The sequence below is a fragment of the Neltuma alba genome, unplaced genomic scaffold (genome assembly GCF_004799145.2).
Source record: "Neltuma alba isolate B1F8T4 unplaced genomic scaffold, ASM479914v2 tig00010152_pilon, whole genome shotgun sequence".
NCBI classification, from domain to species: domain Eukaryota; kingdom Viridiplantae; phylum Streptophyta; class Magnoliopsida; order Fabales; family Fabaceae; genus Neltuma; species Neltuma alba.
This window is the reverse complement of record NW_021635098.1, coordinates 11,782-83,870: the sequence shown is the minus strand read 5'-3', so window position 1 is coordinate 83,870 and position 72,089 is coordinate 11,782. Positions and strand designations below refer to the sequence as shown.

The 72,089-nt window shown below is 33.9% G+C and overlaps 1 protein-coding gene and 1 pseudogene across 3 annotated transcripts; both read right to left on the bottom strand.

The window, feature by feature from the left end:
* Positions 1-17,385: 17,385 nt before the first annotated feature.
* LOC114754576 (pentatricopeptide repeat-containing protein At3g49240, mitochondrial) lies at positions 17,386-23,094 on the bottom strand. 3 transcript variants are annotated; one of them, XR_003741214.1, is made up of 3 exons: positions 21,067-23,092; positions 18,071-18,138; positions 17,386-17,552 (listed from the first exon to the last, which is right to left on the bottom strand). XR_003741214.1 is itself a non-coding variant. In XM_028943359.1 (2 exons), the coding sequence occupies exon 1, from the start codon at positions 23,010-23,012 to the stop codon at positions 21,105-21,107; it is 1,908 nt and encodes a 635-aa protein (XP_028799192.1). In that variant the 5' UTR covers positions 23,013-23,092; the 3' UTR covers positions 17,862-18,138; positions 21,067-21,104. The 3 variants fall into 3 exon arrangements, 2 of the variants coding, with proteins under 2 accessions (XP_028799192.1, XP_028799193.1); XM_028943359.1 differs by lacking the exon at positions 17,386-17,552 and having other exon boundaries at positions 17,862-18,138; XM_028943360.1 differs by lacking the exons at positions 17,386-17,552; positions 18,071-18,138 and adding an exon at positions 18,921-20,013 and having other exon boundaries at positions 21,067-23,094.
* Positions 23,095-34,810: 11,716 nt separating this feature from the next.
* Positions 34,811-47,828, bottom strand: LOC114754575 (dynamin-2B-like; annotated as a pseudogene).
* Positions 47,829-72,089: the final 24,261 nt, after the last annotated feature.

Genomic DNA, 72,089 nt, shown 5'->3' with positions numbered 1-72,089 from the left:
AGTATTGCTGCACACATATTGCCTCAAGTAGACTTGAGATGAGACCTACACACAAAATAGGTCGAATCATGAATAGTTACGCAATTTATGAAACCTATAGGCCATATAAATAACTCATCTTAAAAGACGTCATAATTTATCAAGCAAAGAGTTCCAGTTTAGATACTAAGTACGCCTAGAACTAAATTCTGCATAAAGACAACAAAGAAAAAAATGACACATGCTCTTAACATATTAAGATGAATATCATGACATGGAATTCATAGTACATGCGCTTCTATTAACCATAACTAGGATGCAAGTGGGAAGATCCCTTGTCCCACTCTAGTGTGAATCCCTAAAAGGAATAAGTATTTCATGATGCCCTTAAAACTTAGACAGTGTCATGAAAAGACAAACTAGTACATGCTACCTTGGCTTGCACCCTATGATCATGAGAGATCTGGTCTAATGAGCCATATGCCAGGAAAGTGGCAAAGTTGTACTTAAGCATTGGCTAGTCAGAAGGAAGATTAATCCAGAATTACACAATTATGCTAGTATCTGTGACATGTCTTTTGTAAGTAATTTGACTAAGCTTACAAGTGTGGATGCTATGCATAGAAGTAGGCAATCCGAGTTGGATAAACTTGACTCGAGGGGGATTAGACACGCCATGAGAAAAGTATAAGGGTAAATCTGGGGCATTCAAGGTAGTATCCAAACACATCTGGGATGTCATTGTGCACTGGCTCCACCTTAAGAGTTTCTTGTGAACAAACATCTAAAGTTGAAGATGTCATGTCCACACGGTCACAACAGAGCACCAAGTATGAAATAAGAAGGATAAGAGAATCGCATGATGGTCAACCCATCAAGTGCGAGTAGGAGACGTTAGATGTTGGGCCCAAGTCTGCCCTTTAGGGGCCGGACTACTTGATCCAAGAGAAGAGAATCTCTCAAATCAAGAAAATTAATCACAAATCAAAGGCAATAATTGACTGACTGGGACATGTTCAATCAAGCATTAACAACTTGATTAATTGGAGAGAAATCAATTAAACATTAATTGTTGATTGAGGAATCAGAATATTATCTTATAATAAATGAGGGAGATTGCACCTTCCTAAAATAAGGATCACCCAAACCCTACAAATAAGAGGTACCTCAGCTTATTTCTCTTTACCCCAATTGTTGAGCTTTCTAGTTATCTCTTCTCTTCTCTAGTGCATCTGCTGTGCCATTCTTACCAAGAATCTAATAGTCTTGGTACTGCGTGAGCTATTAGCATCACGACTTAGCACCGACTCGATACCTTTCTCTCTCTGATTGTTTCTTTTATTTCCTTTATTGGTATTAGAGCCAGGTTCAGTCATCTTTTTTTTAAAAAAACATTTTTTAAAGGAAAGACAACTAGCCAGTACATTGTGTTTCACCTAATGAAATGCAACACCCAGGGGCATCCCAAAACGACGTCATTTTGGTCCTTTGGGTCATCTTCTTCCTCCAACTGGGTTGCCCCGACCCGGCTAGAGGTCGTCTATTGTGACCCGTCACCTTCTCTCCTCTGTTTCTCCCTCGTGCAACATTCTTTTGACACCTTTTTGGGGTCATTGAAATCTTCTTTTCATGAACTACATGTTTATGCCCTTTCTTCACACAAAAGGACTCAATTTTGAAGACCCAATATCTTACCTCCATGGATGTTATGACTATTCATTCAGAAGCGTGAAGGGCGGCATTTTAGCTTATATAAAATGTCACTTTTTGTTGAAAACTTCTTTCTTTTTGAAAAGCAACCCAGTTTGAAAGGTTTGAAAAAAAAATTGTCAATCTTTAAAAATTCTCTCAAGCATTAATCAAAATGAAAGCTTTCAAACTCTAACAGAACCATAAAAGAGGAAACTTCAAACCAAAAGTAGAGGCAAGCAAAGAAACATGAAAGAAATACTCCTCCGGTCCTTAATATAAGACCCATTTAACTAATTTGATTAGATTAAGGAAGTTAGGTAAGTTGGTTAATTACAAGAAATGTGACACGTTTTTCCTAAAATACCATAATCATCTTTCTTAATACTCCATTTTCCTCTTTGACTTGATTATTGTTGAGGAAGTATCCATAGGGGTAATTTAGAAAAAATTGATAAGTATGAGAAATGGGTCTTATATTTAGAACCAAAACTAACTCAATAATTGGGTCCTATATTAAGGACCAGAGAAGTAGATTTCTTTTTATTTGATTTAATCCTTTACGATTGCTTTAGGCAAAGAAGCTTTTGACTAGCAAAGAAAAAAATAAGGTGACAAATTTTTTTAAAATTTTATTAAAAAAACTTCTCTAAGAGGCACGTGATAAGATGAAAAAAAAAACCTCTTTTTTCAACCACAACACGTAGAGTAAAAGAAAGAAAAAATAATAAAGCACATAAATAACACATAAAATGCACATGTAGCTAAACAAAAAAAGATCACATACAAAAGAAACACAGCCATAGGAAAAGGCTGGCTTTGATACCAATGAAGGAAATAAAAGAAATAATCAGAGAGAAGAGACAGAAACGTACTAGTTGGTTCTGGGTTGTGATGGTAATAGCCCACGTAGTACCAAGACTACTAGAACCTTGGTAAGAATGGCATAGCAAATGTACTGGAGAGAGGAGAAGAGATAACCAGAAAGCTCAATGGTTGGGATGAAGAGAAATGAGCTGAGGCATCTCCTATTTATAGGGTCTGGGTGACCCTTATTTCAAGAAGATGCAATTTCCCTCATTTATTACGAGATAATATTCTAATTTCTCAATCAACAATCAATGTCTGATTGATTTCTCTTTAATCAATCAAGTTCTTATGCTTGATTGAATATTTCCCAATCAGTCAATTATTGCCTTTGATTTGTGACTGATTTTCTTGATCAAAGAGATTCTTTTCTCTTAGGTCGATTAGTGCAACCCATCAAGGGCGGACTTAGGCCCAACATCTAACACCTTAGATACTGGGTGAAAAATACCTCCTCCTTTCTTTTATTAAGGCTCTTTCTTTATGAGTATTATACTTTATATAAGATTTTAGTTTGGTCTTGTAACTTTAAAAAGTATATTTTTAAGAGAATTTCAATTAGGCCCCACTAAATAAATTTAATTTCCAATAGCCCCGGTCAGATTCATAAAATCATCGTCCCCCCTTTGACCAAATAAAATTAAAAATTATAAGTCAAAAGACAATTATGCCATTGCCTTATTTTATTTGAAGAAAAGATCAACCATCGCTAGAGCTTTGACCTCTAGCAGCTAGCCGCCGAAGCATCAGTGGCCTAATCTTCAACCCCTAGTGCCCAGTTGCCAGAACTCTGACCATTGCAGAATATTTTTTAAATAAGGTGGCCAAAGGAGGTTTGAACTCATAACCTTTTGGCACATAAAAAAACAAAATAATGACCACCAAACCATCCAATTAACTTAATATTATAATGCAAAAAAAATATGTAACAAAATAAATGCACGTCTCAAAGTGTGAATAAACAAACAAAATTTGGAAATTTATAACTAAAATTCAGCGATTTACAAGAAACAAAAAAAAATCACTACTCATAAATACTAGTGTTTAAATTTAAATGAACAAGTGAAATTTAACGATTTACATAAAACACAAGGAAATTCATAACTCTCAAATGCAACCGTTTAGGTGTGAATGAAAAAAATAAAATTTGACTCTACAATCCAAATTCAACGATTTATAAGAAATATAAACACATGGGAATTTACTTATGTTGCTTGTTAATCACCGAATTGAGGTTGTGAATCATCGAATTTGAGTTGTAAATTGTCAAATTTGAGTTGTTTATTCACACTTAAACACTTGTATTTAAAGGTTGTGAATTTCTTTATGTTTCTTGTAAATTGCTAAATTTTGGTTATAAATCTCTGAATTTCACTTGTACAATCACACTTAAACATTTGCATTATTTGTTTTGTTACATATATTTTTCTTTACATTATATGATAAAGTGAATGGGATGGATTGATGGTGATGAAGTTTTTGGTGTGCCAATGAGTTATAGTTTCAAATCCTTTTGACCACCTTATTTATTAAAAAGAATCTCTAGTGGTTGGAGGCTAGGAGCTCAGCAACTGGTTGACAGAGCTTCAAAGATGGTTAATCTTCTTTTTTGGGAAGAAAAAATTAAGGCAAGGGTATAATTGTAATTTCACCTATAATTTTTTTTTTTTTTCCGGTCAAAAGAGTTGTAGTGATGTTTTCGAGTGTTATGGGAAATTAAATTTAGTCAATGGGGGCTAATTTCGGCCGGAAAAAAAATGGGGGCTAATTGAAATGCTACCTATATTTTTAATCCTTTGATCCAAAAATCGTTAGTCTTAAATAATGATTTTTTTGTACCAACCATGGTTGCTTTAAAAATTAAACTTAATATGTTAGAATTTGAAAATATTTTATTAATATTAAAGATACCAATATCATCATCTATTGTTAATTGTTAACGGTTTTAGCGTTAAATAACTAAAAGTATACTTTTTAAAATTAAAAGACCAAACTAAAATCTTGAGTAAAATTAAAGAAGTAAAATTATATGCTGACCAAATATGTAATAAGGGAATGATGTTATTGCAGCCCACAAAATTTGACATTATAAAATTAGAAAAGTAATAGTATACATTGCATCACTAATCAATTAGTGACAATTGGTTTTTTTTTTTTTTTTTGCGATGAAAAAAATTTCATCACTAATTAATTAACTACTAAAATTTCATTACCAATTCGTTGGGTCTTTTTTTATAATGACCACAGTAGCAAATTTTACATATTTTTTCCGGGTACTTTTCTGAAAAATTTCCAATATTATTTCGCTCCTTTTTGTTTTTTTTAGCCAGCGATATTATTGCACTCTGTAGATAGATATAAACTAAAGACATCTGCCGACCTCTATGTCCCCTCAAACGGTGCCAATTCCGTGGCTTTGAAGGATGTTATTAATATTATCAATAACACATTAAACAACACGCTTTTCCTTTTGCAAATTCCCAAATATATTCTTCAAGCACACATTCTTATACCTTTTAAAATTAAAATTAAAATTAAAATTATCAATCAAATAGAAAATATCCTTAGGATTTACAAAATAATTTGCTTCCCAGCCTTACAAAATAATCTTTAATTACTATTATTATACACTTTTAAAATTCATTTAATTTGTAATCGCAATTAGGTCTTTATATTTTTAAATAATTTTTAATATGGTCAGTATGATTTTTCTTTTACCAATATATTTTTACTATTAATAAAGATTCATTTTCGCTATTCAGCTTTTCTTTTCATGTCATTTGTAAATTAGTAAATAAAAAGTATTTTAACATAAAAAAAAACCTTTTAGAATATTTTTAAGGAAATTAACAGTCTGGACTTAAGTATATATATTTTAAAATAGAGAGAAAGTCTGTGCAATTAGGATAATAAAAGAGGTTAGAGTATTTTACTCTTTTTATTAAGTATCACTTTTAGAAGTTTTTATGTTCTAATTTATAAATCATTTTACAAAATTTATGAACCAATTAATATTTTTTCTTGTACTACTAGTATCTTTTTTTTCTTTGGCCAACCTTTTCATTTGGTATGGTTACTACGGATATTGTTAAGCAATTAATAATTATAGTAGAGAATGGAATTAAAAGCCATGAGTAGGACTAAATTAAAATTATTATATTTAATTAAATATATTTTGAAAAGATAGAATAATTTCAAGAATATCAAATAATTTTAATTCATTTTTTACTTATACATTACTCTTTTGGTTCTAAATATAAGAATTATTTTGTAATATAAATTATATTATAAAATAAGTCTTATATTTAGAACTGAATAAATAATTTAAACATGGATGAGCTGGATGATAAATGCTTATTACAAGCCTTCACATCAACGAGTCACTTTTTACTACAGCTGTTTTTTATTTCCAACTTTTACGACTTCTGCTATTAATTAGGAAAAATTAACATTTTGAATTTATATGATCTTAATTTTTTTATCAGGAATTTACATGATTTTACTGAGTCTTTATAGCTTCTCAATTATAGATATTGGTCTTCATACTCATATTTTTTTGGTTTTCAAGAGGAAAGATGTTTAATGGCTGATGATGATATAACCCTCACTTAATATATACCTGAATTAATTTCAAATGTTCTGCCACAAGAATATTTTTTTCAGATAAATCTTTATCACATAAATCTAAATAAAATTAAAATAAACAAATTTAGAGACGATGTATATACGAAAATACTTACATTAAATTCGTTATATCTATTATGTCAAGTTCTTTAATTATATATAATTGTGTGTCTTATTTTTAAAATATTGACATTAAATAACATTTAATTATAAATCCATGTGAAACTAAGAAAGGCATGTGTCTATGTATAATTAAAGAACTTGATATAATATATATGAGGAATTTGACCTAAATTTTGTGCTTATATATAAATATAATATATGAGAATAATATTTTTTATTTTTATCTTAAGAATAATTAATTTGATATTATTAACTTATTTTTAAAAAAATTATTTGTATTTCATGACAATTTACATCAAGCGTCCACTTCACCTTTAATTAAAAGGTTATGAGCACGAGAAATGTAAAAGATTATCGAAATCTGGTTAAAAATCAGGTAAAATTAACTAACAAATTAATTATTATTATGATCATCATCATCGTCATCGTGATGGTCATCATTTTGGGTCTTTAATTATTTTTTGCCGGCTTGGGTCTTTAATTATTATGATAGCATTTTCAAATAATGTTGGTGGGGCAGCAAAATGGGAATAAATTTATTGCTTATCCTTTACATTTAAAAATGTCATATGATGATGGGTCAGTTGCTTCTGGTACACGAAAATATCATACAAAATTACGCACGAAAAAAAGTGACGATGATGCGTAGTTATTTATTTACCTAATATAATATTACTTATGATCATTTTACAAATATATGTATACTATTTATGATTAGGAGTGGTAGCTTTTTATAAATTATCTTATGTATTATATATATGTGTACAAATGTACATATTTACAGTTGGCAGAAAAAAACAATATATTTTTATAGCCAAAAAATGAAATGGACAGATATCATATGAACGTAAAGAAGTATTATTTATTTAATGATGATTGATCATGCACTAAAAATAATAAGAATTATTTTTATTGAAAAAATTGTTTGGTTTTCTAAATTTATATCAAATTTAAATTTAATTTTTAAGTTTAAAAAATATATTTTTAATACTTTAAAAAATGACTACGTTATTAAATGCTAAAAGAATATACTTTAAATAATAATTCTTTTATTAATTATTTTTATAAATGCTTAAATTTCAAATATTTTAATAATTTATCATATACCTATTTTTTCAAGGGAAGATGACATAAAAATGATTCTTGAAGTGGAAAATTATAAACTAATCACTAAAATAAGTAAAATTTCAGTTTTGGTATAGCTGATTAAATTAAGATTTTGAAATTTATTAAGATAACCATATTGCCTTTTAATTTTTAAAAAAAAATCATCAAACTCCCTTACTGGTGGGTCAGTTACTAGAGTTTTGGTAGCCAACAACTATTTTTTGGGAGCTTTTTTCAAATCCAATAACGTGATTGACAAGTTCTTTAATACTATCAACAAATTTGTTATGACAGTTAACAACAGGTTTTTCAAAAAATTCAAAAGGTGACATTTTTATAACTACAGTATCCCAATTAACAAGTCATGTAAAGATATTAATAACTCCCATAATAACATTGACCATGTGATCGAAGAGTTTTTTACACTTTGAAAGATTAGTCATTGTATCACAAATAGGGAATTTTTAAGTCCTGTAATGCGGTTAACAAATTTGGTACTACCTTTAACAATAGGCTTTCTAAAAAATTGAAAAAGTGGTATTTTTACAACTTTAGTAATGTAATTAATAAGTTATATAATGATATTAACAACTCTCATAATCTCATTAACAATTCTTATAACAAGTCATGTAATAATATTAACAACTTTTCATAACCATAATGATTGCTTAATAAATGAAAAAATTTTGTTGTACAACCTTCATAGGAAGTTGATATTACAAAACATCAACTTTCATAGGAAAATTTTGTTAATATCGTTATGAGAATTGTTAATATCGTTACATGACTTATTAACTGTGTTATTAAAATTCTAAAAATGTCACATTTTGAATTTCTTAGAAAAATTGTTGTTCATTGCAAGACCAAACATATTAATAACTTTAAAAAACTTATTAATCATATTACCAAATTTGAAAAATTCTCCAAAAAATAGTTGCAGGCCAGCAAGTGTAGCTCTAATGACTGGCAACCCACCTAAACTCAATGACCATTGTCAGCACTAGAGTTCGGACGACCAACTGATCGGTGATGGTCCTTGATTTTTTAAAAATAAAATAAAATAAAAGGCAATATAATCATTTCAACAAACAAATTTGAAAAATCCCATTTGGTTAATTATGCCTAAACTAGAGTTTTTTTTATTTATTTCAATGACCATTTGAGAATTCTCAAATTCAAGGATCATTTTTCTGTCATTTTCTTATTTTTAAATGCTTAAATTTTAAAATATAAAATATTACATTAAAAAATTAAAATTTATAACATGTTTTTTCACTATTTCAAAAGCAAAGTCATCATTTAAATTTATGAATAGTATTATTGATATTATGATTAAAAAATTAAAAATATACCTTTAAAACTTAAAAACTCTAAATTTAGATGATGAAACGTAGTCTAATAAATAACTACAAGAAAATTGTGCATATGTGATAGATTTCAAAGAGAGATTGAGTGTTAAAGTAATAATTAAATTAATTTAAAAAAGGGATGTTTAGGAGTGAGAAGATAAAATTCAAAATAAAGATTTTTTTTTTTTTTTTGGCCAAAAGATCATTTAGCAAATCAGGGAAGCGTTAAGTGACAAAGAAGGACTGGCCGTTACGAAAGAAAGCGACAAGCAGAAGCGCGGAGTCTGTGAAAGGTTCGTTACGCGGACCGTCTCCTTAAACTACGCCGTTTCGACGCGCTTTGTAATTGTCGCTTCTTTCTTTCGCTTCTTTCACTCATCTCGAAGATTCCACCATTGAGATCGTCAACTCCCTTGCCCTGTCTCCTTCTCCCGAGGAGCCAAATTCCCTGATTTCAGATGCCCAGGTCATTATTCCTTTTCTCTAATTTGATTTGACTTTTTGCGGGCTTTCGATTTTTTTTCCTGGGTTATTTGAATTTTTATGCTTCCTCCGTTTCTTATTAATTCTCTCTCTGTGTGCTGTCTCTTCTCAGATCCTAGATGCGATCTTTTACGTTTTGAATTGTATCTTGATTCGATGACCGTTGGGGTGGAAGAAGGGGGGAGATTTATTGTATTTTATACTGATTTGTTGTTGCTCTGATTTGAAGAATGGTCGTTTTTCTTTGTTGGTTCTTATTCTAGCTGAGGAGAATTACCGGATGTGTTGTGTCCTCTTCTTTAATCTAGTTGGTATGGTCTTTTCACCATCGTGTTTGGTGACACAGTGCATGATTTAGTTTGAATAAATCTTTAACTTCACTACTAAGATGGAATTGTGATTGAAAATACATTTCCTCGAATTGAATAGTGGTTGTGCATTGGAGCTTTGCTTACAATCAATATTTGTTTCTTTCACAGGTGGAACATCTGTATTTCACGGCATTAGCTTTTGAGGTTTTTTAAGCTAAAAAATATACACACACAGCCTGGCACTGTCGTGATAACATTTTGAGTTACGCGAATCTTATTTTATCAGCATCACTTTACGCAATTGAGAAGTTAAATGTGCCCTTTTTATTTCTTTGAGATCACTGAATTAGAGAAATTCCGTGGTCGATTGCAGGGAATTTCTCTTGAAATTGCTTGCTTGAAAGTTGGCAATGGATTAGATTGATGTACAATGCAGAGATCACGTAAAGCTTTTCTGCAGAGAAGAGCTTTAGAGAAGGCTGCTGGCGGAAGAAGCCATTTGTATAATGTGTCGCTGTCCTTGGTTTTTATTTTATGGGGGCTAGTATTCCTCTTCAGCTTATGGATCAGCCGCGGTCATGGTTTCAGAGGTATCGTCGACTTTTTCTTTTGCTTTTTTTTTTTTTTTTAATTTGAATTAGCAAGCTAATGCTTGCGGAGCGGATCGAAGCCGCGACCTGTTGCACCCAAGGCAACTAACGTGCCACTACACCAGACTGCCGATTGTCTTGTTGTATTGTAATTGTGTCAGTGATTTATATTAATCTAAATGTCACCTACTCCTGTGTTTCGTGTAATGATGATATGAGAAATTACACAAGGATCAGTAGTAAGAATTTCCGACTAAATTTTTCCAATGAATAGGTGTTAACGTTGGAACATACATGACGGAGCGTTGCATAATGTTCTAGCTTATCTTAGCTTGTTGCCTAATGTGATCATGAGAGACAACATATCCTGTAGACTGTAGAATACGTGATGCTGTTAAACTTTAAACCAGATCTCGTCAATGAGGACTGAGTAATATCAAAAATATTCCACCCTTTTCTTTATTTTTGACGTGCACCCTGGAGATTTTATATCTTGGAGGCGTTTATTTAATGTCATAGCATATAGATATTCGCTGCTATATGTGTTTCCCGGTAATTCTATCTCGATTTGTGTACCTAATGAGTTCTTGTATTCAACTTCATGCTCAAATTTGACGGCCGTACAGGATTCTAAGTTGTTGTAGAATGTCCTTTAGGTGTTGTGGTAGATTCTGGTGGTAGAAATGATTGTCATTTGATAGCTGGAGGATTGTTTGACTTAGAAAATTCTTTACTGGCATCTGGCACTCTGGCAGTTATCTTAAATGCTGTGTTATATTATTATGATTTGGGACCCTCATGGGTCACCTCATACTATTTAGTCAGAGTTCTGTTTTTGGTCTGTAAACAATACTATTGAGTTCATTGATCTGGGGTTACGTGGTCTAGGACAAATTGAAGCAAGACAGTGCTTGGTCTTTGTTTCGATGAGTTCTTAATGATTTCAAGAATAATAGTGCTTGGCAGGTTAGGAAGCGAGTGGGTAAGATATCAATGTTGATAAGAAAATGAAGAGTAACTTAGCCTTCAAACAAGGGTCCTTTTGCAAAATACCTAAGAGATGCATGATGTATTTTAGTAGGCTGCTTCTCTGAAAATAACTCTGTTAGTTATCTTTGATAGCCAGATTCATCAGTTAATGAGGACTGGTAAATAGAACTTTGGGATCAAGTAGACCAAACTTGTACTCCAATTTTTTTTGTTTTTTTAAAACCAAGTACTGCCATTTGAATAACTGTGAAATAATAGAAAGAACTTAAGCAAAAGCCCACGAGACTAAATCACATAACTAAATGACTACGTACTTGACCACTAAACCCAAACAGTGGAATTTCTAAGTACCCCTGAAGGATGCATCTATTTTAAGCAATTTCAGCTTACTCATCACTTATCGGACCAAATTATAATATTTCCATGATAAAACACAAACCTTATGACCCTGTAGCTTGCGTCTTATTGTTTGCATGCATGTTATATGTTGTACCAAAAAATCCAGTATTTTTTGGCAATTATGTTGGTATGGTATCTCTAGGGCACATTTTCACCCTTATGGCTACAGTTATTTCCTTGGAATTGGACTGGAGGAAAACTTGCTTTTGTAATGAAAACTTGTATGGGAGAATTTTCCTGCTCCATGGCTGAATTTATTCTTACCTGTCAACTCACAATCTTTGGATGTAGATGGACCTGAAGAGCTTCCTGCTGGGCAATCAAATTGTAGCGAAGAAAACCACAAAAATGGTGAAAAGTCCAGGTCTATAATTGAATATTTGATTAAAGAGACAAATGCTTACCATCCTTTTGACGCTATCTGCTTGGGTGGCACTAAGAATGATGCCCTTAGTAATGATTCACTCCCTGCTGATGAAAGCAAAAAATATGCTTCGCGTGATGAGAAAGAAAAGTTTGCATCTCCTGCCAGAGAGCACCTTGGAGTTGATATCTCTGAAAAACAAGAAAATAATTTGTCAAAAGCTGATCAACTTTCTCAGGCTGTGCCTCTTGGTCTCGATGAATTTAAAAGCAAGGCATTTAGTTCTAAAACCGCATCTGGTACAGGTCCAGCGGGGAGTGTAATACATAGAGTTGAGCCTGATGGTACAGAATACAATTACGCATCAGCATCTAAGGGGGCAAAAGTTTTGGCTTCTAACAAAGAATCCAAAGGAGCATCTAATATTTTAGGAAAGGACAAAGACAAATATCTTCGAAATCCATGTTCTGCAGAAGAAAAATTTGTCATTATAGAGCTTTCAGAAGAAACCTTAGTAGATACAATTAAAATTGCCAATTTTGAGCACCATTCTTCGAATTTAAAAGAGTTTGATCTCCATGCCAGTTTGGTCTATCCAACTGATGCTTGGATTAAACTTGGGAATTTTACTGCATCAAATGTGAAGCAAACTCAGACTTTTGTTCTTTCTGAGCCAAAATGGGTGAGATATCTCAAGTTAAATCTTCTAAGCCATTATGGATCAGAATTTTATTGCACGCTGAGCGTAATAGAAGTTTATGGTGTGGATGCTGTTGAGAGAATGCTGGAAGATTTAATATATAAGCCAGATAGTCCATTTGCACCTGCAGAGAGCAATGGTGAAAAGAGAGCAGCATCACTTCATCCAAACCCTGCTGAGGGAGAACAGGTGCAACAAAATACGATCAGAGGGATGAATTCTGAACCTGATACAGAAATCTCTTCTGTGAACAATGAAGCTGTAAATAGTAATGTGCCTGATCCAGCTGAAGAAATACGCCAACAAGTTGGCAGGATGCCTGGGGATACTGTTCTCAAGATTCTGATGCAGAAAGTCCGTTCTCTAGATTTAAATTTGTCTGTTTTGGAGCGATATTTGGGGGAATTAAATTCTAGATATGCCAATATTTTCAAAGAGTACGGCAAAGACATGGGGGAAAACATAAACTATTACAGAAGATTAAAGAAGATATTAGAAGTCTCCTTGACCAACAGGATGCTATCGTATGTTAAACTCACCCTAGATAACGATTTCATTATACATAATTTAGAAAATCACTATTCAAATTTATATTCATTTTGGAAATGTTTTGTTGCTCTTGCAGACCAAGGAAGCCAGGGATCTGCAACGATGGAAGTCCCAGTTTTCTATGCAGTTGGGTCATCTTGCTAAGGACAATGCAGTTCTGAGGTAAGAGTTTGCTATCATTTTCGGAACGCTTCAGTTTAAGGATGCAATACAAATATAACCATCAAAGTAGCGGTGTAGTACCCTCAAAATATGCACATAGATTAATTTCCTTCATCTACCTAACTCGATCTTTCAACTCTTTCCTCTCTCCCCATCTTATAATATATCCCTTATATTGAGATGAAAAGAGTTGAAATATTTTTGGAGGAAAAAAAATAAAAAGGAATGAACAAATTCTAAGGGCAGGGCTGCTGCTCGCTGCTGATTTTGATTCGGGAGTTATTTTATTGCCAATTCTATTTTCTACCCAAAAAAAAATTGGAAAACTTCATTGCCAAGAGTAACGTAATTTTAACTTTCCAGTATTGGATGCAGTTCTACTATTTTTCAGTTGATGTGATAGAATGTGTTGATCCATGAAAACTGTTTGAATAATGTGATAGCTAGGTTAAAGGATATTCGCCCCAACAACCAATTTGACAGTGCTTATAAATTATAATTATACTAGCCAGCTGTGTTACTTAGTTTACGTAATTTTGCAATTTGAAGATCCCACCAGAACTGCCACTGCACTTCGGTGATCCCATGCTCGTCCCTCTCTGTTCCTCGCTCACTAGAAATTTTCCACTTTTCTACAGATGTGGATCAAACTTAGGCGTAATTCCTTACATCTCTGAAATTAAGTTTGTTGATTAAAACATGATAGATATATAATTCTCTGGGTATATAATTTAATTGAAAATGGATAACTGTTTGCAAAAATCGTCCAGCTCTTATGTATTAGAGAATCATATATTTGTCATGTTTACTTGAACCTTGATAGCAAATATATGAGTAGCAGTACATAAAATCTTTTCACGCTCAAAGACAATTCTCGATATATTTTTATTAAACATCACAACAGTTAATTACTTCTGGAAATTTTGAACATGCAAGTCATGAGGGGATGATACTGTAGGTTAACCTAGAACTCTGCTTGTAGTTGCTCTCTTCTTATTTACTTGAATTTATTTTGTTCTGCCACTTGTGGGCAAAACATTACTAAAGGAGGGTATTCTTCGGGGGACTGGATGCATTTTGATATTACTAATGCTTGTCACGCAAGACATTATAAAGATTACATGATCTTCTGCCTCTTAATGCTGTTACTCTGTATCATCATAAGTGAAAATTATTCATCTTCTATTCCTTAAAAATGCAGAGCTGAGGTTGAAAAGGTCCGGGAGAATCAGAGGTTTTTGGAGAACAAGGGTTTAGTTGTGTTTTTTGTGTCCTCTACATTTTTGCTAATAGCTATAGTGCGGCTATCTGTGGATATAACAGTGAGCGTGTATAGAATAGTGATGAGTGTTGATAGAACAGGTAAATCTGGGAAATTTTGTGCGACTAGCTCTTCCTGGTTTTTACTTTTATTGAGTTGTAGCATTATTGTTTTCATATTAACTTCATAATAATTTAATTTCAAGATTTTGTGGCCAGATTTTGAATTTCTTCAGTTAAATTTTATTTACAGTTTTCAATTAATTACACGGGATACTCTTGAGGCAAAATTCGTAAAAGTACGTGCTCTGATTTTACAGATTGTGTCCGGATTTTGAATTTTCCTTTTGTTTTTTTTTTAATTCACTTTTAGAGATTAAAAAGAGATGTGTGGATATAGTACCTCTTGGGTAGCTTCTTGATATGGATAAAAATATAATTATGTCAAAATTAAATATTAATTTATTTTAAAGAATAAAAAATCAAAAATAATAAAATGTGAGTTCCAGGCATTTTGGAAGTTTGAAAAAGGAGTAATTACTAATTGGGCCGTATGAATTACATGTGTTGTTACAAATTTTATAGGATTAAGATTAGTTTAGCACCCTAAAATATTTTGTTCAATATATTTAGCATCTTAATTATTTTTTCAGGTGCATCCAGGATTCTGAATTATTTTGTGGTGTAATTTTGTTCTTAAATTATTAATTTTTTTCGTAAGTAACTGTACTTTTCAAGTATAATTTCATGAGCAATTTTAGGGTGTTGAGTATGGTTCAAAAAGTATTCCAGAGTGCTAGATGAATTATCAAATATTTTAAAGTACTGGATACACCTAAAAAAATATTTTAATGTGCTAAACATACCACAAAATGTTTTAAGATACTGGACTCATCTAACTATTTATCTGACAATATTTAGGGGTGTTGGATCTATTTTAGCTTAAATGAATATTGCATATTGATATATTGATTCTTGATATGATGAATAATTTTCCCGTTATTATGTACAAGTTTTGTTTGCCTAGAATAAGGGGTGGAAGTGGACCACAGTTAGCCTTCTTAAAACTAAAACTCAGCTTAGGCTTAAATTTTGGCTTATTTCTAAGCTTATTTAGGTAAACAAACCAAGCTTATTCTCATAAAACCTAGCTTATAGGCTTATAGACCTGGTCTATTTTCTTTCTCTTTTTTTTTTTAATTTGGGCTATCATATATAATATAATAATTGTTATCCTTTAAATTTATTCTTATTTTGGTTTTAATCTTTCAAGTTTAAAACTATAGGTTTTGGTTCTTCAATGGGCAAAATAGTTCAATTTTTATTAGATTATACATACTAATACTTTAAATGAAAAGGAACTTACAGGACCAAAACTAAAATGAGAACAAAATGGAGGGATCAAAAATTGTATTAACCTTAATATAATCTAAATTAATTTTATAAATTATTTATATTACTAACTTTGATTTGATCCTAACTTTCATATCACAATATTCATACATAAGATCAATTCTTTCATTTATCAGTCATTCACCTCTACATTTTTTCTTCTTTTCGACCGCTTAAAAGATGTCAACATTATCTCACTCCCTTTGCCCTTGTTTGCATTGTCTGTTAAGGTATAACAATTGTTACAAGTTTATTTTGATGATACCTAAATAAAATATTACAATCTCAATAAGAAGAATTTACCACAATTTTTGCGAGAAAAAGATGTAAAATCCAGTTTTATGTTACTTATTGCGCTTGATTGATTATTTCTCTTTAGTCAACAAATAATTGTTTTTTTTATTATTTACACTTGTTTGAATAACCATTATTACTATACATTCTTTTCTTTTCAACATAAGTTTCTAAATCGGTTTGAAGAATTTTATCTAAATACGGAGGTATAGACTTTAAAACTTATTTAAAAGCCTACATTTTAAGTTAGACTTTAAAAAGACTTCAAGCCTTTTGATTTAAAAAAAATAAAAAAATCTTTGTGCAAGCTTAGGCGTTGAATATTTACAACCTCTAGTCTTTAATATAATAATTAATAGACTAATTTGAGTAGATTAAAAAAACTAACTATATTAATTATTTGTAATAAATAAATATTGTCTTTCTTAAAATATCTTTGCTAATCAAATGTATTGAGTAGAACTATCATCATTACAAAGATTATCTTTTAAAAAAATGAACAAATATAAAAAACAGTGAATTAGATTTTTATATTTAATACCAAAATAAAAATCAAATAAGATTTTATAGTAACAACCGGAGACAGTATTATAACCATGCTTATTTAACTAAAGCCTCACCTTACCTATTTTCATCCCTAACCTTGAAACAGAGTGAATCTATTTATATCATAACCGCACAACACGCTCATTCACTTGTAAGCGATAATCGACTCATGATTTTGGACTATTTGGCACTATATTTATTTTTCAAAATTTGGGCCAAAAATTTTACAAAGCATTTTGTCACCAGCACCCTACTTTTTCATGCATACACGGGGAAAAAGAAAATCTAATTGACAAGATAAATTGAATTATTGCACTAACAAAACTCATACAAATAAGAAAGAATCCAAAAAAAAAAATCTTTGAATTTCAAAATGCCTTATTTGTTACACTTTAATAACAATTGACAACATTTGAAAAGAAAATAATAACTTATTTTTATAGTTATTCCTGATTGAGATTTTAAAATTTTAGAATTATTTTTTGGAATTTTTCCTGCAAATAATTGAACAAAACAAGAAACCATAAAAAATCTTCAATTGCAGAGGGAAATCTATTTCTCAACTCTGATATCAACAGACAAACAAGATTATATACTCTTCCCTATTTCAGAGAATCCATTCCGGCTAAACTTTCAATCACATTTGTAACTAGAATTATCATCAAAAGGGAAAAAAATCAATATCCTTCCAAAATCTGCAAAAGTTCAATTTGCTTCAGATTTCCCAAATTGCAAAAGGGAGAAAACAGATGGAGGAAATGTGTCATAAGAAACCTGAAAATCAAAATGTTTTACATTAGAGGAAATTGCTCATGGAAAACAAATAGGAACAAAGAGAAATGAAATGGGAGTGTTAACCCATGAAAGAACTTTGTTGTGAACAACTCAAAATCACACACACACATCAATATTTTCTTTACTTGATTTGTAAAAACCTTTGAACTGGAGACTATGACAGATCAAGTAGCAAATTAAATCATATGTTACTAAAATTCTGTATTAAAGAAACATGTACCCCTATCATTTTAGTCAGTCAGGACATGCTTTTGCAGCATGAAAATAAACTCTTCATCATCATAAATATGCATGACAGAACATGCTTTTACTCTTATTCAGCCGGAAGCTTTTACTCTTATTCATCTTATTACTCAAAACTTGGATGAAAATCCACGATTCCAATCAAATCATGGAACAAAAACAAAAAGAAAAAGGAAGGAAGTTAGCTTACATTAAATTTCTGAATCATCCATTAGAATCGTAATATATACAACAAAAACACATGAATGTCTTACATGAATCATTCTCTTGACACCATCATCCTCCCTCTGGGAAGCTGCCTCTAATGATCATAAATTTATACCTACAACATGAACATAATTCCAATTATATTATTTAAAATTAAAAATTTATGGAAAAGAAGGAACTATTCCCTAGCTGGAGTAGTAGAAGATCGCCTGTGTGAATTTTTAAGCTGAGACATCTTTATGTTCTGCAAGATTAGTTGCATTGTTGTACTTCAAGCAAGAGAAGTGTGAACATCATGGAGATATTGGTACACACAACATTAACTCTATTAAATGTAATCAACATTGTCATAAATCTAGAACATTAAAAGGGAAGATCATAACAAAAGAAAACGGAGAATTCAGAAATGCCCTATTCGGAAAGCCAAATTTACTATGATCAAGATCATGAAGCACAAGTGACATTGCAATTGTTTGATTCACAAATTACAGATCCAAGTCTCCAACTTACAAAATTTAATGCAACAAAAGTAAGCTTTTCAAATTAAAAAAACACGCAAGTTGAGAACAAAATATGCATTCAAGCTCCAAATGATCATCTTTAGCGATGATTATGCTATGTGTTATAGGCCTTCCTTTTTCTTGGCGTATCTAATGTCTAGGTTCTTTAAAATTTGTCTGATTCATCGGAGGGGAAGGGAGTGAAGAAGGGGAGGAATTTTAATACTAACCCGTTTGGAATGATTAGAAAGAGGAAAGGTCTAATGTTACGTTGTTTACTTAGGATGAGGAGGAAAAATAATTTTATACAGACAACTTTGCCTTTATTTTATTTATGATTTTTTTCTCAAGCTTAAAATGTTTAATATAATATAATTATAAATGACGTTCAATTTATAAAATTATAATTATTTAAATTTTTTAAGTATAATTGATGGCTAATATCCAATAATTATAATTATACTTACAAAATATCATTAAGCATGGCACTAAACAAACGTCAAATACCACAATCAAAAGAGACACAGTGCCATCCAGTTCTCCTCCTAAGCAACAAAATTCTAATATTAGAATCGAAAACCATCTTCATAATCACTTGCTTACACAACAACAAAGTGAACATTGAATAACTATCTTGAGTTTGGCCACATCATTCATGAGAAAACAATAAATGTCAAGAATCTTCTCTTCATGACATCCTCAATCTCGAATCAGTTTAAGAGTTTCTTACTTCGAAATTTGCAGGGCATGTCTGCTTTAAATACTTAATTTCATTTGCTAAGAACAGTTGCAATAACATTCATCCTTTATGCAATTTGAGATATTTGTGAAGGCTCTTTATTCTTGGTGGCAGCGTCTTTTTTGGCCATCCTATAGCTTTCACTATTTTCCCTGGGAGAATGGTCATCATGTGGGAAATTTTTTCATATCGACTGGAAAATTCTCTTTGTCTAACGTAATAATACCTTTGTCTAATAGAGGAAAAGAAGTCTCTCTTTTGTTAATTGCGGAAGGGATCATATTTTGGTAGAGTTATTTGTTACCATTTTTGGATAAAAAAATGTTATACCTAGTATTTGAGAAGGTATAGAAAGGGGAAGAGAAAGAAAGACAAGATAGAATAAGAGGAGCGGAGGGTTATAAGAAGAGAGAAGAATAGCAAGGCAAGATAGAGGTTGAAAATACTATATCATTCAATCATAGAAGCATACACACACGTTTGATGGCTGTATATTCGGGTACAGATATAGGCAGGGGAGACATGGTCTGGAAAAGCTGAACCATGTCCCTTCACAGGACGAGGCTGTTCTGGTCTTGTCCTGTGAACACCCTTACTGAACATGATAATCACGATAACTTCAAGAACACATCATTTTAATCCCTATGCTCGAACATATCACGTCACACAGTAAGAGTTCCCACTTTGGCAATGCATAGAATAAAGCTTGTGGCTTACTTAGCAATTAATAACTATAAAGAAATTAATGAATCTGGGAAAAAACAATAGAAGCAAAATGAACATAGTAACCAAGCAAATACCCTATAACGAATAGTTAAAAATTTTAAATTCTGATTATTTTGACCCCTAACATAGCATTATAGAAGAGACAGGAATTTGAAAAATTTCAACTGCATGCAAAAAATTAAACCATCCCAATAATTTGGTGTACACAACTAAAAGTAAAAGCTTTCTCTAAAAACATTAAGGCCAATAATGTTGATTGAGATAGTTATGGATGAAAAGAAAATAAAGGAAATGAATAGAAGTGGCAGTACTGTTGTGGCTTTTGCGTATCAAGTCAGCAATGCTCACATCTTTTTCTAATTGGAATATGCTTAGGCAATGAGCGAGGTTGGCAGGGAAGAAATTTCGAGCTTTTGAAAATAAAGAGAAAAAATGACACGTGAAGAACAAAACCTAACCTGGAAACGAAGAATAAATAAATATGTATGAAATGACATTCAGCTAGCACATGCAAATGAGGAAAGGGAAAATGGCACTCGTTATACAGACAGCAACAATAGAATATATGATCAACTTAATTATTAGAGAAAAATCACGAAGAAAAACAACTATTAGATTGAGTTCAATCAATATGGGAGAGAATAAACGTAAAGAACTAACCAATGAAATTTCAAATATATATATATTTAACTCTTGAGACTCCTAGGACAATGATTTCGGCAATGACAAAAATTCTTAAAATCATTTTCTTAAAAAAAAAAATCATCATACGTATTAAGCGATCAATCAAATTTCTAGAATAAACAACTCCAATCCAGCTAACGATTCCAAAGTCTCTCAAAGCATTTTCTATTAGCTAGATCCAAAACTGACAGTCCCCAACGCAGCACACTCATTATCATAATGAAAGTAGAAAAATTAATTCTACCCAAATACTCAAATTCCTCCTTTTTCTTTTCGACGTCATAGCTTATTCATATCATTGACCAACACATAGACGTAGCTCTAATCAAACATTGAAATTTACCATTTCAACAATGTTGTTTCAATTCAACAAGAGAGACACAAATATTATTACCTCATCCAAGTATCTAAGTTGTTCACTCAAGCCGATACCTAAGCACCTTCACGGTCACCTTTATCCTCTGCATCACCTAAATTCTTAGCTTCGGCTGTTGTCTCTGCCGACTCTGATTCAGTAACAGTCCCAGCAGTGCTCTCTTCCTTAGAAGCTTGAACTTCACCTTCAGGTTGAGATTCTGAATCTGTTTCCTTATTACCAAACAACTTTGACGGAAGCAAAGAAGCCACTGCAGCTCTTGCACTTCTTTTTGCGGCTTCAGCTGCCTCAGCCTCCTTGGCCTTGGCTTCAGCCTTCTTCCTTTCCTTCTCCTCCATCAGCTTGGTTAACTCATCCTCTCTGCCTTCTTTTCTCAACTCTGACTTAACAAACTCCTGGAAATCCTCATCAAAATCAACTCCATTGTCATCCAACAAGGTATCCACTATGCCAAGAACCTCGTCCAATCTTCCTGCATTGCTGAGCACGTTCATCATAAACTGATAACTTGAAACATCCATTTTGAGCTTCTTGACCATCAGATCAAAGAAAGACTTCGCCTCATCAATCTTTCCAACTTTAACCAAGCCATCAACCAACCTATTGTAAACTGCCAGGTTTGGTCTCAGGCCAGATTCAACCATTTTTTTAAAATATGCTGCTGCATCGTCAGGCCTATCCTCTTTGAAGCAAGTATCCATCAATAAGCCATAAGTGTACTCATCTGGGTTCACACCCTTGCTCTCCATTTCTCTGTAAATCTCCTCAGCTTCCACAAGCATTCCATTATTGCATAATTGTTCAATCAAATTATTGAAAGACAACGTGTCTGGGCTGCACCTATATTCACCCATTTTTCTAAATACTTCTATTGCCTCCTTGAATCTTCCTTGTCCACAATACCCATCAACCATCACATTGAAGCTTCCCAAATTAACTGCCAACCGCCTTGGAGGATTGTGCTCCCTTGTCATCCTACCAAACAACTTCAACGCCTCATCAAACTTTCCGTTCTTGCTCAGTGCATCCAACACCGAATTATATGCAACAGCACTCATCTTCACCTTGGAATTCTCTCCAACAGCCTCCTCGTAACATTCCATAGCCTCCTTATCCATTCCCCTCAGGAAATAACCCTTCATTAAGCTCCCATACACAATCCCATCTTCCAAAACCCCTCCCAATTTTCCTTTCAAATCTTCGTAAAGCTTAAACACACCATCAGGGTCCGAATTCCTGGCATGACCCAACATCAAATAGTGATACACAGTTGGGTCCGGCGCAAACCCTCTGGCGTCCATTTCCTCTTTAATCTCCATAGCTCGGTCCAGCTTATTGTTATCCACCAAACCTTTAATTAGAATCCGATATGTAGTAGGCGATGGGTTCATGGGGGCGTCATTGACAAATTGCTTGTAATGCTCCAACGCCGTATCGGGTTTTCGGCAATCAAGATACGTCTGAAAAATGAGATTGTGAGTTATGATATTGGGAACAACACCAGCTTGGGTGATGAAACGATGGAGAGACAGAAGATCAGAGTATTTAGACTGTCGAAGAAGAGCAGTGAGCACGGCATTGATGGTAAAAATGGTGGGCCGGCAATTAGAGTAAATGGAATGGCGAGTATAGAGAGAAGCTTCTTCGAGGTCATTTTCGCGAATGAGTGTGAGGATGCGATTATGGAGGTTGAGGCGATTACCAGTGAGGGCAGAAACATGTTCAGGGAGCTTAGGATTGCCAGGGTTGAGGTAATAAGGTGGAGATTGGGATTGAGGCTTGGCTTGTTGGGGCTGAGAGCGATTAAGAGCAGAGAGAGGAGGTTCGATGCGGAGCTGGCGTTTGCGACGGCGTCGTTCTGCGGCAGCTTCTTCGGGAGAGGAAAAGGAGAGGAAGCGTAGGTATACATAAGAGAGACGATGAGGTTTGGCTAGGCTGAAGAAGATGGGTTTAGAGAGAGCCATGGTCGTGAAGTCGAGGGTTTCAGAATTTGGATAATTAAAACGATGGGGTTCTAAAAGGGTTTATGCCATGATTTTGACGGCGGCAGAGATAAGAGGAAGAAGATGAAAGCGTATGTTTGGGATCGGCGCTCCACCAATCCTAGTCCGGGATAGCTTATACCCGTAGTTTGACTAAAAAGGTATTTGAAGTAAAAATGTTGAAAAGTTTATTTTGTTTTGTGAAAAATCTTTTTTATTAGAAGTATTTTTTAGGGTTGTCAAATATTTTTCTAATTCTAGCTGCAAGATTTTTTTAATCTTGCCAGCAACTGTGATAATTTTTTTACCAGCAGCTGTGATAATTTTTTTTTCGCCAACAACTGTAATAAATATTTGAACATTACTAACAATAATAATTAATTTTTCTATAAATAATAAAAAAAAATACTGAAATGCTACATTGTCATAAATATTATCCAAATGCTGCAAGAACAAGATTAAAATTATACACAAATTGTCTTTCTATAATAATTTGGCTTTAAAAATCTGACAAAGGTAAAATCATTTTTCCCATGAGCTACTTCAGTTTGACGTGACTTTTTTTAACATTAAGAAGTGAAATCATTAACGCAAAAAATGATTTTACTTTTGTCTCTTTCTATAATATTCTTTCATGAAAATCCATCTAAATTTTTTTAAACTACTCTTTTTAGTTCAAAATATAAATATCAAATAACTAAATTATGCTACTCAAAAAATTAGTTAAGGACAATAAATATATAAACAATGTAACTTATTTTCCTAAAAATTCTTATTTATGAACAGGTAAGTGAAAGTGAGAATGAGTGGAAAAAAAGATAAGAGAGGATGGATTGAAAAAAAAAATAAAGACATATTATGAATTAGATATATAAAAATGAAAAAAATGTATGAAACGAGGGATTGCACGCAGAGAAGATATAGCACAAAGGTGATTACCCATTAAAAAAGTTAAGTTGCACAAATTCTTTAAGGATCATTTGTCAATTAACTTTTCAATAAGAGATTTATCCTCAATTTTCCCAAAATTAAAAAGTAATTTTTATTCAATTTGAACAATAATTATGGGTTTGTGTTTGGATTGGCAATGGCAAAAGTAGTTTTTATTTCATCTGACTTTTACAAACATAAGTTAAAATAAAAATCAATTAATGTAATGTAACTTATGTTTAGATTGATTTTTATAAAACTCAGTTTGATAAACTAAAATTTGTTTGAATAGATAATAAAAAAGTAATTTTAGATGGGCATGAGTTTTAAAGAGACATATAAACTAATATATAATTTAATAATACACATAAATTTTTCAAAGAAATTATGCAACATATAATATAATTAAGTAATTTATTTAGTTTTTTTAATTTGTTCAAATTAGTCTATTGGGGTCTTATATCACAGAGGGAAGGTAGCATATCATATGTGTACAATTTAATAAATTTTAGAAAAATAATTAAATTTATAAGTTAATTTTTTCCTTAAAAGAATTAAAATTATTGGATCAAGAGAGGACCTATTTAAATATCCTCATCTTTTTTTCTCATTTTCATTATTTTCTCTCTCCATGTTACGAACCAAAAAAGCTCAAATTTTTAAGGGAAAATGACATTGAAGTCTTATGCAACACAAATACTACAAAATGTCCCAGGAAATTTGTAATGATTTGAAGTCCCAAAGGACTGAGTGTAATTTGGTGAATTGTAAAAAGACGCCTCTGCCCCTGGTGAGATGCACCTACACTAACTGAAAGCTGCCCTGTTTTTTAGTCTGAAAATCAGCACTCTATACGCAGGAAGCAAGAGAGAAAAAACTCAAACTTCATTTTACTTCTTCCTTCATTCCCATATGAAAATCTCATCCACTCCATTACTGTCAATCATTGGCAAAAATCACTTGTATTTTTGGTTTTGGTGTGTGTTTGGTCATTCAAGTTAGGGTTTTATATGGGGGTAGGGTTGATTATGGGGTGTTCTGTTTGGGTATATTGTGTGACAACTGTTCCTTTAAAACCCATTTAGATCAAAATTTTCAATTTTATTCGAACGATTAACCATGATAGAAAAAGAAGAAACCTTAAAATTTTAAAATCGCTATCATGGTTAAAAGAAATAAACTTATAATAAGAGTAACATCGATCGTTACCTTGGGTCTTGGACTTCCAAAGTTCAGAAATATCATTCAACCATTAGCCCAAACCAAACTGATATTTTCAAACATACGAACTGATAAATCAGTTTAATATAAACTATAGAGCTCATTAATCAAAAGTCAACACTTTCAAAAGTTATTGTGGGTTCACAGCTTACCGACCCAAGCAACCCAGCAACAAAAGTAACTAAGACCATAAGTCTCGATTAAATCAGAGCATGCAAAAAGAGCTATATGTGGCAATATACAATACTCATCACATGACTAAAAGGAGGCTATACAAGATAAACTTGATAGCTAAGCCTTCGCTGCCTTCCCTGATGGACCAGCCCTAGAGCTATTATCTGAAAATGTTAAACCACGGGGTGAGACAAAAGCCTCAGTAACCAACAATCCTACTCATTAGGCATACAAGTAAGTGCTTGAGAGGTGTCAAGTGGAACAGTTACTAAAATCATAACATTCACAATTGTCACATGGTTATATATATATATACATCATACATATACATATCAAATGCAATATCTCACTCTCAATTCCACCTTATTTCCTCACACCTTATTTCCTCTGACTGAACCCATGGGCTAGTACTGTCCCATGTGACTGGTAGTTCAACATAATAAGCTCACCGATCAATGATGTGAATAGGCCAAAATCCACAGAGCACAAGATCGGACCATGGGTTCCCCCTCTAGTCCACTAGCGGGGTGTCATACGCCCTACAACACATGATAGGGCCAAAGGATCAACCAGTGTACATCTGGCGTCCTCCCACCTTATTACCTCTATAATATGTACAAAAATTCACCCCCTTATTCTCCCTATAACATGTCTCCCACAATCAACGTTCACCGTCCCCTCTCGTATTTATACTCATGAGAATAGTCATTTACCAATAACATAATAACTTTCACATTTTTCAAAATCGAGATTTCGAAATTTCAATAATCAACACCAGTCCTCAAACCATTTCTCAATAAATTCTTGTTCCACATGACAATTTATAAAGTCATAATTTCATACTATTTTTCAATAACATAAAGTATCTCAAGGTAATTTCAACAACGATGCCTTTCATTGCTCAAATAATAATTCAATGGCATTTCAAGAATCTCATATAATTTGAAATCACTCACAAACATCATACAAGCATACATAACAAGTGGAAAGTGGTTACCTTTCACCAAGGCTATAAAAAGAATTACTACAAAGTCAACCCCGTGCTCAAACCAACAATCCAATAATCAATCTACACCATTAATAACCACAAATTAATATAAGCTAATTAATTAAGCTTATATATATTAGTTAAATTCCTAATTTAATTTAATTATCATTCTAAATTCTCACAACTCTTATAATCCAAAATTAAGTACTTTAGAACTAATTGGTAATTTTCTAACAAGCCAAATTATTTATTTACATCCCTCAACTTATTTACTTTAATAAAAAGAATTTTCTAAAATTTCTAAATATGAAATTAGTATATTCTAAATTCCAAAAATCACATTTAAAATTTAAGCCTCAAAACCAGACCATCAAAAATTCAATAGTGTCTCAAATATTTATATATATAAATAATCAAACCAAGATTTTAATGGCATATATATGTTTTTTTTTTCAATAAATAAGAAACTTTAATTACAATAATTATTTTAAAACCTCTAGTCACTCAATAAATAAAACTAAACCGATTAAAATTTTAAGAATATATCAAACAACCCAAATAAATTATTTAACTTAATTTTAATCGGTATAAATATGATATATATATCATAAATAACATATTTTTTAATTAAAAATTAATTTTTAAATACCAAAATCAATAAATAGACAAATCTAAACCGGTAGAAATGATCTACTATAACAGATCTATAATACTGTGATTAACACTCATCAAAACTAAATACTTGCTCTAAACTCTATACCAAAAATTTTCTCTAAGCAACACAAAATTACTATCATTAGATAGATCTAATGAGTAGAACAACTTTCATGAAGAGAGTTTTGTAATTAGAAGTAGTTTTACTTACCAAAATGATCTGTAACATGAAGAGAGAAGGGAGAGAGAGCGACGCTGCGAGCGAGCGGACGAAGCAAGCGGAGAGAGAGAAGGAGAGGAGGAGAAGACGGGAAGAAGGTAAAAAGAAAACACTCGGGGTAAACTGAAGTTAAAGACCCTAGGTAAAACGGAAAAAATAACAGTTTGAACCCCTTTTTTTTTCAATTTTTAAATATTTAAATCCTTGGAGTAGAATTTAAGATGTTGTTCTATTGTGAGTGGATTGAAGGTGACTTGCTCTGTTTGGGCATGGTTCAGAGAGAATTGATGAGAAGATGAAGGTTGGTGTGATTAGAAACCCTTACTGCAAATAGGAAAATATGTTATCAGTATGGGCCACGACATTGTCAATACAGCTCCTTGACTTGTCAATAGTAACAGCATTGTACAGATTTACATTAACTGATTTTTAAATTTTTTACACAAGGTCATAACTTTCTGTACCCTTGACTCATTGGTAGAGGTCACAAAAATAGGAAGAAGAGATACAAAAAGGGTGAGTAGTTACATGAGGCAAAAGAAAAAAATGGAAAAAAAAAAGCCACTTTGATCCTAGACAAATGATGGCAAAAGAATTTTTTCGTAAATAGAAGTGACAATTTTTTTTTTGTAGATGTCACAACATACACAAATAATTAGTTGATACTGGATACGTGCAACTATATTTTTTTTATGGGATTATAAAATCAATGTAAATTACATGTATATGAAGTTGTAAATGAAAGTTAGCTGTTTATTACATTCTGATGCATAGTTAGTTTGTCATTATCCGCACCCTTCATTGTCAATATATGCTTCGTCACTTGTCACTCACTGCACCATCAGTTGTCAATTAATGTACTGATATAAATTTTAAAAAAATATGATGTTCGTTACATAATGTTATATAACGTCATACAATATCACTAATTCCTCAAAACTAATCCATTTTTTATAATGTGATATAGAATAGTTATTAAAAGTCAATCATCACTGATATGAAGTCATAAAATCACTTGTTATGAACAACACATTCACTTGTTAATGGTTTCAGTGTAACTTGGCATGTTAGATTCTGCTGTCATTTCAGTTGTCATTACCCACACCCTGTATTGTTATTAGACCTGTTATAACTTGTCAACGAAGCACTGTGACTTGTCAATTATTTGCTGATGTAAATTGTCAACAATATGAATCAAGTTACATAACCTTTGTTTAGTATCATATGAATTTCATTACTCTGTCATATTATATTTTTTAGTTATATTGTCATATATAATCATTATTAATGAAGTGTCAATTGTGGCACTATGACTTGTCAATGGTGGCACTGTGACTTGTCATGGAAGTATTATGACTTGTCAATGGAAGCACTATGACTTGTCAATAGTGGCACACTGACTTGTTAATGGTAGTACTATGACTTATTGTTCGCCAATAACTTCTTGCAAGGGTTGGGTGCTGCGACAGATATGATCAAACGCCACGGCGCCTTACACAGAAGGGCAGCTCCTTGGGATAGATGGGGGCGTTGCGGCGAATTATCAATTATCAATTTGGCACTATGACTTTCAATAGTGGCACTGTGACTTGCCAATAGAACATTGTGACTTGTTAATGAGGCACTGTCTCTTATCAATTGAACATAAATTTGAGTAACACATTCTTCATAATATTATATTTTAATGCAATATCACTTAACATTATAAATAAGACCATTCAGTTGTAAAAATTTTGAATATTATTTGTTTATATCCACATTCATTTGTTATGAAATTGTTATATCACTTTTATTTAACCCCTGGTATATTCTTTGTTATTTTGGATAACTTAGGTTGTTAATTTTCTATGCTGGGCGTTGTTGAACTATACACAACTAAAAATTTCAAAAGAAATGAGTTACTTTCTTTTCCAACAATCGATGATAATTTCCTTTAATTCTTCATAAGTTGTGCCTCCTTTATATTGTTGTTCTTCACTCCTACCTCCCACATATCTCATATCATCTTCTCTATCATTTATAAACTTTTCCCCTATGTAAACAAAGCAAATAGATGCTTTCCAGATATACTCTCCATCATAATTTAAACCTGCATCAAGAATCACGCAACTGTTATTGACAAGTCAAGGAGCTACATTGACAACTGTCACGGCACACATTGACAACTATCGCGGCCTAATTGACAACACAATATCCCATTTCGTGCTAAGAGTTTCATCCACACACACTAACCTTCATCTTTTTCTTCCTTTGCCACTAAACTAATCAGAATAGAGCAAAACCATTAACAAGTGAATGTGTTTTTCATGACAAGTTTTTTATGACTTCATATCAGTGATGATTGACTTTTAATAATATTCTATTATCACATTATAAAAATGATTAGTTTTGAGAATTAATGATATTGTATGATGTTATATAACATATGTTAACGAAAATCATATTTTTTTTAAATTTATATCAATACATTAATTGACAACTGATGGTGCAGTGAGTGACAAGTGACGAAGCATATATTGACAATAAGGGTACGAATAATGACAACTAACTATGCATCAGAATATAATACACAGCTAACTTTCATTTACAACTTCATATACTGTAATTACATCGATTTTTATAACCCATTAAAAAAATATAGTTGCACGTATCCAGTATCAAACTAATTATTTGTGTGTGTTGTGGCATCTTACAAAAAATTTATTTCACTTCTATTTACGAAAAAATTCTTTTGCCATCATTTGTCTAGGATCAAAGTGGCTTCTTTTTTTTTCCATTTTTTTCCTTTTGCCTCATGTAACTACTCACCCTTTTTGTTGTGTCTCTTCTTCCTCTTTTTGTGACCTCTACCAATGAGTTAAGGGTACAGAAGGTCATGGCCTTTGTGTAAAAAATTTAAAAAGCCAGTTAATGTAAATCTATATAATGCTATTACTATTGACAAGTCAATGAGCTATATTGACAACTGTCGCGGCCCATACTGACAACATATTTTTCTATTTCGCAGTAAAGGTTTCTAATCACACCAACCTTCATCTTTCTCATCAATTCCCCTTGAACCATGCCCAAACAGAGCAAGCTCACCTTCAATCCACCCACAATATACCCAGAAACTGAACACCCATAATCACCCTATTCACCTATAATAAAACCCCAACTTGAATGACTAAACACACACCAAACCAAAAACAAAAGTGATTTTAGCCAATGATTGACATTAATGGAGTGGATGAGATTTTCAGATGGGAATGGGGAAAGAAACAGAATGAAATTTGGGTTTTTTCCCTCTTGCTTCCTGCGTATGGAGTGCCGATTTTCAGACTGAAAAACAGGACAGCTTTCAGTTAGTGTGGGTGCATATCACTAAGGGCAGAGGCGTCTTTTTACAATTCACCAAATTGCACTCAAGTCTCTTTGGGACTTCAGAATCATTACCAAATTTTCTGGGACCTTTTTGTAGTATTTTGTGTTACATGGGACCTTAGTGTCATTTTTTCCAATTTTTAACTTTTGTTTCAATGTGGCTTTTTTTTATAAGCCCATTTGTCTCCATCCTGATTCCCAAACATCACTTCACCTACAAATGACACAATGGCGCATGTTGTACATTTTCCAACTCGCCTTTGGGCCTCTCAACACTGCTCCAAATATGATCTATATAGTTAGGTTAATTAAGAATGTTTCAATGACCAATAGGGATTGGATCTAGTAGAAGGAACTAGTTTCTCATAACATGATGAACTAATATTCGAATCTCCGTTCTGAGAGGTGCTCACATTTAGTGCCTGACAGTACCTCGAATAGGATTGCCTTTAATAGGAAGATACTTATGCCCAAAAAAAAAGAATATTTCAATGAAAACTACTTAAAATAGATTGTTTGACATTGGTATTTTGAACTAGAGAGAGTAATTTTAAACAAAACTTGGATGATTTCAAGGAATAATATTGCAGAAAGAGACAAAAGTAAAATGTTCTTCGTATAAACAAGTTCATTTTGATGTGAGTTGTTCATATAAAAAACGATTTCACTTTTGTCATATTTTAAAAATAAAATCGTTCTTGGAGAACGACTTATATATATATACTTTTCCGATCCTTAATATAAAACCTATTTAATTAATTTGATTAGATTAAAAAAGTTAGGTAAATTAGTTAATTATAAGAAATATGACATGTTTTTCCTAAAACACCATGATCATCTTTCTTAATATTCTCTCTTTCTTCTACTTAATTATGGTTGAGAGAATATCTATAGGAGTAATTTAGAAAAAATTGATAAATATGAGAAATAGGTAATATATTTAGGACTAAAATTAACTCAACAATTAGGTCCTATATTAAGGATTGAAGGAGTACAATTTTAAACGTGTTATTTGCAAGAACAATTTTGAATATAGCATTTGCATATACACTTTTAATATTGTAGCATTTTGGGTTTTTTTTTTTTTTAAAACTGTTTATAGCATTTGAATGTAAAAGGCTAACAAGAACAAAAACGCTAACGATCATTAAAACAAATAAACAAAAGAAAAGAGGTGGATGAGGCAACTAGAACAGGGACAACCTAGACATGAAGAAGGTACAACTACTTCGTGACAGAGGACTTTATAATGACAAGCACGAGTGCTATGAGTGAAAACGCTATACAATCCATGTGAAGAATGTTTGCTATATAGTTACCGTGGGTTAACTTACAAGTTGCTTCTTTTAATCTTTATTATAAGTTTTAAATAACTAATTTGTAATGAACAAAAAATCGGATCAGACACTAAACCAGTTCAAATAGTGGTTCAAGAGTCAGTTAGTCGGATCGGGGTCAACTCGAGATCCAACCAATTATATTATTTTACCCAACCAATCATATTAAAATAATATAATTTAATTAAAAATAACAAAATATAACAACATTAACAATTATTAATAACAAAATATAAGAAAATATGACAATAATTTGATTGTAACAATAACAAAATATAACAACATTCAGAATTTTGATCTTTATGGTTCATCATTAATTAAAATTAATAATCTTTAATACCAAAATTATCATTAAAATTCATTTAAATCCATAGGGGTTGATATATTAGAAGCTACATGAGAAAAAATAGGATTAATAACAGCCTAATTATTCAAACCGCTTTATTACCATTTCACACCGGTTTTCACTAGTTTTCACTGGTTCTCTATCGGTTCAACTCCCTCTCAGTTTAGTATCCAAACTGAATTGGTCTACTGATAGTTCACCAGTTTACCCGTTGAACTGGTCGATCCGAACTGGATTTTTGTTCACTACTAATTCATAAATAAAGAACAATTCGTTAAAATTAGTTAAAAACAATAAATAGGTTACAAATGTACTTTTATTTTCCAATATACTCTTATAATAAATGAAAAAGAGGATGAAAGAAAATGTTTGGGGAAGTGTGATATGAGAGATAATGACAAATGAGAGAGAATAAATAATTAGGATCAAATTGGAATAAATATATTAAATGTTAAGACAAACTCAAACTGAAATTTAGAACATGAACCATACCCCTTCAAAAATTTGAACCTTATAACTAAAACCGGAGGAAATACATTTTTACAACATTTTAAAACTTTCACACGTGCTTTTAGATCATTTTCTTGACTAGCATTGCATGGAATCAAATCTAACTTGTAATTGAAAAAAGAAAAGAAAAAATTTATCTTTTAATCTTTCAATTTTTAACTCATTTATAACCCGGTCTCTGAAGTATACTTGATACAATTTGAATCCTTTAAATTTCAACTTTTGAGATTTAGCAAGGAGGCTTGGTTGGTACTAGAGACCGAAAAATTCACAATATCTCTAGACTCGGCAAATAATATCAATTTTATTTCTCAATCCTCACAAATTTCTGTTTGTTTTTGAATTACTCCTCTTAAAAAATCCAGGATGTGACCCGGGAATTCCAAGTGCAAGGGATGCTGACTTTTGTGTTGTGGAAGGAGGGAAAGAAGATGGTAGCTGCCGAATCATACTTTCTTTTCCCCACCAAAGATAATTTAGTGATGACTAATTGAGTTATAAATGATAAAAGGCAGAAATATAAATGATTTAGAGATTAAGGTTTGAACATGTCAAAAATTTAAAGATCACATCAAAGCATACTCGAGGTACATTGTTATAAATAACTTAGTACTTGCTTGGGTTGGTTTGTTAAAATACTTATAAACATTTCATATAATTCAAGACAAAACTCTTTTATCACATACTTGTTTTATATTTCATAAATTACAATTAAAAAATTACTGATAAATCATTTCAAATTTGTTAAATTTTTCCTAAAAACATGTTCGATCAAGATGATGATTACAATCTGTATTTTTAGGGAATGCAAAATAATTTACTGCAGAGGAAGTTTCTATGCTTTGTACACGAGATAAAAATGTCTACCAGCTTATCTAAACTACTATATATTAAAAATTAAAACACGTTGGCAAAAAAAAAAAAATTAAAACACGTAGAAAGGGTAGCCAATTAGAATCCAAACCATAATATTTTGTTTTCATTAAAATCATTATATATATATATATTTTTTTTTGCTGTGATTTTTTTTATCTACTTAATATTAAGAACAATAATATCCAGAATAAAACGTACAAGAACTAAGTAAATGAATGGGATACAATTGGTAACATCACACTACTATTTTAAAAGCCAAACCGGATATTAAACTGAAGAGATCAGTTGGTCACTATTCACACGGTCAAACTAGTTAAGCTGACAATCAGACCGGTGACATAATAATTAAATAAAAAATAATATTATATACTTATATAAATATAAAAAATAATTATGAACTTAAAAAAAAAACCTATGGTGGTACCTCACCCTCGCATCACCCTTCATCTTATTTCTAAATTAATCTTAGTAGTAATGGGTGGTCCCTCTCGACTCACACTTCAATGCATCCCCACCAAAGACAAACAAATAAATATAAAATATCGTTAAGTTTCTCTTTCTACGTCAATATCCAATCCTTTACATTCATACTTACAGTTCACCCTACTCATTACCTTGAAAGCAGAGAACAACGGAGTAGTAGGGCAAAGCTTGAAACTTGAGGTCGGAATTCCCAAGGTGTGCTGCATCCGCTGAGTAAACAACGTTCGTTCAAAATTTCGATGGCAGCATACTGCATCTTCACATTCACACTCAAGAATGAGAGAGCGACTGTCAAAATTGGAGGAATAGAGCTTCCAAGTTTCTCCCTTTCTGAACAAAAGACAATGATACATACTGGGGATTGGGGGGTTTTTGGGGGTGAATTTGGACTTTTCTTCAAGAGTTTTTGGGCGACACACTTCGGCTGTTCGGTTTTTGGAAAACCGCTCCAGCTCCTGAGCGAATTCCGACTACCGAAGAGCCGGCTAAACTATCTGAACAGTTGACCAAATAAGACGATCTGACCAGCCAAACTGGTCCACCGTCCGATCCAGTTTTAAAATCATTGCACCCAACTTAGCATAAATCATGCGGCTTAAATGAACACATGGATCATATGGATTTAAATAGGGAAGCAAAATGGGGGGGCGGGGGGGACTGGGGGGAGAACAAGCCAAATACTTGTAACAAAAAGGAATTATGATATAGGGGAATATATAATATCCCCCAATTGTTCAGGCATAATCCAAAGTTTAGTCTGAACTATTCGAGAGCCAAGAACCAAAATATTGCACCAGCTTGCAAATACAAGCAAAAGACATCTGTTGCATAAAAATAATGAGCAGACTTCTTTTTCTTTCAATAAAATAAAGTAAGAAACAAAAAACTATGAGAATCAAACAAAGAGAAAAGAATATCGAATTGCATGATATAACGAATGGATTCAAACCCTCCTTGATCTTCTGATACCGGGACAAACCCAAAGGCTTGTAACTAACTGCAATCTTCTATGTACACAAACACTTCATCAGCTAAACATCCTTGCAGGGGAAAAATCACGTCCAATATATCCTCCCAACTTTGAACTGGGGCGAGGGTAGGCACCCTCCAAAAATGCATGAAAACATGAGTTGTCAAGCAAATCATGATCAGTCAACCATACGTCAGTATTTATAACCTGAAGAACCAGGTGGAGCCGGTGGTAACCGGGTTGGTGTCCGACGGCTGCTTGAGTTTGGACCATAGTTAATGTCACCGTTCTGGGTGGGTCGACTGTGACCATTGGACCTGGATCTCGAAGAACTGCTACGACTAATGGGGCCACTGGCAGCTGCATCAAAGGCATTTCTCCAGTCATCACCTGAACCGCTTCTGGGACTGCTCTCTGCAAAATAACGGTCTAGAAGTTTGAATAAAGAGAAGGGCGAGATAGATAAATAAATAAAAGGATGCCTCTGAACAACACTGCAAAAATGTAACGAGTATCAACCCCACCAACATATTTTAGAGATATACAAGGCGTATGGTTAATTAAGGTTGCAGGATAAAATTGGCAGAGGAAAAAAATTATCTTCTCCAGCAAAACATTAGTTAATATTTGTTTGATTGTAAGATGGAAAAAAAAAAAAAAAGAATTTGAAGTTCTGATAATATAAAGTAATAAACAATCACCAAATATACCAATTTTTGGAACTTCATCAGCAAATAAATAAATAAACTAATAATGCTTATTTATATTTTAATGAATTGGTTTTGTCCAGCAACACCAAAAAGAAGTTTCCACACGCACCTGCTGAAGTATCATCCGACCAGTTAGAGGCAGCAGCTGCTCTGTCATCATGAATACTCAGCTGCCGTGTCAGTTTTGAGAGAAGTGAGGATTGTTTCTCATACCGCTCTCTCCTACGCTTTACATTATGATCTTCTTGAATCAGCTCCTCAATCTTAGCCGTGCTTTGAGCACTGCCCAGTAGAAAAGTATGGAAATTGATAACCATGGTTTGTACCAGAGAAGAAACTACGATTGATCAACAGTCAGATTGCATACAAAAGGTACATGAATGTTAATCAACACCAATATGATCATCATCAATACATACATACATATATATAAGCAAGTGGTGGCCATACTATTCATAATTAACCATGAACAATGCAACTTATAGTCACCTTAGACTCCGTTCAATTCACGGGCCCATCTATCTAGTTGACTTTAAATAAAATAAGTAAACAAATGAAAAACATCTACAAAAGCTTTGATTATGCATTCAGGAGTGTTTTGCCCAAACATACTTTAGGTATGGGATTGAGAAAGTCTACTAAAAGAGTGTTTAGCATAAAGAATTGCTTGTTACATGGAATTGGACAAACCCATGTATGTAGGAATAGGAAATACCACGACAAGAAATGATATTCTCCAATCCCACCTCCATGGGTTTGTTAAATCCCATCTAACAAGCAATTACCCATGCTAAAGACTTGATTTTTCTCAATTGCAATCCCAATTCCCATCCCTCATTTTCAATGTTTCGTACCAAACGAGACCTTAGAGTTGGTTTGCCTAAGTTGTTTGCTGTTATTTGTTTACGTAAACCGGAGTTTTATTTGTAAACAGTTGCAAGCCTTGTTAATCCAATAGATTTTTAAGAAAATTCCTATAAAAAAGAGCAGCCTGATACACAAGGCATCCCGTGCCCAAACAAGGTCCGGGGAAGGGCCGGATCCAGTAGAATCTTATGCATGCAGCCTTACCCTGGAAATTATTTCTAAGAGGCTGCTTTTGTAGCTCGAACCCGTGACCTTTTGGTTACAGGGAGACAGCTTAACTAGTTGCACCAACACTCCCCTTCTTTAAGAAAATTCCCATATTTATTGTGCATTCAAAGTAAAAGGTGTAAGATTCTTTGGGTGGTCATAGTATTAGCATATAAACGATCAGAATCAAGAGTAAAGTTTTAGGTAAACTTGGTTTGCAAAAATTTGGTAGACAAAACACTCATAACAGTCACATAAACATAAGTAGGCCATATTTTTCATTTAGACTAGGTTTATGTAAGACATCTCAATGATTGATTGCAGATGTGCTTCTCAATAACATTGTGTTTGGTCACATAATTTTCTCCCCAACTTTCTCTCCTCCGCTTTACTCGCAACACAAGTCAAAGGAAAAAAGAAGCTTTATAAATTTCAAAACTCCCACTAATTAGATCAAGACAACGGCAAAACAACATTCAATAAAATCATCAATTCACAGCAAAAGGCATGAGCCAAAACTAATGAAAGACTTATAAGTAGAGAATGACTCTAGCATGGAGAAAAGAGAAATCTGATTAGAAGAAACAAAAGCAAATATAGAAGTGAGAAGAACTTTTAAAACCTGACAGAGCTATATAATTGATTTAGCATGTCTTCCTTAGCCTTTTCAACTTGGCAAAGGACAACTGCCTGCTCAAACAATCAACCAGCAAATGCGTTAAAAACATCCACAAAAGTGCAAGAATAGAAAAAAGGAAAAGGTTATAAACAAAAGCTAACCTTTGGTACATTAGCAGCTAAACTGTTCAAAACAGCCTCAACATAGCCACGAACTTCTTGAGCCATCCATCTGAGTTCTTCCTCAGGATCAGCAGGCCTTCGAGCCATTGTATCCTGGTAAAGGATAAGCAAACAAATTGAGTAGTTTGTATTTATAAGACATAAAAACTATGAACCAGCAATAGACTGCACACGAGCAATAGCTATGAACCAGCAACACACCAGGGAACCATCAGAGAGACTATGCCTCATGGTAGAACCACCATCAGATAATATTTGCCCTCCTTTTTCTCGTATAATATTACTTATTTTATTGATCCATTCAACCTTATCAGCAGTACTCTCAGCCTTTAAAATAACGGCACTATGTGCTGCAAGAGAAGGCAATTATGATTAAACGCGTTATAAAAAAACCACATAGATAAAAGTGAGGGCCAGAACCATAAGTAGCCATATTAACAAGGAATTTACCTTTCAGAACAGTTTTATATGGAATTCTGGAAGTAATCTTGAAAGCAAGGTTGGCTTTTTTAGGATCAGGTCCACTGGATTTCTTATCCTTTGAGCTTTTCGATGGAGGATCCTCTTCCTCAGAAATTTCTTCAACGCTGCACTCCTAGATAACAAATAAATAGAAATGTTATCGAGGCCATAATTTATGCCCTCTCCATGCTCATACAGCAGCATAAACCATGCCAACAAAGGTATTTTTGCAAGACGAAATCAATCAAACCATTACATGAACTGTTAAAAGTCAACAGAAATACCCTCCAAAATTGTAAAATGGGACAAGGGAAAAGGATTGGGGGGCAAGAGACATTGAACAATAGTAACAATTCCCAACGAAAATGTTACACGTATAAAAAAATCAAAGCCATCTATTATCAGAGGAGAATAAAAAAAAAAAATTTACTCTGGTTTTTAATTCTTTCACAGTTACGCAAATGACAAAGGAACTGGAAGAGGAAAGAATAGCATTAAGAGAGAAAGCAAGAAGGATAAGAAAGAAATTATCATAGAAAGTCTAAAAGTGGTTCTGATTTCCTATGACTCTTTAGATGATTATAAGAGTGTTCAGTATGCAATTTGCCGTAATATACACAGCACAAGGGCAAAATCACAACGCACTATCAATCAAAAGGCTAAGAATATGATCCTTGCTGTTCCCACCTCATTCATCATGATAAAATTGAAATTTAAGCAAACACTATGGTAGGTCCATACATCACACTTATGCTCAAAACCTTTTATCTTAAAAGGACATATTAGAGATTTAATGAAATCATTAATCATCCCTGAACCTTCTTACAGATTAACCCTTTAAAAATTAAAATAAATGGTCCATGACAATGCCTTTTTCCCCCCCCCCCCCTTAGTTCACATCCATGACCATTCTTAACTATTACTTCCGGGTCTTTAATATAAGATCTAGTTGAATAATTTGGAGAGATTATGGAAGTTAAAAGATTACTTAACTATAGCATATATTACATGATCTTTGTCAAATACTTATGTAAAAATTGTTAGATTATATATTAGTTTATAAGTTAGGCAAATTAGTTTGGAGAAAAACAATAAACATAAATACTTTATAGTAATTTTTTTAATTTCCTTAACCTCCACTATAAAGACCGGTCAAATGACAACCAAGCATGCGTTAAAGTACTTATACAATGAATCCATTCAAGCACCCATAACATCTGCTCTAGAATGTCTAGTTATATTATATTTAGGTTATAAAAACTCTCGCCCATAATTCTTATGCATGCTAAATCATAATGCATATCTGATTAAGGAAATACGGAAGTATTGACGGTCTACATACCTCTAATGTAATAACACCACGGAAGTTTCTTTCCTCTTGCTTTTTGGTATAACCAAGCTGTCAGGCAAAAAGCAAAACTATTGGAGTAAACACCACATACAGCAGATTCTATAAGTAGTCAATTTTATCTTTCAAGCCAGAACAAATCAAGAGTTCAAGATGCAAGACAGATAAAAGAATATGATGATAAATCTGTTTAAAAACTTAAAAGACATGTATTAAACAAAATATCATTCATTGAAACTACTATGCATAAATCTACAATATCTGAAAGTATCTAATCTAAATGAGACCCAGCCAACCAAGATTTTTAGAGATCAAAGAGCAGGATTAAAATTTGAAATTTATAAAAAAAAATTGTGATGAAATACCAGCAAATGCAAGCATAAATATGATATTCTTGTAAACAGTCGCAAACCTTTCCCGTCTTTGCATTCAGAACAAACCATCGTCTGCTCCAACCATTTGTTTTTGCACTTTTCTTAAACAAATATCCTGCAAGTTGGAAGATTAGAATTTAGTATATTAATGATTAGAAAGCTAGCACCAGGAATTCCAATTTATGAAATAAGTGTCTAGACCAAGTACAGCTTCCAAATCTAATAATGTTTAGCTTGGCACGTATTATGGATATCTCTCATGCCTTTCAATGTAGGTCAGATAGCAAAAGAAACATAATTATCTGAGGTTTGGAAGTGAGATAAAACAATTTCCAAAGACCATTTAAGATCTAAAGTTAAGTTTCTTTTAGAAGTACAGTACCTATTTTAAATTCACTTTCAGATATGCACATATAAGCCACCAAAAACAGCAGAAAAAATTGATGTTTGACTTCATAAAGGAACATTCAAAAACCAAGTATGTAATCTATATACAATTCAATATTTTCCTTTGAACTTACGTGAATTGTGCCATTGTCATTTATTTAATTTATAAAATGGTTGTTCGTTAAATGGAGGGAAAAAAGCAGCCACAAAAGGCAAGATAGAAATTAAAACCGTTTTTGATTGAGAAGTCAAGTCCATGACAACCTACATACTACACCCCAATGAGTCTTTAACCAGAGCACTTGAGCAATCTCTACCCAAAAAAGAAAGATGTTCAGGTCGGAGAAGTGAGTGGAATACAAAGACTAGAACAGATAATTGATATGATTAAACTTCAAGAATTTCCTTAGAATAAAAAACTTGGTCATTTTCCAGTAAATTACCATCCAAACAATATAACAATTCAAACTTACAGACCATAAACAGTTCTAGTCCGTCAAATTGACCATAACCCCCCCCCCCCCAAAAAAAAAACAAGAAGCAATTGTTCTACATAGTAGCATCATGGAATAGACAGATAGACCTGCTGTTATTTCTCCTTCAGGACCAGCAGTCTTTAGACCAGAAGCCTCTTGTCCTTCTTTATCCGCCTGACCTGATTTGTTCTTTTCCTTATCTTTGTCCTTCTCCTCCTTCGTTGATTTCATACTACCACCAGTTTGAGGGCTAGTTGCCTAAGATATTGTAGTTAGCAGGAAAAACAAATGGTAGATATAAATCAATAAATTGGAGTCGCAAAAGCACAACCTCTTAGTTATCATATTCTAAAAATTCATAGCTCAAAGCATGTGACCACCTACCCGGTTAAGTAGAGATTGTTCAGCACCGTGCCCTTTCTTCGAGGATCCACTTTTCAGCTCCTCCTCCCGACGCTGCCTTTCCATCCTAAGTAAATAGCAAAGAACAGTTGAGTAGGTAATTATCTCACACATGCCAGAACCTAAGAACATCCCAGCTTAAATTGATCATACATCATTAGTATGTCCACTTAAATATTCCCAAATAATAGTTCTGAGGAAAAAAGTACATAATCATCAGTTACTAATATGTCAAACTTAATCATCTCAGGACGCTAAGACATAGGAAAATAGATATTACAACTCAAGCTCTAATAATATCTATAAATTACCTCCTTTGTACCAGACGAATGAAGTGTTGTGGTGGCACAAAAGCTCGTTCCATATCAACTAGTGCTACAATCATTTTCTTTGCTTCATTTTTAAACCCTTCAAGTGCAGCCGTTGCAATAGCCACAACCTTGTAAATTTTAAGGAAACATATCGGGATTAAAAGAGACAATGGATCTCACCCAGTTGGTGCTCTCAAGCAAAATAAATGGAGGAGCAATTTGGAATAAAAGAAATGAGCTTTAATTAGCGAAGAAATACAATTGTTCAATAGAAAATGAATTGACATTTACTTGGGAAAAGAATATAACAATGAAGCTAATAGCCATACCTCCCTCTTGAAAGGAGGGTATCTTCCTAAACCAGGTGTAGCATTGGCAGCAGCTGAAACAATATCCATCAGGACCCGATGCACCTGAACCACAAGCAAAAGAATATCTTCAGCGATAAGGACATATAAACGCACATAATTCATTGGGAATAAAATGCACAAATTATTGTAATTTATGGATAATTTATTCATAATCAGATCATTTAAATTAGGCTTCTTAAAATATTATAATTAGACAGAAGGACAGATGAAAGTAGTCATCAGTTTACAGTGTTTACAGTCGCAGACCAAACAAATTTATAGATATTTTACGTTAAAAAGAAAACTTAAGGTTGAACCACAAACAACTAGTGAAAGTACAGAAAAACCCAAACAAAGATAGTAGATCTAAACTACAAAACTAAACAACGAAGCAACTGAAAGAATGATGAACAGCAAGCATCACTATAAAAAAAACTTCAAGTAAGCAACCCAAAAATGACTCAGAAGACCATGCATGATAAAACATAAATACCTCATCCACACAAAGCCGTGATGGCTCTTTAGCAAGCTCCAAAACACCTTTAATTAGAGATCTTAATCCCTTTTCCGGGGAAATAAGGTATGGCTGATAACCATCAGCTTCTAGAACAATCTAATAAGCGAACAACCAAGTCAGTAGTAAAAACAAAAATTAAAGCAAAATATGTGCGTGCATGCACAGAAGGAGGACGAAACTTACCCTTTTCACATTGTTGATGTCAAAATGCCTATCTAAAGGTAATTGCTTCATTCTATTAGGAAAATTTCCCTCAAAACTAGCAACAATTTTCCATCCAGCTCCCTGCAAGGTTATTTATAGTAAATATAAAGATACTCAAAACTTACAGGAAAAAGAATTTAAACATGTTCAAATCCACTTGTCAACAAATCAACAAATGAAACAAAAATAACGAAATAGATTATACATAGCAAATATTTTACTAAGTGGTAGCATGAGAATGCTTAAGGTTGGATATGTAATACATCTATCCAAACCTTCTCCTGTCAGCTCCTACCGTGGGGAAAAGTGGTCGTTGAAAATGGATATGTGAATATCAAATATGTGTTCACTGTTCCAAAACCTTGCAAAGTTTGATCTTGTAATTAATTGGATATCAAAGGTCAAAGTTCTTTTTAGCAAACAACTCCTAAAATATAGAGATAAATGAAATCTAAACAATCAGCTGGTGCAAGAGAAATTAACATTCCTTGCAACAGATCAAATGAGATGATACCTGTTAAAATATAAGATTAAGGAAACTCACCTCACCAGTGGTAATATGTTGTAAGAACTTATCCTCAAATTCACGGCAAAGTTCCAGGGCTATGGCACGTGTACCCTCTGCAGTGGTAACCATTTTCTCACCAAGCCTCACTAATTCATCTTGAATTATCTGAGACTTCCCTTGTAACCTAGTCAGTGAAAAAGTAAAGATTAACAGAATATTTACTATTTCAAATTCAATTGCATTGCCAAAGCGAGTATAACCACACCTCAAACAATCAGCACCAATCATCAAATTCTTTGCTTGCAAACATGTCTATTTTAAGATGCATAGAGTTGACACGAGTATTAAGCATAAATTTGCATCAAATGGTTAAAAAATAAAAATGAAGGAAAATAAGATCTTCAGTGTGAAAAATAATACAATTTTCCATAAGAAAATGAAGAACTCGTAACTAAGTGAAACACAGAAAGAATAAAAAGGTCATTGTTCGAGAATAACACATAAAGGACACACTAGTTAGTAAGCTACACACAGGAAATAACACTAGATTAATTTAATTGTCTTTGCAATGCAAACAGGTAAAGAGGAAAAAACTATAACAATTACAGGCTAGTGATCCTCTTAAAATTCCTTTCAAAAGTTGAAAACTAGAAGAAATCAACATCGAGACAGAAAATAGATCTTTCATTAAGAACCCACTAGACTAAATCGTTATCTGCTACCCTTCAGTTAAGTTGCCACTAAAACGTCCATGAGAAGGCAAAAAGAAATCAACGCTTCCAATTACTGATAAAAAGTCATATTACAACATATGTACATTACCCAGATAGAAGATTAGGCAGCCTGAGCTTCATACGATTCCGGATCTGCTTTGCTAAAGCATCCACCAAAGCTATCCTTCCAAGCTTACTTGGAGGAGCTCCAATCAATATTGATTTAAGGCTTTCACTCTCTGCTCTCCATGCAGTTTCCAGTGAACTTTCAGAACCAGCAGATCCAGACTGTGATGTTGCTATTGAAACTGATTGACCAATCAAAGCAACCCAAGTTATATCTGATGCTCTGGCAGGACCCTTATTTGATAGAAGTGCTTGAACTGCAGCCAGAGACTTCTGGTCTGATGCAGCTTGATCAATTTTACTGATAACACCAATGGTCCTTGTGCCTACAACATAATTATATAGTTTTGTTGCCTATTTAGTCAATTAATGAAAAAGAAAAACCGAAAAGAGAAGAAGCCCAGATAAATCTAGAGTAACAGAGCTACACCAATTTACAAATAGCAATGAACCCATAACAATAAACCAAAATGATATACCTTCCCCATCATATTCCTTCGCAACTCTTAAGGCTCGAGATGAAGCAATTTCAGGGGCTTGAGCTGCGGGTACTATAACTAGCAAAATGGCATCATTATGTTCACCGTGTTCACTAACCTAGGCAATGAGAATTGCATATAACGTTAGAATTCCAACAGTATTTGGATATGACTTACCAAAAAACTAAGTAGAAATTACAAAAAAGACAAAATGGAAGATAAGAATCTCAATTCAACTTCAATAGATTAAAATTCGAGCCAATGTAAATCCCAGGATCAGAAAAACATATGAAAAGGGCAGGCCACCATTTACCATAGATTCATCCATAATGCGCTGATCCAATCCAGGTAAATCAACTAACTTGAGTGGTGGCGCTGTAAAGAAAAAAGATTAAAGTGAAAAGGCTATGTATAAACAGGGAGGTAATATCATGACAGCAGAAGCCTGTTAAACTAAATGATTTAGCAAGTTAAAATAGAGATCATTTATGGGGGTGCAAATAAGAGAAAACTTTCAGAAATTATCTGATACAATATATCACTTAATATACATTGCATGCAGCACTAGGAAACTGCTAGCTTTTTGTGAGAGCTACCTTCAGCAATAACTATACTGTGGGAAAGACGCTTCACACAATGTCTGAGCTAAGCGGCATATTCATGGATTATAAATAGTAAAAATTGCCGTAGATTTTATGCTGATATATTGATTGATATATTCATATACTAATAAGATTTAAATGGCATATCTTAATTGTTGTCATATTGCTTCTAGACTTTATTGAATAATATATCTACACTGACACTATGTTAAAGCAACAATACTCATCGGAAATGGAAGCAGAATCAGAAGTTTTCTTCACAAAATTCTTAAGTAGCTAGCAAAACAAGCTACAGGTTTCTCAACATATAAAGAGGGTAATAACTATCAACCATTACTCGTCAACAAACCTGTGCTTGTACGTAGCTTCAAGTATATTTGATCTCGGCTCTTTCCTGAGACACTTTTACTCAATCTATCCTGTAACGAATGTCGTAAAGCACCTGTTGCAATTAAGCAAAACATATTGACACCTTTGACAGAAAAGACAAGTGCAAACTGTAGCATATAAGCCACTAAACGCAAACGAGGGAAAAAAATAATAATGTCAGTTACAATAAGAATAAATAATCCCTAGTGAACATGACCTTTATGGTTTGGCCTGTATGACAAGGAAAAATTATCAAATTTCCAAACACCATCACTGATACCCCCATTTGCCACATGCATACCGCATGCAAAGCAATTAAGAAATTAACATCCCAAACTTATTTTGAATTCAAAACGACACAAGGAACCAACAGCAGTATCACACAAAGAAACACAGTTCAAGAAAAGAAACCAGACAATAGAGACTAACTTGCAGAAACTTGCTGTGACTTATTATCAATCTGCAAGACAATTGATTTGCTGCTCAAGGAACCATCTTGCTGTAGATCAATGCATATAGGAGCTCGTGTAGCACCATTTTCACCTGTCGGCTGGGAATCAAAACATTCAATGAGAATAAGGAGCGTGTAAAGAAGGCACTGTACCCAAGTTAAATGAAATTAAATGAACTCCATAAATTCAACTCACCAGAACAGGATGTCCAATCAAACTGTTCAAAACAGCAGACTTGCCAGCACCCTAAACAATTTTGGACAAAACAAAGAAACAACATACAGATCCATCACTTTTTGTTGATGGATAAAAGAGGCATCAAATATCAAGGAAGCAGGTAGCAAAAGAAAAATAGTGAGATTAAAATTGAGTTCAAACTGATTATAACTCCTCCCAAGATCATAAACACAAACTAATGTTAGGCTTCAACAGTACCGGAAAGTCTTTGAATAATTTATTTAATTGATGATTTGCAACGATCTACAGTTATCTTCACAGCTGTGAGCTAACAAAAAATACAGATATTCATATCCTTCAACATAGACACGTCCACTGTAACAGAGAAGCTTACATGCAAGGGTATCACAAACCAATACTCTTTAAAGCCAAAGGGGAGTAAGCACAAAGAAATTCGATTGTTACACTCTCAATATGGGAAATAATGCCTGACTTTTATGGGGTTTGATAATGTAATTACTGTTCTCCACATCTACCAAGTTGACTGATCCTGCATTGTTAGCACTCAAAATAGAAGCCTTTAATGTACTGATTAGAAAGCCAACATATACTGAAGCACACATATCATGATGAAGCATGTAATAGCACCACAGGCTCATTCTGCTTTATGAATTTCAAAAGTTAGATTCAATGACAGAAAGCCACTTTCTAATCTCAATCAGAGTCCAGTCTTCACCTTAATCAGAATTCCGTAAATGGTCAACTAATGTAAGAGCGCACCAACCAAGAACTAAGTCATATTATACCTTACACAAAGGGAAAATATAACATTTTTTGCCAACGGGAAAAAAAAAATTACCTAATACCCCGTATAAGATGAGTCAAACATTCAAATTCCTTCAAAACATTTTCACGAAACAATTTGCCGAAACTTTCAAAATACAAATCCATTCACAAGTAAACTAGCACAACCAATGGCTGGAAGTCATTATAAGTTCCTTTGATAACAAGATTCAACTCTAATGCTTGATCATCGTATAAAATGCAGGAAAAATTGTTTAATTTTGCAACAGGGAACCTTATTAAAAATTAAGCCATAAATTCATCTGATCCCAGGTTCCATTGCGACCTCAGGTACCATAATTGTACACTTCAATATCACAGGCACTATTTGCTCGAAATTAGCTAAAGATCTACAAAGACGCAGAGACTGAGAAATCCACAAGCTCAAACTGATCAAAGAAAGACACAAATCCAACGCACTTCTTTGAAACACTACATCCAGAAATAAAGTATCATAAACCCACAGATGAACAAGAAATAGTCATCGGAAAGAAAAGAAGGCAAAGGAAGTCACAAAGCTTTGACACCCAAGTACTCACAACGTTGCCAAGTGCTACGACATTCAGGAAAGTGGAGGCCTTCTTGAAGATGAGGTGGGGTTCGACTCATCAACATCTTCGTCGGCAAGCACTGCCGCAGCTTGGCGCATCGCCAAAGCAAGCTGGGACAACTCCTCGATCGCCTCCATCAATCGCGGAGATCAATGATCCAACCACGCAAACTATTTACCTGTAAGCTTATTAGAGTCCAAACAAGCAGCACGGTATCAGGACCGATCGAAATCGAACCCTAACAAGTGATTCACAACGACCTAAGTGTGCCAATCAGATCTCCCTGAATCAAAAAGACTAATCTTGAATTCCACCAATGAAATTCGAAACAGCAAAATCAACAATTGCTAATCCTTCTTCAAACGGGGAGAGAGAGAGAGCGAATTCAAAACGCACCACACGAACACACACTCTCTCTACCCCAAGCTTTTTCAAATGCTCTCTCTGGTCTCTTTCTTCAATTTTGAATCTTGTTTTGTTTTCAACTATTGGACGATTTTACTCTTCATTTTTAAATCAAATCTATCTCAAAAATTCTACTTTACTGCTCAGAAAGCTCTGATTTATCTTGAGAAGGTAGAATATGATAGCGTAAACATGGTTGACAAATTTCAGTGTAGTAAATCTAGGATCGGATCTCGGACAAAAACGGAATCTAAGATTTGTATCAGGGAGTTTTCCATGTTAACCCATGATTAATTTTTTATTTTTTATTTAGTTTAAAACTAAAAAAGTAAACAGAACTGTCAAAGGATAAGAACAGGATTTCCCTCCCAAAAAAAAAAAAAGATGCAAATTTGTGATACTAGATACCCGAAAGTTTTTTTTTACGCAAATAAACTCCAAAATTTAAAATCGTACCAATTTCATCACTTACTGTTAAAAATATTAACAATTAATATTATTATTTTACCCATGAATATTAGTTTTTTTATTACCTAAAAAACTTTTAGGTACCCAATATTTTTAAATGAGAATTTTTAAACATATTTGTATCTTAACTCAAAAAAATAATAATAACAAAAACTTGGTTCAAAGTACCATCCTCTTCAATTTAGAGCCTATTTCGCAAAATGAAAAAAAAAAATGCTTTTTGGACCCAAACCATGGTTTGGGTCATATCTTTACTAAAAAGCTAGGAGAAATAATCAAACCATTGATTGGACCAAAACTATGGCTTCTAAAAAAACAAAATGAATTTGTTTCTGGGTAAAATTTTGAGGACTGTTGTGTGATGATTATAACTGCAAGAGAACATATGACAAAAGACACCTCATATTCAATTATTCAATTATTTAATTATAAGCTTCTTTCTGCCTTTGGTGCTTTGGTCTTTCAGAAGTGCTTTAATAATATATTATTCAATTAATAATATATGACAAAATAATCATTTTCTATAAATTTATTTAATCTTATATTTTATAAATATATACACATATTAATTATTTATTAATTATATTTCTTATATATTATTAATTATTTTGGTAAAAAGTATATTATTAACAAATTTATTTCTTCAAATTAAAATATATTATAAAATCTATCTTTTATGTAATTATCATATTAACTTATCCTCCTTTTAGTAATTTGCATATATAAAAAGTACTTTTGATAACAAAATCCAAACACTCTCACTTTATCAAAATCACTTTTTCACAAAATTATTTTTCTAAAATCTATTCTCAAAAATAAACTTTTTTCCCAGAAGCTATTTTCCAAATAATGATTTGATTTTATCCAAACACCCCCTTAGAATGAAACATTAAAAAAAAAAGTTCGAGGTAAGCTTCATAATAGAATTCATATTCATAATTTATTTTTTTAAAAAAAAAAAACTGATATGATATTATTAAGGGGAAAAAAGGGGATCGAACGCTATTAAAAATCAGTGGGATCAGATCAGAGTAATTCAAAATCAAACCAGACATATCAAAATAATGTAATTTAATTGAAAATAATAAAATGCAACAACATTAATAATTACTAATAACAAACTACGATAAAATACAATAACAGTTTGATTATAACAATAACAAAATATAATAATATTGAGAATTTTAATCTTTACAATTCCTTAATAACTAAAATTAATAATCATTGGTACTAAAATTATTATTAAAATTCATTCAAATCTATAGCAACTGGAATATTATGACTGAATGAGAAAAATAGGACAAATAGCAATATAATCATCCAAACCAATTCACAAATTTTCCCTAATTCTCTTAAGTTTGACTGAGTTGATACCAATTCAATTTCTGGCCAGTTTAGCACTCAATCCAGACCAAACCACTAGTTAGTTTTCCAATTGAATTGGCTGGTCTAGTCCTATTGTATGCAAATTTTGTGATGATGAAGACCAGGAGTAACAAAATGATGACTTGGAAAGAGAAAGAAATATTAAAGTCATCGGACACACTAATACTATATCAAAGAGTGTCAAAAATTATAAACAAATATGGAAGATGATGCACTTGATGCCACGGTAAGTAATTCTGAGTCCTATCCATGTGTTAATTATGAGATAATAGTGAGACAACGTTTTTGGCTTGATTTGGCATTTTCACAGGAAAAATATAGAAAAAAAACCTGAAAATTACATACTTTTAAATCAGAGATCCCTATAAAAATATGTGGTTAATTGCAAGTTAAACGTAGTAAAAATATACAAAAACTTGATTTTGGTTTTAGCAATTTTCAGGTTCATTTTACTATCATTTTCCCTTTTTTTTTAATAAAAAGTTCAGATAATGTTATTTATTAGGAAGTGTAATATTATAATTTCCATGTACTAAATATGAAAAAGGAAGCAAAACCTTAGGTTAAGTTTTTTATGTTCATTATGTCAAGTTCTCTAATAATATAGGGCCATGTGTCCTTTTTTGTTTCATGTAAATTTATAATTAAATCCTATTAAATATTAATATTTTAAAAATATGACATATGCTTATGTATGATTGGAGAACCTGACATAATGAATATAAAAAAGTTGATGTAAGTATTGTTCTAAGAAAAATTAGAATAAGAACAGAAAAAATAAAAAATAAAAAAATAAAACAGAAAACAAAGGATTAACAATTACAACATCAAATCAAAATACGAAAACAATTCCACAATCTCCATAACAGTCAATAAATTGTCCCATCTTAATACGAAGAAGTAGACGAGCGTGATGAGTCTCTCTCTGGCGAACTTTCTGAGGCTGAGTGAGGAAGGGCGGCGGACGGCGGAAGAAGCAGATCTACTGCAACGAAGCAAGAAGAAGAAGACTAAGGTAAGTGGAAGTGAGGAGGAAGGGGGCCCAGATAGAAGACTATATAGTGAAATGTTAAAAGGGAGTGGTCACAGAATAAGCGGAGAACTACCTGACCTGGAATCGCTGCAATCAGAAATTTCTGTGGTGAAGCACCAAAGGGGAGCGTTCAGGATTCATGAATTCGTTTTGACTGATAGAGCTTTAAACCAGATCCATAAGCCGTTCAAGATGAGCTTGATAGTGAAGCTATTGGGTACAAGAATGAGCAACAGGACGATGGCGCAGAGAATCAAGAGGGTGTGGGAGAAGAATGGTATAGTAACTGTTATGGATCTGTCAAACGGCTTCTACGTCATTAATTTCACCTCTGTGGAAGACTATGAGAATGCTGTACTGGGCCTGCTGGATGATATCTAAGTTCTATCTAACAGTGTGATAGTGGTGTCCCAATTTCAATCCTAGAACAGAAGTAATTGAGGATGTATTAATTTGGGTAAGATTCCCTTACCTACCTCTTGAGTACTATGAAGAAGATATTCTTGAGGCTATAGGAAATGAAATTGGAAAGACAATGAAGGTGGATATGTCAACATCACTGTTATCTAGAGGAGGCCATACAAGGGTGGGAGTGCAAGTCAACTTGAAGGATCCGCTGCTACCTGCATACATAATAGATAAAGTGGAGCATCAGATTACTTATGAGGGACTTCACTTGTTGTGCTATAATTGTGGGAGGTATGGTCACATGGAGAGTGATTGCAAGGAGAAGCAAGTAACAGAAGGGAAAGGGACTGAAAAGAGTAATGAGGCAGAGGGTTCACAGAAGTTGCATGGTGAATGGACTATAGCCCAGAAACCAAGAAGGCAGCGTAGAAGGGCTCAGGGGGGAGATCGTAGAGAGGGAAAAGGGCTTGAAGTGTCAGGATCTAGATTTACTCACTTAGCTGAACAGGAAGGGGAAAAAGAAGGGGAGGAAAATAGGGGACCTATAAACTAGGAGCCAGTACAGAACAAAATCTGGTATAAAAAGCAGAAAAAGCAAGGGGTAGGGAAGGATATGGAAGTAATAGCAATGGATACTGATTAGGGCAACAGTGGAGATCATATAATGGTTTTGAGCTCTGGGCCGAGAAGAAGCACAAGGGGAAGAGTAGATCATGAGATGGTGTCAATAGGGGATCAAAGGAGTTCTAAAGAGGTAGAAATGGGAGGGAGCCAAACCTTAAAGTTGGGAAATAGAGAGTGCCTAAGTGATTTAGACCCTAATGTTGTCAAGGAGACTCTTGAGGTAGCAAGAGATTTAATGCTGCTCAGGGGTAAATTTGAGGGTAGGCCTCCAGATGGGCTGATGCAAGGTGAGTATAAGGGTGCAGGGCCTTGGAAATAGTGATCGGGTTAGAGGAAGGTCTAGGGGGACTGATGAGTATTGATTGAAGCCATACTTCTTCTTATTTTGGTTGTTTATGGAGCACACAATCTTGATTTGGAATCGCCGTGGGGCAAGAAGTGGAGAATTCATGAGGAGTTTGAAGCTCTTGCGTGAAAATAAGAGACCTGATATGGTCGGCCTGTTGGAGACTAGGGTGAGTCATATTTAGGCTAAGAGCTTATTCCGAAAGTTGGGTTACAACAATTGCCTAACCATTCCTTGATTGGGATTCTTAGGTGGTATATGGTTGGTTGGAGGAAAGAAGTGGTTGATGTACCTGATAGAAGAGAATGAGCAATTTATGCATGTTTTAGTTTGCTACGTGGGAGAAGAACCTTGGAAGATAACAGTAGCGTATGTAGTACCAAGGTAAAGGGAGAAGAAGCTATGCTGGGAAAATATGTTGAGATTGGCTGAGTCTACCTCTGATCCATGGGTAGTAATAGGAGACTTAAATTATATAAGGGGAGAGGTAGAGAAGCAAGGAGGGGCTCCTATCAATCATAAAAGATGTGAATTATTTAATGACAAAGTGGATGCTTGTAAACTCTTAGATGTAGGTGCATGGAGGAACAGATTCACTTGGAAGGGCCCCCTAATACCAGGTTACAACAAAATCTTTGAAAGAATTGATAGAGCCATGTGTAACATGGAATAGAGAGGAAGATTTCAGGAGGCCATAGTTAAGAACTTGGTTCGGTTGCAGTGTTCGGACCATTGTCCTTTACTCCTATGTCTTATTGAAGAAAATAGAGAAAGGAGGGAGAGACCATTTCGTTTTGAAGTAGCTTGGTTACTCCATGAAGACTTTGAGCAGATGTTGCAGAGAAATTGGAGGGGGGAGGGAAATGTAAGAAGGAAGTTGAATGAGCTAAGACCATCGCTTAAACATTTTTAGGAGAAAGAAGAGATTGATGACTCGTATCAATGGAATCCAAAGAAAAATAAGTTTAATAGGTAGACCTCTAGAGCAGTTATGGAGCCTGGAAAGGAGACTGCAAAGTGAGTTAGAAGAGGTATTGCAACCGGAGGAAGTACTATGGTACCAAAAATCTAGATCCCTATGGATAAATGATAAGGACCGCAACACGAGATACTACCACCTAAAGACTGTGAGTCGAAGAAGAAGAAATAAGGTAGCAATGCTCAAGAATGAGGAAGGGCATTGGATAGAAGACCAGGGAACACTAAAAACAATGGCAAGAGATTTTTTCGTGAAGCTATTTGAAGAAGAAGGAGACAAAGAAAGTTGGAGGAAGACGGAGGTGACTTTTTCGAATTTGGATGAGAGGGACCTCAAAAATCTCAACAGAGGAGTGACAAGAGAGGAAATCACGCAAGCAGTGTTTTCAATTGGGGCTTTTAAAGCCCCAGGGGAGGATGGGTTTCTAGCTCTCTTCTTTCAGAAGCAGTGGGGCACTATAGGCGAGGAAGTATGCAGCTATATAGAAAGGGTTTGGGAAGGTAAGGAGGACATGAAGGAAGTGAATGGGATGCTGGTAGTGCTAGCACCAAAGATTGAGAGGCCCGAGACTTTAAAACAAACAGGGCTAATAACACTCTATAATGTGCTCTACAAATGTATTCTAATAATTTTGGTGAATAGAATAAGGGGGTTCCTTAATAAGGTGGTTGCACCTAACCAAGCCAGTTTTGTACCAAGAAGACACATTCAAGAGAACATTATAGTAGCCCAAGAGCTGCTCCATACTATGAAGATGATGAGGGGAAGGAAGAGTTTCCTTGCCATTAAAATTGATTTGGAAAAATCCTATGACAAAGTAAGGTGGAATTTTATGGAGAAAGTGTTGGAGGAGGTGGGAATTTTGGGAGGGACTCTAGAGCTGTTTATGAAGTGTGTGACCACAGTTTCGACACAGATCGTGTGGAATGGTGAGAAAACTGATAAATTCTGGCCAACAAGGGGAATAAGACAGGAGGACCCCTATCTCCCTATTTGTTTGTTCTTGCTATGGAAAAACTCACGCATATCATTCAAGGAGCTAAAAGAAGGGGAGAATGGAGCACAATAAGGTTAGGGAGATCTGGACTAGAGATAACCCATCTAATGTTTGCTGATGATCTAGTGATATTCGGGGAGGCAACAGTAAAGCAAATGAAGAAAACTCTAGATTGTTTAGAAGAGTTCTGTGCTATGTCAAGTCAAAAGGTAAATAAAGGGAAATCTGCCATATATTTTTCTAAAAATGTTGGGATTGAGCTAAGAGGAAGATTGAGAGACTTATCGAGGTTTACCATGACTGATGATTTGGGAGTCTATTTAGGTATACCCTTGGAATATGGGAAAAGTAAGAGTAGAAGTTTTAACTACGTGGTGAAAAGAGTGAAGCGGAGACTAGCTGGCTGGAAGATGAATTGTTTAAGTTTGGTAGGGAGAACCACTTTGGCTAAAGCGGTGATAAGTTCTATACCAATCTACCCTATGATGGTGTCTCTTCTACCTAAGGGACTTTTGAATGAAATTGAGAAGTACTAGAGAGCATTTATTTGGGGCCATGATCCAGAGAACAGAATGATGCATCTGGTTAATTGGGAATAAGTCTAAAAGCCAAGAGAAAATGGAGGCTTGGGGGTTCTTAGTCTAAGGGAGATGAATGAGGCATGCTTACTAAAACTTGCGTAGGCATTAGGGTGTGGAGAAGCGGGATTATGGGGAGAGGTTGTCAGACACAAGTACAATAAAGGGGAGGAGCTCACTTCAATCCTAAGAATACCGAACAATGCTTCAAACCTCTGGCGGGACATTGCAGAGGTTTGGGATCATACTAGCAAGTTCTCTTGGAAGGGACTTATTGATGGCAAGACGACTTCCTTCTGGGATAAAAACTGGATCAGTGACAATGTTTGCCTTAGTAACTTTGTGAAAGGGGGGTTAATGGAAGAAATAAAGAATTGAAGTGTCACTAATGTTGTGGACGGTGAGGGACGATGGAGTTGGGAAAGAATAAGGGGAGTTGTGACTGAGGAAGGATGTCAGTTGATTAAAGCTGTAATACCTCCTACTGGCGTAGGGAAAGATAGGATACTATGGAAGGGGGTAAGGAGGGAGGCTATTTAGTCAAGAGTGGATATCGTGCTCTAAGGGGACCAAAACTTGGGGAGAGGGAAGATCTATGGAATTCTATATGGAGATGGCAGGGGCCTAAGAGAATTCGCTATTTCCTTTGGTTAGCAGCTCAGGACAGATCGCACACCAAGGCTCTCAGATTCAGTAGATGGGGGGCTAGTGGAAGTTGTGAAGAGTGTGGAAGACTTGAAACTACAATACATGTTCTTAGGGACTGCGTGCAGGTGAAAGAGGTATGGAACAACACATGCAAAACAGTCCAACAATCATTTTACACAGAAGCACTCTCAAGATGGCTCAGAATTAACCTTACTGATCAGAGAAGGGCTAAAGGCATACTGTGGGCAGTGACCTTTCGTGTCACATGTTGGAATTTGTAGAGAAGTAGGAATGATAAGATTTTCAACAGGAAGACAAAGCACTCGAGCAAACTGATCATGAAGAGTCGGGCTCTAGCTGTTGAGTGTATACAGGCAAAAACCAAAGATAACCTGCGAAAGAATGAATGCGCCGGTAAGACTGTGAAATGGTGCAAACCTAACAAAGATTAGGTGAAACTTAACTCTGATGGTTCCTATCTTGGGGACCCTGGAGTAGTAGCCTATGGGGGGCTAATCAGAAATAGTGATGGAAAATGGATTAGTGGTTACTCTAAAAAAATTGGAATCTGCAGTGTGGAAAATGCGGAGTTATGGGGGCTAGTGGAAGGACTGAACTTGGCTTGGAATATAGGGTTTAGAAAGGTGGAAGTGGAATCTGACTCAGAGATTATAGTAAAACGGGCGAAAGGCAAGAGCTTGGAAGATGGCTTTCAGAGTGGTTTGAAAAGGAAAGCTTGGGAGATAATTGATAGGAGATAGGAGTTGAAGATCACAGCGATCTCGAGAAAGATGAATGGTTGTGCAGATAGTCTGGCAAAAATGGGCTTTCGAATGGAGAGAGATTTTCAAATCTGGGACACGCCACCGTTAACTTTGAGGATGAGGTTGGAAATGGAGGTGTCTGAAGCTAGAAGTGAAAATGAATCTAAACATGTTGGTGAAGGTTAGGTTCCGTAAGTTGTGTTTTTGAGGTTGCTTTGGGCCCCGTTTGTTTACCCAAAAAAAATTGTCCCATCTTCAAGAACCTTCGTTGGGAAGAGGGATCAAACAACTTAAGCTAAACTCCATCAAGTAATTGGCACAGATTGGCCACTTAGTAGAAAGAGCAATTAAAATTGCTGTATAGGATGTCTTTGTTTTTTCTCTATTGAAAAGGAGTTAATTCATACACTTGATAATGACAATTATACTAAACCCATAAATTTTAGCTAGCGTGTCATGAGGGATTTTCTCCCTTATAAAAAAAGTATGAAAGATGATGTTAAAATGCTTATAAATTACTCCACATGTCCTTAATATAAGACCCATTTAACTAATTTGATCATATTTAGAAAGTTAGGTAAGTTAGTTAATTATAAAAAAAGTGACACATTTTTCCTAAAACACCATAATTATCTTTCTTAATACCCCCTCTCCCTGTTCTACTTGATTATGATTGAGGGAGTATCCATAGGGGTAATTTAGAGAAAATTGATAAATATGAGAAATGAGTCTTATATTTAGGACCAAAACCAGCTCAAGAATTAGGTCCTATATTAAGGACCAGAGGAGTTTTTTTATTTATAGCTTTTTGGGAATAACATTGCTATGGCTGTTTGCAGCAAAAAAATCTCATTAGCGAGGTGGATAAAAAAAAACTAGCTAAATAATCATTAGTTTTAAAGTAAGGTTATACTTGATATCAATATCATCAATTTCAGTATCAATCAATATCAACATCAACATATACTAAACAATTATTCCCCTTAAGCCACATCACAAGATGGCCGATCTATGACTACAGTCTCAAATCTCAATTCATTATTTATAGGGTTTTGGCAGCTTCAAATTGAACAAAAGCAGGCTTCATATTAGATATAGAGCCATTTTGCAACTAACCTGTTTCTCCTTCATTTAAATCTTGGCTCTACATATTGTGTACAATGTTAAGAGGTTTAGAATCAAGTATATTGTATTTGGGCTTGTACTGGGCCTGCGGTAGGTAGTCTTAGGCCCTGTTGTGTATAAATAGTGGTAATAGGGTCCATCCTGTGTGTGTTGTATTTCTCGACCATGTGGCCTTCATTAGTAATACAAGTATTATTCAGTTTCTCTAGTTCTTTACATGGTATCTAGTAGCTAGGTTGGTTTGTTTAGGCTCACAAGAATTGAAGTCCTGATAGTTTGGTTAACTAGTTGAAGCCCAGTGTATACAACGACGTCGTTGTGAACCTGTCATCTCTATCCGGCTTCATTGGAAGCCCTAGTTCTCGATTGATCTCACTCACCAAACCCTTCTTGAATTTTCTTTTTTTTTTATCACCGAAGATTTTTTTGCATCTGTCATCGTCCACATCTTCAGCGATGGTCATTAGTAAAGAATTCTTCTTGTAATTTCTGTTCTTGTACCCTCTTCTTTCTGCAAGTCCTCTATTCTTTTCTCCATTTCCTTTTTTTTTTATCTTCATTTGACATGGGCAAGGAAGATAGTATGGCATCAAGCACCCTTACTGTTGTGGATTTTACCCATTCTCTATATCTCCATTCATCAAACACTCAGTCAGTCACGTTGGTATCCCAAGTATTGTGAGGAGCTGAAAATTACAAGATTTAGAGCCAGTCAATCAAGCTTGCCTTGCTGGCTAAGAACAAAATGGGAATTATTGATGGCATATGTACTAGAGAAGATCAAGATCCTAACCTCTGTGATCTCTAGGATAGATGTAATGCGATTATTCTATCCTGGCTTATTAATTCGATGGACAAGTAGATAGCTATAAGCATTATGTTTTCAAACAGCTCTAGGCTCGTGTGGCTTGATTTGAAGGATCGATTTCATAAAGCTGATGGTACACGCATATTCGCTCTGCACAAGATGATTAACTCCATCATCCAAGACACTATGAGTGTCTCAGAATACTACACTAAACTTAAAGATCTCTAGGACGAGTTTAATGCCATCATGCCTCTCCCCACATGCAAATGTGACACTATGTAGCAATATACCAAGATTATTCAACAATAAAGATTATTTCAGTTCTTAACTGGCTTGAATGATAATTTCCATCAAGCTCGAATGCAAATTTTACTTCAGTCACCACTACCCACAGTCAACCAAGCGTATTCTATGATCTGTCAAGATGAGTCACAACAATATATCTCATCACGCACTAATAACCCATTATATGACAATGGGACTATGGCTGCTTGTGGTGGAAGGCAAGGAAGGGGTTGTGGACGAGGACATGGTAGATCATCTAAAGAATGCTTGCATTGTCACAGAAAGGGCCATAAGAGAGAAAACTGCTATGAATTGGTTGGTTTTCCCACCAATCTTCGAGGGAAACTTGTTCAAACCACCAATACCAGTCATATTAGTAATGTTTCATCCTCACCCTCTCCTTTACCAAGTTAGATACCCCTTACTCAAGAGCAGTATGATCAGATATTGAAGCTCCTACGAAAGGAACAGGATGATATTATAGTAGGCACAACTGATTATTTGGAAGAAACCATCTCAGGTATGATCCTAACTGTCCCTAGATCATTCTGTGAATCAAACTGGATTCTTGACTCAGCTGCCACATGCCATGTTATGAATAGTTTGAGTATGTTTGCCACAGTAAACAAATATACAGGACCCATTAGAGTAATTAAGGCGCCCAGTAGTGAGAGAATGTTAATAACTCATGTAGGTACAGTTAAAATTCTTAACAATATTGTTTTGACAGATGTTTACTATGCTGTTGGTTGTTGTTATAACCTAATTTCAATATCTAAATTAACAGCCAGCAAGGAATTCGTGCCTTTCTTTTACTCTGATTATTATACATTGCAGGAAATCTCAACTGGGAGAACAAGGAGAAATGGTAGACTCTAGGGGGTTCTTTATCTCATAGAATGAATTAACAACATGGATAATGTGTTGCATGTTTCAACTAAACAGACTACTTGGCATAACAGATTAGGTCATGTCCTTGTGAATAAGCTTCGACATTTTGAATTGATTAGGAAAGAAGTTCCTGTTTTTACTGATAAAAGGTGTATTGTTTGTTCACGTGCTAAGCAGACCCGTTTACCTTTTCCCTCTAGTAATTCTGTTACACATAGTTGCTTTGAATTAATTCATGTGGATGTTTGGGGACCCTACAGGGTTCCTAGTTATAAAGGATATTGCTATTTCTTGACTATTGTATATGATTTCTCTCGGTATACCTGGACTTTTCTCATGATTAATGAAAATGAAGCTCTTTATCATCTCAAGAATTTTATGATTTATGTTGCTAATCAGTTTTCTTCTATTGTAAAGAAAATTAGAACAAATAACAGTTTAGAATTTGTTAATACAAAATTGAAAACCTATCTTACTAGCAAGGGTATAATTCATGAAACCTAATACCCCTACACACTGTAACAAAATGGGGTTGTAGAAAGAAAACATCCTCACCTATTAGAAGTTGCTAGGAGTCTTATGTTTTAGTCACATGTTCCCTTAAAATTTTAGGGGGAAGCCATTTGCACAACCACTTTCTTGATCAATAGGACACCCTCCTTTGTTTTAGGACATAAAACCCTATATGAATTTCTGTATAATCACCCTCTAGATCTGTCATTTTTTAGAGTTTTTGGCTGTTTAGCCTTTGCTATAGTTTTGCAAACCCATGATAAATTTCAAAGTCATTCTACTCCATGTGTTTTTCTTGGGGACCCCAATAATCAAAAGGGCTATTTAATGTATAACATTCAGTCTCAAACTCTTCATGTTAGTAGATATGTCACCTTTGAGCAATCTAGATTCCACTTTAAAGATGTAGCTGGTCCCAATCAAGGGGGAGATAACAGCCAACAAATGATTGATCCCTCTAGCAATGATAGTAGGATCTATGAGACTGACCTAGCACCTCCACCTTTACTTAAAGAAAATAACAGTCATGAACAATAGATGAAAAATACTGGAGATCCAGTAATGGTCGAGGTCCCCCAATATTCTGGGAGAATAGTTCAAGAAAGAAAGAAAACCACCTGGATGAAAGATTATGTATGTCATGCTGACACTACTTTTGGATCATTAGTAGGCTATGCTTGCATTATGGATAATGATCACACACCAATAACAAATAAAAGAATGGTAAGGTACCCGATGCAATCTTGTTTATCTTATTCTTATATATCACAAGACTATAAATATATATTGTCTAGTCTTGACAACATTGCAAAACCAACTAGTTTTGAGTAAGCAGCCAATGATCCTAGATGGGTTGATGCGATGAAAGCAGAAATAAAGGCTTTGGAGGATAATAGGACCTGGAAAATCATAGAGCTACCCAAAGGAAAGAGACCCATTGGTTCTAAGTAGGTCTACAAGGTAAAGTATAATGCAAGAGGTGAGATAGATAATTTAAGGCAAGATTGATAGCCAAGGGGTATAGTCAACAAGAAGAGGTTGACTATTTTGAGACCTTTTCTCCTATAGTGAAAATGGTTACCATAAGGATTGTCCTTAATATTGCTGTAATGAATGGCTGGTTTGTCCCAAATCGATGTTCACATGCTTTTCTTTGAGGTGATTTAAAGGAAGAGGTATACATAAGAGTTCCACAAGGGTTTAGTTAGTATAGAAACAACAAAGTTTGCAAATTGACCAAATCCTTGTATGATTTAAAGCAAGCATCCGGATAATGGAATGCTAAGCTTAGTGAGGCTCTTATTCAATGTGGTTTTAGGCAGAGTTTGTATGATTATTCACTATTTATAAGGCAAATCAAGTCTGAAATGACTATGATTCTAGTTTATGTGGATGACCTAGTTATTACAGCAAATCAGACTGAAAAGATTAATGAGGTAAAGAATTTTTTACATAAGAGATTCACGATTAAAGACCTAGGTCAGCTCAAATATTTTTTAGGAATAGAAGTGGCTAGGTCAAAACATGGAATTATACTTAATCAAAGGAAGTATACTCCAGATATTTTGACTAACACAGGTTTGACTACAGCAAAGCCTCTTAGCATACCTCTTAAGCAGAACGTGAGACTTAGCAACAAACTAAAAAGTGAGAAAGAAGACCCTCTAATGTCTAACCCAAGCTCATACAAACGATTGATAAGTAAATTATGATATCTTACTGTGACTAAGCCTAATATAAGCTTTGCTGTGTAGGCACTTAGCCAATTCATGAATGCTTCGAGGTTGCATTATAGGGTAGCAATGAGAGTAGTCAGATATCTCAAGGGCTGTCTAGGACTTAGGATCAGACATGCAGCAAATCAGGATGCTCAGCTAGAATGTTATGTAGATGTAGATTGGGGAACGTGTCCAAATACTAGAAGGTCTGTAATTAGATATGTAGTCAAATTTGGAGGATCACCAATATCCTGGAAGTCAAAGAAGCAGAACACGCTCTCTAAATCATCCATAAAGGCAGAATATAGAGCATTGAGTAGTGCTATTTCAGAGGTTGTGTGGGTTAAGAAACTGCTGAAGATCTTGGAGTTACCAACTTAAAGTTAGTGTAATTATTCTGTGACAGTAAATCTGCAATTTGTATAGCAAATAATCCTGTGTATCATGAAAGGACTAAACATGTAGAAATAGATTGTCGCTTTGTTGGGGAGAAACTACAACAGGAGTCATAAGTCTTGAGTGTGACAACCGCTCTTTTAAAACCCATTTAGATCAAAATTTTCAATCTATTCGAATGATTAACCATGATAGAAAAGAAGAAACCTTAAAATTTTAAAATTGCTATCATGGTTAAAAGAAATAAACTTATAATAAGAGTAACATCGATCGTTATCTTGGGCCTTAGACTTCCAAAGTCCAGGAATATCATTCAACCATTAGCCCAAACCAACTTATATTCTCAAACATACGAACTGATAAATCAGTTTAATATAAACTATAGAGCTCATTAGTCAAAAGTCAACACTTTCAAAGGAGCGTTACATGCAGAGTCTAAGATGTCTCAGGCCTCCTCGCGACCCTATCATACCAGATAATAGTAATTAAAAGTATTATCTTACATCATGATAATAGATGAGCCCTATGTGGCAATATATAACAAGTCAGCACATAGAACAAAAGCAGGGAGGCTATACAAGCTATAACAGTACATTATGCCTCCGGAGCCTTCCCTGATAGCCCACCACCTGAACTATCACCTGAAAATGTTAAACCACGGGGTGAGACAAACGCCTCAGTAACCAACTTTCCAACTCATCATACATACTAACACGTGCTCGTGAGGTGTCAAGTGGGACAGTTATTAATTCTCGAGAACTATAGATATATCCATAGAAATATAATTTCAATCATCCAAACTCTCACTATAGGGGCCAACACACAAGCCACATAAGTCTATCCCTCACTCTAGGGGATCAATCAACCATATGGGCCTATCCCTCACTTTGGGGGACAAATAAGAAGCCACAAAGGCATATCCCTCACTATGGGGGATGAAAGAAGAAGCCAACCAATGTGCACCAATGGCGGCCTTACCACGTGGTAGGATAGGACTCAATCCAAAATCCAAATAACAACCAATCATTCACAATATAATAAAAATGTCTCAATCTTTTCTCAGTATAATCCATAAGATATAAATCTTTTCCAAACTTCTCAATCACAATTCCAAAAATCCCACAAGACAATTTTCATAGCTCAACAGATATAATATATTTACTCGAGTTCCAAATATCAAATATTATTCTAAAACTAGCAAAATACTCACAAACAACATATTAGCACATATAACAAGTGGAAAGTGGTTACCTCTCGCCAAAGTAATACTTAGGATTACCACAAGGTCAATCCTTTGCTCAACCAATAATTAATCTACACAATTAATATAACTACATATTAATATAAACTAATTAATTAATTAATTAAACTTCTCTATATTATTTAAATTTTTACTCTAAATTCCCGCAACTCTCATAACCCAAAAATTATTAAGTATTTTAGCAACAACTTAAAATTTCTAACAAGTCAAATTATTTATTTACTACCTCCAAATTATTTACCTTAATAAAAAGGATTTTCAACAATTTCCAAATATAAAATTATTATGTTATAAACTCTAAACATCCCCATTTAAGTTTAAACCTCAAAATCAAACTATCAAAAATTCAATAATACTTCAAATATTTATAAATAAATAATCTAATCAAAACTTTAATGGTATAACTACCATATATATATATATATATATTTTTCTGAAAATAATAGACTTTTTAGCTACAATAATTATTTTAAAACCTCCAGTCACCCAAAAATAAAACTAAACCGATTAAAATCTCAATAATATATCAAACAATCCAAATAAATTATTTAACTTGAATTTAATCGATAAAAATATGGTATATCTCATAAATAACAGATTTTTTAACTAAATAAATTAATTTAAATACTAAAACTAACAAATAGAGAAATCTAAACCGATTAAAATTAACAACTTATTTATTTCTAAATTTCTATAGTCATCTTTTATCAAAACTCAATACTTATATCATATATAAGTCTCAAAATTTTCTCTAATCACTATGATAATACTACTATTAGGAAGCATAAAATATATATGAAATATTTATGAAGAAAGTTTGATGAAAAGAGATAATTTCATGTACCTAAAATATCTTCAAAGCTTGCCCTCTGCTTCACCGGTATGTTCCTCTCTCTCACACACTTCAGCTCTCTCTTCCTCTCTTTTCTTCTTCTCTTTCTCTCTTTCTTCTTGCGCCTACTGGAGGGAAAATGAATTGTGGGGGGTATTTAACATCCCCACAATTATTGGGGGAGGGGGTTTTTCAAACCCAACTCCCACGTTTTCCACCCTCCCCTCAATTTTCCACCCCCCTCCAACTTTCCACCGAAATATCAGTGGAAAGTTGGACTTTTTTTTTTATTTTTTTTAAAGGATATTACATTGAGCATGTAAGGAGTAAGGAACAACAGGGTGACATATTCACTGAGGGATTAGGCAAACAAGATCATGACAGGATCTTGAGCAAGTTAGGGGCTGTGAATCTCTATGCACCCCAAACTTGAGGGGGAGTGTTAAGAGGCTTAGAATGAAGTTTATTGTACATGGGCTTATATTGGGCCAGCAGTAGGTAGTCCTAGGGTTGTGTATAAATAGTGGCAACAGGGTCCATCCTATGTGTGTTGTATTTCTAGGCCATGTGGCCTTCATTAGTGATACAAGTATTATTTAGTTTCTCTAGTTCTTTGCATATAAATAACTTTATTATACATTATAGACCAAGCCATCTTCCTAAACAATGTGGTCATTTGGCTCTAACATGACAAATGTTATGCAAGCTGAATCTTTTCTCACGTCAAGCTTTCACAAGAGCAAAAGAGGTTAAATATGTAAGGTCCAATTAATGGTAATAATTATGGAATGCTTCAATTATTTATACAATCAAATTTGACATTCAAATTCACAATCTTGTATGATAGTAGTTCTCATCCAACCCCCTAAAATTTATGTAATCTAGGTAACCTATAAACAATCCATGAGGATGATTCTGAGTAAGTGATATTATCTCCCACTAAATATGACATCAAGAACACTACATCCTAATAAAAGTGGTATTATGGTAATTAAATATTCTTTTAGATACTACCAAACTATTCGTTGAGGTGGTAGCTGCCTCATCCTCATAAGGAAGAGAATACAAGTTCAAATATCAGAAAGCACACTTATTATGAGGACTATTCCTTAACCACTCTTGACCCGAAAAGAAATTAATTTTAACTCAAATGTGACTTGGGGATACCCTTGTTTAACTAAAAAAATATTCTTAGATATTTCAGGATTTTAGCAGTGATAGATGATGTGTTTATCTAGGCTTTCACAAAAAGGATAGATTTGACCAATTAAAATGTGTTGGGATAAAACTTAATCCACCTTTAGTGGATTAGGCCTAACCCAAAAGGCTTGGGATCCAGTTGTAATTTATCAAAAGATTAGGATAGATATTAGTAAAATACATAATCTTCAATTTGAATTTTGGTAGGAATGGTTACTTGAGAGTGGGAGTACGGTTACTTCAATAAATACGCACGATTGGAAATTTCAGAATACTGACTACTCCTCTGAAAAACCTCTCTCCAGAACTCTTCCTCTTTATGCATTTATAGTAAACCAAAAGTTAGTATCCATACTAGTTAACAGACTTCGTATAGGCAAAAAACATATCGAAAATCATCTTCAGGTATGTCCAAAACCCAATAATGGTATCGGAGCATCATTTTTTTTTGCAGCCTATGTTTATTTTTTTTCTATTATATTTTTTTTTCTTGAGTTACAGTTTGGATGAGATTTGCTTCAAAATATATTATACAAATCTTTTATTTTACTTTCAGTATAATTATTTCCCGTGACTTATATTTTTGAGTAAAAATACTGTATTATTTGCTGTCTCTATAAATCTCATAATATGTAAAAATCATTTTTGGTGTTTTTTGTTTTCAAATTTGGGTCTCTTTAAAATCAAGTTTTTAGGCCCTAAAACCTCTTCTATTGTGTAGAGGATGAAAAAAAATGAAGAAAACGATATATAGAAAGCAAAATTTGGATATCGGATGGCAGAATTATGGAAGAAAGAAGTTTTTGGGTCTGGTGAGTCTGTTGGACCCTATCCATTTCACCAAACCGAGTCAAAATGACCCCGCTAGAGGTTGAAGATGACCTCTAGGCTGGAGGTGTCTCCCTCCTCTATTAAATTTTTTTTTTTGCAGGCCAAAATAAAAAAATTCGATTGGCCCATAATAAAAAAAAATTTGTTTGTGCCCGTTAATGTTTTTTTCCACAGGTCCAAACCAAAAAAAGAGGAAGGCCCAATAATGTTGCGACCCAAAAAACTTTAAAAAAAAAAAAAGAAAAGAAAGGGCCAGAACTACCACATGGCAGGTCTATTTACCATGTGGCCACCACTATCTGAAAGGTGGTGGTAAGTGGAGGCTGCCGGTGATGCGTGATCTTCATACACCGATGGTGAGAGTGGGCTTTTAAAATTTTTTTCTATTTTTTGAGGATTTGTTCTTCTTGGGCGCATGTAGGTGCGTAGAGCCTTTGTTTAAAGTGTGGTTTGTCTAAAAATCCATAAATTCATGAGCTTGATTATAATATATATAATTTACTTATTTTGAAGGGCAATTCGAGATTGTTTTTTTTTAGTTTTATAGTGTTTTTTATTGATTTTGTTTTTAAAAAATTCTTAAAATTATTTTTTAATTCAAATTTGTTTTATTTTAGGTAAAAATGAAGTAAAAGGTTTCTTCAGACCTGAAACTTATGGTTCGTTTAGCATAGAATACACAAATGATGAGCTTCCGCAAAATAAACCGTTAAGTGAAGGCTCTGAAAAAGAGCTAGAGATGAACCCTAAGGAGGACCTAGAGCTGGATCCTAAATAGGATTTAGAAATAAACCCTGAGGTGAATCTCAAGGAGGATTTGGGGATGGACCTTGAGGAAGATCCAAAAATAGACATTAATGAGGATCCAGAGATAGATTCGGAGGAAGACCCTGAGGAAGATGATCTTCTTAAGAATGGTCTCGTGGAACCTTTGCAAGATGTCCAAGGACTTTATACAGATTCTGGACCAAAGTCAAAAGCTTCCTATCCTTATGGACTTCTTGAAGAGGACGAAGAAGTAAATCAATTATTCACCCCTACTCTGGGAAGAAGGATAGCAAAGCATGATGCAAGAAGTATCAAAATTGTCAGAGACATAATAAATAGAGTTCTTAAAGGATATGTTATAAGCAAGTACAACTTTGAAAGCATTAACTTCTAGACTAATTTCATGATGATGTTTCATGAAGAGGTTAAAGCTATAAAGAAATGGGAACTAAAGGATACTTGGGTATGGGCTGTAAATATAATGATTGAGAGTCACATCAAATCACCCAAGCTTAGAAAGACTCTTATAGATTTTTGTATAGACATTTGAGTTTCTCATTATGTTTTTTATTTTATAGTTTCTTTAAGGAAAGACAACGTTCTTTGTAATGCTCTCAATGTTATGATTTGACTTATATATAGATTTCTCTAATGTTTTTGGAATTTATTGATATGTCTTTCTTGAGTAGGAGCTTTTAGGAGACGAGTCTTCTAAAAGTTATATGTTTATAATAAAGTGCTTATATTTAAAATTCTTAAAAGAATCTAATGACAATGTCAGATTAATGCTCCTGATCATATACCTAGTGTTGTCATTATTTACCTGTCAAGAATAGTATAAGTACAAGACATTGCATACTGTGTTGATACTATATAATTATTTAAATGTCCTTCAATTTTTTAGTTCTCGTATAGGGAATAGTCTTTTTAATATGGAAAAGCTTTGTCACAAAATTGAAAATGGCAACCAAAAACATCATAGCTGAACTGAATAAGGGCGAAAAACTTAACAGGGACAACTGAGATATCTCGTACTGAAAAGTGCAATACATTTTAGAGGAATAAGAGGCTTGAGAGCCCTTAGCTGTCCTGATAAAGGACCTAAACTTAGGAATATGGCTTAGCATCGAAGAGATCATGAACTCTTCTAAGCCTGAAAGAAGAAAAACAACATTACTAGAATCACTCTATTGAGCACCGTGGCTAACGATCTCATATGTGAGCTCAAAAAGTTTGATACTGCTCAAGCCATGTGGACAACCCTAAAAGACAAGTTCAGTGGGATCTCCACAACTAAGCTTAGAAGGTTAACGATTAAGTTCAATACCTATAAGCTTAAGGTGAACACGAAGTAGCACCTAAGGGAGATTTCCAACATGATAAGGGAACTGAAAGAAGCTAGGTATACCTTGATTGATGAACAGCAAGTTCAAGCCATGATAAGGTCACTTCCTTCTAGTTGGGAACACATGAAAGTTAACCTCACCCATAATGAGAATATTTTCACTTTTAATGATGTGGCTAAACATCTTGAACTGGAAGATGAATGCTTGGAGGCATATAAATCCTTTAGCCAAGCCTATTATACTGAGGGTGCATGTCCTTCTAATATAAAACCCGATTCTAAGAAGGGCAAGAAGTTTCACAAGAAGGGAAAGAAAGGTGACTCCAAATTCAAAAAGAATAAGAAACAGTTCAAAAGGAAAGGCAACAAGGGAGGGAAGAAGAAGAAACTTGACTTGAAGAAGGTTAAATGTTATACCTGCCAAAAGATGGGCCATTTCACACTGGCTTACACCGAGTGAAATAAACAGGAAAAGATATTAGTGAATTATGTGAATTCACATGTTTCCTATGTTTTAAGCACTACTTTTCTAATTGAATCTATTTGTTCTTCTTGGACTTTGAACTCAAGCTCAACAGACCATATAACAAGGGATCATGGAGCCTTTGTGGAATATCATCGGTTGCTGTATCTAAGCAAGTGGCTATATGTGGGAAACAACATAAGGATCGAGGTGAAAGGCATTGGCACTTGCAAATTGGCTTTGCTTGTTGGAAAAACCTTGGTCCTACATGATGTTCTTTATGCTTCTGACATCTGACGAAATTTAGTTTATGTTTTATGCCTTTTAGAACATGGTTTTAATATTAAATTTCATGGCAAGCTTGTAGATATTTTTTTAATTTGACTCTCTATAGTTCAGCTTTTCTTTCAAAGAAGTTCTTTATCATGGATATTCGCTACTTCTTCTAGTAGTGTTGATATGAATACTTGACATGCTAGACTAGGATATATAAATCAAAATAGAATGATTAAACTAGCCAAAGATGGTTTGCTAAGTGAAATCACTAATATGGAAATGTCCTTGTGTGAGAATTGTCTAGCTGAAAAAGCAACTAGAAAACCCTTTAATAATGGAACTAGAGCTGAGAGTACATTGCCATTAATTCACTTCGATATATGTGGTCCTATGAGTGTGAGGGCGAGGCATGGAGCATGGTATTTTATTACCTTTATTGATGACTATTCACGATATGGTCATGTCTATTTGATCTCACATAAGTCTAAGGCTCTTGAGTGCTTTAGACGATATATGAATGAAGTAGAGAATCAAATGGACAATAAAATTAAAGTATTATGAACTAATCGAGGTCATAACTACTTGTCTGATCAATTCAAAGAGCTATGTAAAGAGAAAGGAATAATAAGACAATTAACAATTCCTGGCACTCCACACTAAAATGGAGTTGCTGAAGAAATAGAACACTCTTAGACATGGTTATATCAATGATGGCTCAAGTAAACCTCCCAATTTCATTTTGAGGTAATGCTCTATTGAAAGCTACTTTTATACTGAACTGTGCGTCCTCAAAATCAGTTAGTTCCATGCCTTATAAGTTGTAGACAAGATAGAAACCAGATCTTAGTATCCTAAGACCATAGGGGTTAGTTGTGTACATCCACAACTATTCTCACAAATATGGGAAATTAGGTCTAAGAGGAAAGAAATATACCTTCATAGGATACTCAGAACAATCAAAAGAATATGTTTTCATTGGTAAAAATGAAGATGGAACTATTACTGAAGTTGAATCAAAAGATACAACATTTCTGAAAAATGAGTTTCCTTACAGAGGAGAAGTAGATCATACTATATCTTTTCATGAGACAAAAGAGCAAGGCGGTATACAAAAAAATAGTGATCCCCAACCGTCTCAATACATTAATATGAGTGGGAGCATGGAAGGGTTAACATAAAGACCAAAATAGAAGAAAAAAAAGGACAAACAAACAACTCTCGTAAGATGAAATGAAAGGGAAGGTGCCCCTAAGAAATGCTTCCCAATTGAAGGTGAAGTGCTCATGGTTACTCTAGAGGGAGACGATGAACCATGTTTTGTGCAAGAGGCCTTATCAGGTTCTACTAGTTAGGAGTGGAAGAAAGTAATAGAAGAAGAAATGGATTTAATGAAAAAGAACCAGGTTTGGGAATTGGTTGATCTACCGTAAGGATGAAAAGCTATTGGGAACAAATGGGTTCTTAGGATAAAGAGAAAAGTGGATGGATCAATTGATAAGTATAAGGCTCGATCAGTAGCAAAGGGATACACACAACAGAAAGGTATAGATTATGAGGATACCTCCTCACCTGTTGTTCATTTCAATTCAATAAGACTTATTCTAGCAACAGTAAATAGTTTGGACTTAGAATTATACCAAATGGATGTAAAAATAGCTCCTAAATGGTGATTTGGATGAAGAAATCTATATGCAATGGCCTGTAGGTTTCATTAAGAAAGGAATGAAAAGCAAAGTCTGTAAACTAAAAAGATCCATTTATGGACTAAAGTAGTCATGTAGACAATGGTATTTGAGGTTTTACAAAGCCATAACCTCATATGACTTTAAGATGATTGAAGAAGACCATTGTATCTACATAAAGTGATTTGATAAAAATTTTGTGATAGTATCTTTATATGTAGATGATATACTATTGGCTGGAAATAATTTAAATTTGGTAATAGCTATTAAGAAATGACTATCATCGAACTTTGAAATGAAGGATATGGGAGAAGCAAAGTACATTCTTGGAGTTAAAATCCAAAGAGATCGCTCAAAGAGAATCCTTTCTCTTTCACAAGAGAATTATATCAAGAAAATTCTTGAGCAATTCAATATGAAAGATTGCAATCCCTTAGATGCACTCGTAGTTATAGGAGTAACATTGAGTCTTGATATGTATCCCAAAACAAAGTCAGATAAGAAGAAAATACAAAGAGTTTTTAATGCTAGCGCCGCTAGTAGTTTAATGTATGTGATGATGTGTAAAAGACTAAATATCTGTTTTATAGTTAGATTAGTAAGTAGATTTCAAGCTAACCCCAGTGAAGGACATTGGAAAGCAGTAAAGAGAATTCTAAGATACTTGAAGGGCACATCAAATTATGCTTTGTGTTACCAAGGAAGCGATCTATGTCTAATCAAATACTTCGATGCTGATTTAGGCAGAGATGGTGATGAGAGAAAATTAAATTCTGGTTGCACCTTCTTACTGAACAATGGCACTATATGTTAAAGTAGCAAGAAGCAAATGTGCATTGCCTTACATCCAATAGAAGTTGAGTTCGTGGCATGCACTGTGGCAGTTCAAGAGGCAATATAGCTTAAACAGTTTATAGAACATCTTAGATTTGGAAATGAAAGTACAAATCTAGTATTGGTGCATAACCATAACTTATACTAAAGACCCTTAAGTATCATAGCAAGACAAAGCACATAGATATTAAGTACAATTTTGTAAAAGACAATATAGCATAAAAGATTATCATTGCACAATACATATCAACAAAATGTATGATTGTTGGTCCCTTAACCAAGCCAATATCAAGAGAATTGTATGAGAAACATGTCAAAACGCTTGGCATGCAGAGAATGTAAAATTATAAAACTTATATAATGTGATAATGTTTTTAATGCAATTATTATTTTATTACCATTCTGCACCTGCATAATAGAATACAATATCTAGTATGTCGTATAAGCTTATAAAAGTTGTCTCTATCACACAGTAGAGAAGAAACATAAAAGTCGCCGCGACTAAAGTATAAGTGTAGCTAGTCAAGATGAGATCCAACCAAAAGAACATGGATTGAATCATAGATGCCCACATTCATGGTGCCTGTAACCAGACATTAAATTCCTCATAATTTTTATTAAAAAATTCAATTCCTCTACCAGTAATGAACGCCATTTGTTCAACTCTTCCTAATTAGGTCTTCGCCTCCTAGTCCTCCTTCTCAACTCTTCTTGTTTTTTTTCTTGGTCATGTCCTCTTTAAGTCTTCTTCTTCTTCTTCAATATCGTGTTGTGAAATTGCCCATTTTGCTGTTTATATCTTTAAAAGCTCTAAGTAGTCCCTTCAAGTTCAATCCTCCTCAGTTGCTGTTCTGCAATTTCCACCCTTCCTCTCCTATCTTCTTAGT

Bases quoted from the DNA above. Each gene is read 5' to 3' on its own strand.
- LOC114754576 (XM_028943360.1), bottom strand. From the start codon at position 23,012: ATGGCTCTCTCTAAACCCATCTTCTTCAGCCTAGCCAAACCTCATCGT.